Genomic DNA, 72,089 nt, shown 5'->3' on the forward strand with positions numbered 1-72,089 from the left:
CGGCCTTCTCTAGCGTGCCGGAGGAGAGGGTCATGGCTTTGGCAGCGCTGCGCTGTTTACGCTCCTTTTCCGCGTCTCGAATACTTGGCGGCGGTTCACTGAAAGCGTGCCGCGTGGTGATCGCGGTTATCGCCGGTTCTCGTTCTCAGCGAAGATACGATAGCAGTAGCACGCAGGCCAAGCCAAAGAGCTCATTAGGTTATTTTGTTTTGTTTATTTTTTACTTATAATAAGCACAAGGCACAGATGTAGGCTACTGAGGGGAGGAATAGATACAGGGTATATATAAAGACAAGAGGTTAACATGATAAACGTACACATCTGAAAAACAGGCAGAACACGTTCGTTATAAACGTTAGCACATAAAAAGAACAAATGCGTGTGTATTTTTGGAGATGGCATAGGTGTAAAACATCACCATATAAAAGCTATATTGAGCAACACAGTATACAATGAAGATGAACAAAAACCCAGACAAGAACTTTGCAAAAACGAATGTTTGAAAAGCGGATTTACAGTTTTCTTCTTGATGCAGACAGTTTGTACCATTCTTTACAGGTTCGGGTTAGAAACGAGTTAGAATAGGCAGTTTGGTTTGAGGTTTCAGTACGTCGTGTTTTTGTTGCATAAAGTGAAGTTTCACCTTGTCACTGCAAGTTAGTCGTCCTTCACTTCCCATTGTGTATGACCTACACATCACCGCCAAACGGACGAGCAACTCGCAAAAGTAAAAAGAAGATAAGAACTGGAAATCTGGAAAGAACCTGATTTTTACTCATACATTAGTCTGGAGCTAAACTTCGGTAATACCATGACAAACTTCGGAGGTTCGCATCATGTGAGGGGCCTTGAAGTAGAGTTTGACCGCGCATTTTGCTGCCAATTGTTCAACCCAATATTTATGAGTGCGCCGGGCCGAAGCTTGAAAATGGCCTGGATCAAACACGGAAGTCACTACACTTTTGTGCACAGTCAATAATGACCGGATGTTAAGTCTAGGGAATATTAGCTCTAAATAGTCTTGAGGGCATGTAAGCTAAATTTGAGCATCACTAGAGGGCCAGCGAAGTCGCCGAATTTGAATTCGGTTAGACGTGGATATTGGTTTAAGTCGGTCAAGGCGAAATTTAGGAATTGCGTGAGCCAAATTCGGTAGTGGCTTGGTTTAGTATTGGAGGCTAGCAGCGCCTTTGTAGCAGGAGATTTATTCCGCGACCACCTGACAATTGAAGAAGGATCGTCAAAAATGAAGTTCCGCCTCTTTGGTGAGCTACATTGTTACGGAGTGGCAAGCCGGAGAACAGAGAGAAGGCCGGTGATAGATATATGATTTAACTGAACTGTTTGGGGCCTAGCGCATGAGTTAGTTACAGCGCCAATGATCACTTCTTCGTTGTTCGCAACATTACTCGAGACCACAGAGCAATCGTCCCGATCATGGACGATGAAGACTGTTGACGTCGATGAGATCCTTGGCTTGACAAGAGACGTGACTTGATTGCTGAAGTTAGAAGAGGAAGGTATGCTTACCCTGTCAGATGAACCCAGGATGAAGCCTGGCCTAGAAAACTTTCGGAAAAAGGTCCCTACGATGTGATGGCCGAGGTCCAGACACGCACCGCATGGCATGGGCAGGGGTGATGTCCTTACCTGTAACGCCGTCATAGTGCATTGGGGTGTTTTCTCGGCATCTATGGTCAGTGGGGTCATCTGGTCAGTCACGTCTTCCATAGACACGATGGACATGTGCGTGGCATATCGGGTCAGGTAGGTCATTTGGCTGGATCTCACCGTCGTGCATTGTGGTAAGTGAAAAGGATGTGTGGTTGAACAGCGAGGTCGCGTCACGTCCGGCAGTCTGGGGAAAAGCAGAACTATGCGTCTCATTTACCCGCTGCGGAAAGCAGAAGACGCGGTGCGCTGAAGCTCCAGGTCAGAGAGAGGAAGAATCAACCACCCCGCACCTCCACCAAGCTGTTACCGGGCGGAAGGCCGGAGAACATACAGATGACCTGTGACGGTGAGGTTATTTTAATGAATCGCAAGTACAAGCGCAAGCGCTCCTGAACGCACCGATGACTGATTCTTCTGCCTCGTCTGTAACAATATATGCTCAGTACGAAGTTTGCGTGATAATATTTCGACAGTACGTGACCTAGATTCCTTATATGTCTCGTACTGAAGAGCTGCGATATTTTTATTGAACAGGGTGACACCGTGAGTGGAGTCTTGATTGCCAGCATACGATGCGTAGCATGCGAGTTTGGCCTTTCGGCCGCACACCAGCAGAACATTACGCTTATTACGCTGGTACATATTAAGTTTGAAATGAAATGTAATGTAATAAAATTCCCAGTTTCAATGTTCATTTACTTGGTGAGAAAAAAAGATGACACTTGCATGATCACTTTCGCAGCTGCTGGCAAGTAAATATTATTCTTTGGTCGGCCAAAGCCAGGAGAATGCGTCTGCATCTATGTAAAATAAGAACTGACATAAAACGTGTGTATCGTCTGTGTGCAGTACGTGAGCAATATTCTTAGGACGACTGTGATAAAACAAACAGAAAGTATATACTTTCCACCAGGATTAAATTAGCAGGGTTGTACAAGAGTAAGCCAAGAGAGTTTATCACGCAAAAAGTATTATCCAAACGAATGGAAATACTTGCTGTGATCTGCTTTCTATTAAAATTAACTATCACGTCGCGAATTTCACCCCTTGTATAGAAAACGATGTATCTGTGATTTAGTACGCAGACACGGGAAAATATGGAAAATCTCCGATGTCGAATGCACAGGGTTAGAAATGGCACTACCTGCAAAGACTACGAATCTGCTCCTGGAAAGAATGCAATCACAGCCAGATTTCGATACAAGACTTCGGCGATGATGTCTGTTTCATACGGTCACGACTTCGGTCACACGTTCGTCAGCTATCCCCCATTTGCTGCGGTTGGTCAAGACAAGATCGGGTTTGTTTAGTTTATTGGCAGTAACGTCCGAAATTGGCTACGGTTCTCAGGGAAGCAGTAAACAGAACTTCGGAAATTTTGAGAGCTTCCGATTGTTTAACGTTATCCGATGTCATGCACATTTGCCTTGCGTTCAGGCCGGGGTTAATTCCCCATTCCACAGGCGCAGACCTGGAGCGCCAGCACCTCGTGGATCAGGCTATAGCACTCTTAAACAGTGAAGACATGGATCATCTAGCGAATCATCACAATTCTTTCTGTATATGCTAATAACTTTACATATTGCCTTAAACTAGTAGTTCACAATTTATCATAAACTATTTGTCTCCTATTCCGTTTTATGTATCGCACTGTCATTAAGGCTGGTCAGTCATTTTCCTTACGTTCTAAATTGCCGCATAACCATGAATTTTTCACAGCGCAGATTTTTAAGTAGCTACATACTGCTGCGAACCTTTGTATTCAACAGCCGATTACAGTCTGTTGTTGATTACAGGTTGTTTACAGAACAGTCACTATCCCTTTTGAACAACAATCCATTTAAAATTATTTAACTCATGTGCAAGACTGGTGAAATGTATGTTTAATGGCACTTAACACTAGTAAACGTAAATATATGTTGTTTCATCGTCGCCATTACACTCTTCTGCTCAGCTACAGCATATCTAATGTTCCTCTCGACCTTGTCTAATCATACAAATACCTTGGTGTTCATCTTTATCATGATCTTACGTGCAATACGCATATCTCAAACATCATATCATCCGCCAACAGAACACTAGGAATTTTAGAGCGTCACCTACGCTCTTCACCCCAGTATGTCAAACTCCTTGCATACAAATCACTCATTAAAATAAAATTAGAATATGTATCACACATCTGGTATCCGAAACAAGCATATCTCTGTCATTCAATTGAAGCAGTTCAAAACTAAGCAACTAGACTCACTCTTCATCGTATTATTTCGATATCAGCATATCAATAAATAAATCACAGGCTTACCTATCTACATTCGCTAATCGTTGCTACATTGCTAGTTTATGTTTGCTGCACAAGTTGTTTACTCCGAGTTACGACAGGAATCTTACAACTGCGCGCCCCCATCACATATCTCCCTCCGCAGCGGCCGTCAGCAGGCAGTGCCATGACCTCGCACTCGGACCACTACATTTTCTTCACCATTCTTCACCCGGACTGCCAACGACTGGAATGGCCTTCCCCGAGAACTTGCTGTTATCACATGCCCATATTTTGCTCATGAAAGAATCACGCTTGCACTTTCTTAGTGAAAATCTTATATTTGAATAACTTACTTAGACTTATCTGTTACCTATTCTGTTTTTCATTTCTGTGTGCCGCACCCCTTACGTAATACTTTCCAATGAGGGTCTATAAGGTATGAAAGTGAAGTGTAGTCGTCGCATGGGGTCTTTTCACAGTCACTGTACTGAACCGACCAACCCATGGCACTTTCTTAATGCTCGGTATTGACAAACGCGTCTTTATAGTGTCACGTAGTGGTGACAAGGTCGACGACACAAATGAAGGGTCGATGATTGCACTAAAGAAACCCTTTATTTGGGTTGACTTGCGCCTACAAAAGAACTAAGCAACTCGGCAGCGGCAATAGCAACAAACGTGCTCGTCGGTCGTCGGACAAAGAATGCTCGTCACACTCGGCAACGCTCAATTTAAAGGCTGCACAGAACAATGTAGATAACGTCGCAAACAGCTACCAGCACGGGCTGGAACATTGTGGAAAGACACCCAAGTGGCCGGAGCCTTCGAGACAGATCTCGGTGCATCTTGCGCTACGACAAAACTGATACAGGTGTGACTCGCGACATCGAGCATTAACAAACAAAGATTACGGAACTGATACGCGGTCCAGAATCAGAGTGATAAGCCTGTATGCCGGCGGCTGTTAAACAACAAATACTGTTTTGAAGGTTTCGCGGCATTACTCCCCCCTTAAAAAAACATCGCCTCGATGTTCCAGAACAAAGAAGCTTAGACATAAACACTGCAAAGTTTAAACACCACAGATTCTTTAACGCGCGTAATATGGCTTCAGCCGCACAACATGTAAAATTTCTGGGCGTGCGGGTCGCCGTTGTGATGCTGACGTTCCGTCGGGAATGACTTCATAGTCCAGTGGTCCGACGCGGCGTAGGATTTTGTACGGCCCAAAGTATCGACGCAACAACTTTTCACTTAATCCGCGACGGCGAATTGGTGTCCAAACCCACACTTGGTCTCCTGGATTGTACTCTGCGTGGCGTCGTCGTAAATTGTATCGTCTGCTGTCGGTGCGCTGTTGGTCCTTAATACGCAGCCGTGCGAGTCGTCGGGCTTCCTCTGCACGCTGCAGGTAGGCGGCGACGTCAAGGTTGTCTTCGCTGGTAACGTGCGGCAGCATTGCGTCGAGCGTCGTCGTGGGCTCCCTGCCGTACACAAGCTTAAACGGGATCGCTCTGGTCTTCTCATGGACTGCCGTGTTATACGCGAAGATCACGTACGGCAAGATGGCGTCCCAGGTCTTGTGTTCAGCGTCGACGTACATAGCGATCATGTCCGCGATCGTTTTGTTCAGGCGCTCCGTAAGGCCATTGGTCTGGGGATGGTACGCAGTTGTTCGTCAATGGCTTGTGTGACTGTATTCCAGGATGGCTTGCGTCAACTCTGCCGTAAACGCCGTTCCCCTGTCCGTGATGAGCACTTCTGGGGCGCCGTGTCGCAAGAGAATTTGTTCGACAAAAAATTTGGCGACTTCTGCCGCGGTACCATTTGGTAGTGCTGTTGCTTCGGCGTAACGGGTAAGGTAGTCAGTGGCCACGATGATCCACTTGTTACCCAGAGACGAAGATGGAAAGGGGCCGAGGAGATCCATCCCAATTTGTTGAAAGGGCAGGATTGGGGGCGGAATCGGGTTTAGTAGTCCTGCTGGTCTGATCGGCGGCGTCTTGCGTCGTTGGCACTCACGACACGTCTTAACGTAGCGGAAAACTTCGGCACGCAGTCGCGGCCAGTAATACTTCTCCTGGATTCGACGCAACTTACGCGCAAATCCGAGGTGGCCTGCTGTGGGCTCGTCGTGCCACGCCTGCAGAATTTCTTGCCGAAGGATTTTAGGCACTACTAGAAGCTGCGCGGTCTTGTTGGGTGCAAAGTTCTTCACGAGGAGGCCATTGCTTAACGTGAAGGATGATAAATGTCGCCTGAACACACCAGGAGGGGAAGCGGTCTTTCCTTCCAAGTAATCGGCTAGCGCTTTCAGCTCAGGGTCTGATCGCTGTTGTTTTGCGAAACTGCTGGCGCTTACCGGTCCCAAAAAGGCGTCTCGTCATCGTCCTTCCGCGGAGAATCGACGAGAGCGGGGGATAAGCAGTCTGCGTCGGAATGCTTCCGGCCCGACTTATAGACTACAGTCATGTCAAATTCTTGTAGTCGTAGGCTCCATCTGGCAAGGCGGCCGGAAGGATCTTTCAAATTAGCCAGCCAGCAGAGCGCGTGATGGTCGCTTACCACCTTGAATGGTCGGCCGTATAGGTATGGACGAAACTTAGAAGTAGCCCAGATGATCGCAAGGCACTCCTTCTCGGTCGTCGACTAATTTACTTCGGCTTTTGTGAGAGACCTGCTAGCGTAGGCGATTACTTTTTCCTGTCCGGCAGTCTTCTGGACGAGAATGGCTCCTAGGCCTACACTGCTCGCGCCGGTGTGAATTTCGGTCTTGGCGTTTTCATCAAAGTGGCCAAGCACAGGAGGGCATTGCAGGCGGCGCTTAAGTTCGTCGAAGGCTTTTCCTTGCGGCGCTTCCCATTTAAAAGGTACGTCAGCCTTTGTAAGCTGCGTCAATGGTTCGGCGATCCGCGAAAAGTTTCTGACAAATCGTCGATAATAAGCACATAGTCCAAGGAATCGGCGCACAGCTTTCTTGTCGGCAGGCGGTGGGAATTGTGCGATTGCAGCTGTTTTCTCCGGGTCTGGGCGAATACCGTCCTTGCTAACGATGTGACCTAGGAATCGGAGTTCTTCGTAGGCGAAATGACACTTCTCTGCTTTTAGCGTTAGCCTCGATGACTTGATGGCTTCCAGCACTGTCTGTAGTCCTTTTAGGTGGTCTTCAAAGTTTGACGAGAAGACAACAACGTCGTCCAAATATACCAAACAAATTTGCCACTTCAAGCATGCCAGGACTGTGTCCATTACTCGTTGAAATGTGGCTGGTGCGGAGCAGAGGCCAAATGGCACAACCTTAAATTCATAAAGGCCGTCCGGTGTGATGAATGCGGTCTTCTCGCGATCTCTTTCGTCGACCTCAATTTGCCAATATCCGCTCTTCAGGTCCATCGATGAGAAGTACCTTGCATTGCAGAGCCGGTCCAGAGTGTCGTCGATGCGGGGAAGCGGGTAGACATCCTTCTTCGTTATGCTATTCAAGCGGCGGTAATCAACGCAGAAGCGAAGTGTGCTGTCTTTCTTCTTGGCCAAAACGACTGGTGCCGCCCAGGGGCTGTTCGTTGGCTGGATTACGCCATCACGCAGCATTTCCTCAACTTGATCGCGAATGGCCTGGCGTTCTCGCGGCGATACACGATAAGGGCTTTGGCGCAGAGCTCGGGCGTGTTCGTCCGTTATTATGCGATGCTTGGCCAGTGGTGTTTGTCGTACCTTCGATGACGATGAGAAGCACTCCCCGTAGCTTCGAAGCAGACTGAGAATCTGGTCTTTCCTGTTGTGGGTCAATGCCGGTTTGATGTCAAATGTGGGCTGACGGAATAGGTCTGGTGCGTCTTCCAGCGTTTGGTCGTGGAGGGAGAATACATCTTTGAGGTCCGCTTATTCGTCGAGAAAAGCTATCGTCGTGCCCTTGTTGAGATGCCGGTATTCTTCGATAAAGTTTGTTACCAGAACCTGAGCTTGACCTCTCCGGAACTTCGTAATGCCTCTTGCGATGCCGACACCTCGTTCTAAGAGCAATCGGATATTTCCTTCCACGATGCATTCAGCGGTTTCGATGTTTGCGCTACCAACGCAGACTGCGATGCTTGATCGGGGCGGGACGGACAATTCTTCATCGAGGACGTTTAGAGCGATGGGTTGCGTCGACGTCGTCGTAGCAGGAATGGCTTTTTCTGCAGAGAGCTTGATGAGCTTGGATCGCAGGTCGATTATAGCCCTATGTTCATTTAGGAAGTCCATGCCTAAAATCACGTCGCGGGAGCATTGCTGCAAGACCACAAAGCTGGTGGGGTATGTACGCCCATTCACGGATATTCTTGCAGTGCATCGTCCCGATGGAGTAATCAGGTTGCCACCTGCTTTGCGCATCAGCGGGCCATCCCAAGCGATGGTAACTTTTCTTAGCTGAGAGGCTAACGGTCCACTAATGACTGAATAGTCAGCTCCGGTGTCTATTACGGCAGTGACTCTGCGACCGTCGACATCAACTTCAAGGTCAATTGTTCGCGTCCTCGCATTGCGCGTGGGCCTTAGTGTCCTATCTCGGCTCCGTCGTTTCTTCAGGTCATGGCCGGGGCATACCGTTGTTACTTGGTTGGTGGCGGTGTCTGCTTGCACTCTGGTCGTGTTGTCGTTGATGTCGTCGTGTGGAGCGGCGATGAAATGGTTGCGTCGTCGTTAGTGGTCGTCGGCGGCGGATGATCTTCGTCTTTTCGCCGTTGAGCAACCTCACCTCCAAAGATTGCTGCCTTTAGTTTCCCCTACGGGGGCTTGGGGACCTTCCGCGCACACTACCATCATAGTTACGTCCTGGCGACGCAAAGCGGGCCCTGTACGGCGATGGAGACCTGAATCGACGGCTTGGTGGCGCAATCTCACCGCTACGCAGATAGTTGTCGATTTCTTGCGGTCGTTCACCTGGGCGTGGTCGTGGAGCGTCGACTCCAAATCCGCGGAGACCGATTCGTCGGTACGGGCAGTGCCACAGAATGTGGCCGGCCTCACCGCAGTGGAAGCATAATGGCCGGTTGTTCGCTGTCCTCCATGCGTCGCACTTCCTGGGGCTTGTTGGTCGTTGGTAGGCTTGGCGGGCGGGAGCCAAGGGGCGGTTTTCAGGAACAGGCCGGTAGCGGCGAGGGCTCGGAAAGTCATCACGTCGGGGCGGAGGGCGACGTAATGCACCAGCGTAGTTCATCGCTGTTGCCTCTTGTGCTGGAACAGTCGCAGCCGTCGCTTCAGGAATGCCCAGCGCCTGCTGGACTTCTTCACGGACGACGTCCGCGAGCGTCGCCACCTGGCGTTGTTGCGATTATGGCTGCATTCGGCGGAGCTCCTCTCGCACGATCTCCCGGATGAGGTCACGAAGGTTCTCTCCACTTGCAGATGCGCTGGGGTAGTGGCTTGAGTAGTCTGGCTGAAGTGGCCGCTCGTAGTGGCGCATCCGGGTGTACAACGTCTTCTCGATGGCAGACGCTTCCGTTTCAAATTCCGCCATGGTTTTTGGCGGATTTCGGACAAGACTTGCAAAAAGCGATTCTTTAACGCCTCGCATTAAAAATTTAAGTCTCTCACTTTCGTTCATGTTCGGGTCGGCGCGACGAAAGAGGCGCTTCATCTCCTCAACGTACGCCAGGACAGGCTCGTCAAGAAGTTGCAGTCTTGACTGAAGGAGGGCCTGGGCTCTTTCCTTTCGGACGATGCTTGAAAAGGCAGTCAAAAACGCTTCCTTGAAAATCTCCCAATCCTTCATAGCTGCTTCATGATTTTCGAACCAAACGCGGGAATGTCCTTGAAGAACAAAGTAGACTTGCCTTAGTTTCGCGGCGTCGTTACAGCCATTGAATTCTGCAACACGGTCGAAAAGGTCCATCCAGTCTTCTGCATCTTCGTCCGGTCGTGCATGGAAGCAGGGGGGCTCACGGGGTTGAAGGAAAACAACCGGGGCTGTAGGCTGGGCCATTGTCCGCGTTGGTCTTCCGAAATTGAATGGGGTCAGGTAGCAGACCGTGCTCTGGCTGTAGGCCTTGAAGCTGGCTCGGTGACCTGTAGGCTGGTTTTCCAGGGTGACAGGAACACTGCTTCGGTCTTCGCTTGAAGGTTTAAAGGCAGCACCTCCACCAGATGTCACGTAGTGGTGACGAGGTCGACGACAAAAATGAAGGGTCGATGATTGCACTAAAGAAACCCTTTATTTGGGCTGACTTGCTCTCGCAAAAGAACTAAGCATTTCGGCGGCGGCGATAGCAACAAACGTGCTCGTCGGTCGTCGGACAAAGAACGCTGGTCACACTCGGCAACGCTCAATTTAAAGGCTGCACAGAACAATCTAGATAACGTCGCAAACAGCTACCAGCACGGGCTGGAACATTGTGGAAAGACACCCAAGTGGCCGGAACCTTCGAGACAGATCTCGGTGCATCTTGCGCTACAACAAAACTGATAGAAGTGTGACTCGCGACATCGAGCATTAACAAACAAAGAACGGAACTGATACGCGGTCCAGAATTAGAGTGATAAGCCTGTATGCCGGCGGCTGTTAAAAAACAACAAATACTGTTTTGAAGGTTTCGCGGCAATAGCTTTTTTACCAGCGCATAGTGCGCAGAGATTCTTCTTGAATGATCATAATCGAGTACACTGTTTCCGTATTATTCTGGTGTTTTCCAGCATCTCTCGGCTGGTTTACATAGACGTTTCTGTGCCTAGTTTGAATTCAGCGCTGCCGAGTGCAACCGCAATGATAATCTTGGTGACAGATGTGCACGATTGTTGCTGGATCTGCCACCGGATGGCTTGGTTGTTTTGTGGGCGCAAAACAAATCGAAATAAAAACAGTTTATTGCAGTTTTCTCCTCATTTGTGGCTATCGGACTTGTCACGACTACGTGACAACTGATCAAGGTGGTGACCTCTGTTTCCAGACGTCCCTTAAACGCCGAAAAAATTACGTTGGTTTGTCACCTAGGCGAAGAAGCTTACAGGTCACTTCAAAAATCGACAACACCGAGGCCTACCGCCTGCACGTGGATTACTGCGGAACCCAAGTTTATGGTAGCAATACACTCCGACGACCTAACCAAGGCAAAAACCAATTCTCAGAACTGAGCCTCTGAAGCGTTTATTTCCAGTAGCCCCGAGGGCAGTCTATTTTTAGTGGTGCTCGGCAAGAAGGTACGGTGAACTGCTGGATGCTATCAAGACGATGTGCTGAAAGGGTGATAATGAATGAATACCCTTACTCAACTAGCTCCGTGCTCCTGCAGCAATGCTCCCATTGCGTGATTCTGAGTATGTATTTCTCTAAGATCATGGAGCAATCATGAACCTTTTCCTAAAGCTCTTCAATCCTTCGACAGATTATGCCATACCTGCTGCGGCAAGTTCAGTGAAATTGGCTCTAAACTTTCTAGACGAAGAATCTGGCGTACCGTCCCTATCAAGCCTCGTATTTTCTGTGGGTTTTGGCGATACTGAAACCACCGAAGTCGTTGTCAACTGAAATAGCCACTTGCTACTTGATTGAGGACTGGGCATCGCAAGCGTTATCTCCCAGTTCCGAAATGAACAAGCTGAAATGCTGAAAACGAGCTCACTGGAGAACACCGTTACCGCAACAAAGGCACGACTATTGGATTGTCTTGACAAGTGACCAAATGTTCGATATGTTTTTCCACTGCCCGAAAAACTGTCAAGAGATTCGCCTGACCAATATGGTCAAAGTTTGACGTTACCCCAGCCCACCATGAAGCAGGCAAGAAGAGATAAGCAAGCGTCTTAAAATTCACAGCGAGTTCATTTCTCCAGAATCCAAGAAGCATAAACCTCGGTTGTCCAATCACGGCATAATCACGGACGAACATGCGCGACCTCTTCGTTAGAGGCGTTATTGTGTATCAACGCGGGAACATCAGGACATTGTCGACTATGTTTATTTAATGCTTTGTAATAATGTGACTAACTCATCGAAGAACATCTAGGCAGCAGAGGCGCCTTAGTGAGGAAGAAAGTTGATACATTTTGCTTCTGCGTAATGTACCTTCCCTGTGAACCAGGTCGCAAAGTATTTCTACCCCCGTATTCGCATCTACAAGACTAGTCTTTGCAACGCTAAATATGTTTTGTCCATAGGCTTAAAGAACAGGTTCTGACATACTCTGGCCGACAAAAAAGGCCGAGAGTAGACGTCGTTAATCACACCAGATGGCCTCTTCGAGCTCAAGCTAACGCCATTCGGCTCTGTTCCGCACCAGTTACATTCCAGCGAGTAATGGGTTCTGTGCTGCTAGCATAAAGTGGCAGATTTGTCTGACATACATAACTAACTCATTGCCTTCTCTTCGAACTTTGTGAGACCACCAGAAAAGGATTCGGAGATTGCTTGAAGCAATCAAGTCGTCACGACTAACACTGATAGCACAGAAGTGTGCTTTCATATAATAGTCAGCTGTTGTTTCTGGGTCATTACGTAAACAAGGACAGATTTGAGGCTGACACAAAGAAAACAGCTATAATGGCGCAGGTTCCACAAACTTGGGCGCCTGTGCGTGTGTTGCCGACAGTTTGTCAAGAACGTTTAGTGCACCGCGAACCTTTGACGTAGCTACAAAAACAGCAGTATTAGAAAGGAAAGCACCACAAGTGGGAGCCGTCGGGGACTTAAGCGACATATACAATCTCTCCCTGCTTTTCGTCACTTTGAAGTAAACGCCCAGACTAATATATGATGATGGAGTCTGCGTGGGCGAAGACGCCGTCCTTGTTCAGATGAGTGACTGATGAAAAAATATTTTCTATGCTCTCAGGTCCCTTTCAAAACCCGAAGTCAATTACTCGACAACCGGGAAGGAGTGCCTAGTGATCAACTGTGCCACGTCGAATTCTCTGTAAATTTAAAAAGGACAATTCAAGGTAGCAAGCTATCACCAAGCGCTAGCTCTGCTAGATTGACAATTTTAAACACCGCTCCTGGCACCATGCTCAATCGAACTTACCTCTTCAAGAAATCTACATCAGATTTGTAAAAGTCTGGATGCAAGTACTCCGACACAGGCTGCTTGCAACGAGCCCGGTTGACTTGCCGCCTAAAAGACAACGAATCTGAATTCTTGTTACCGGTAGGCGCCAGAAGTTCCGCACAGCAGCACTCCGAGCCTGAGTTATAAGGTCTAGACGAGTACCTGGAGTACAAGACCGCTTCTACTTCCACTGTTTTCAAGCGCAATTGCCGTTGTTCGCCATGAGCATTGATGTCATCGTTAAATCTTCGCGCATAGAAGTACCGTGTAAATGAAAGAGGAAAAAATCCGTGGGCGTTGCACGATGAGCTGACAGCAAGGCATCTTAAGCACGTGCGTTAGTTGCATTGAATCCAGGAGTAATTTATTAGCCACTATTACCTGTTGATGTCGATAATTGTGTGAAAATGTGCCACGACCCTTACGAGACCTGTTGGGCTACTGGGCCCGATGTCACTCCCGAGTAAGCCCTTTCTGCAAGTAGCGATGGACCTCCTCGACGCGATCTGAATTTCGTCAATGAACAAGTGGATCATTGTGACAATCATGACATGCTGCGTGGAAGTGAACGTGTTGGGTAACAATCTGTAGTGCACAATTCGCTAAGATTTTGACTGAAATAATTATCGCGTGTTATGGTGTTTCTTGGGTGTTCATAATGGACCGAGGACCAACATTTATGGCTGAGCTCGCTCAAGCTATTCTAAACTACAGATGAACGCCTATCGGAGAATAACTGCCTATTATCCGTAGGCGGATGGACTTACGAATGGCATAACAAGCCTTTCAGTAGATCACGGCCATGCACGTCGATACTGAACAAAAGAAATGTGCATAAAACTGCCCTACGTTATCTTTTCCTGCAACAACGGCTTCCAGGAGACCACTAGATCGACCCCATTTCTACTTGCATATGGCAGGCAGCTCACACCAAAACTCGACGCAATACTTCAGTATGTTACAGACGAGAAAAACATCAACATCGCCGCCCACCTGCAGCTCGCAACGGACGCCCGACGTTCCGCCCGGCTGCTCACTAAACACCAGCATCGCAGCGCATTCGACGCTTCAACCTATGATAACGCGGTGCAGATAGGAGACTACGTGTGGGCGTGGATGCTGATTCGCCATTTCGAAATAGCTGAAACGTTGGTATATCTAAGTTTACGCCACACGGCATTATTCACCTTGCCTGACATCTGAACTATGAAGTTAATAGTGACGGAGCGACTGCATGCAAACAGCAACGCATGGCCAGAAATCATGTTTGTTCTCGTGTTACACCGTATCACTCGTGTTAAAGGTCCGTGATGTGTACACTTTTTGCTGTATATGTTTACGTTTCTCTGTTTATTTTGAAACATCGTGGGATGGGGGTTTCTTGAAGGGAGAAGTAATGCCGCCATTATGTTTCCTCATTACTGATTGTAGGCAATTGTCCGATCTTGTGTTCTTTATTGTTTTACGCTCGAAGTCGATAAATGCGCCTTTAGCACGTTTTATGTGGCGCGGGTTGCACTGAGATTAGCCTGAAATGACCACAGGCGATTACACTTTTCGCAGTACTGTTAGGGACTTTTCCAGTATTTCTTGGAGGGTTTATCTGTATGTGTCGGTGCCTACTTTAAAATTTGCAGTAAGGAATACAACGGGCGTTTTTATTTCGACGAGCGGTGAGCATGATTGGTGTTATCATTGCAACCAGATTGCTTAGTTATTTTTCGGGCGCAAGTCAGTCCTGTAAAAAGGTCATTTCAGTTCGAAACCAGTCTCTTCGTTTATGGTTTGGTTTGGCTTGGTTTGGTGGGGTTCAACGTCCCAAAGCAACTCAGGCTATGAGAAACGCTGCAGGGGAGGACTCCTGAAATTTAGGACACCCGGGTTCTTTAACGTACACCGACATTGCACAGCACACGGGCGGTTACCAGGCTTGTCAGCATGGCGTGAAAATATTGCTATGGTTTTGGTTGGTCTTTGCTCATATAGCGCTTTCCTTTATTCAACATCACGCATGCGCAGCAGTCAAAGTGACACTTATGAGGTGTATAGTTCATTTTCGTAAGCTGTGTAATACTACGTGCGTGATACGAGGAGGGTAGGAGAGCCTAGATTTCCATTGTGACGTTAAACATAGGAGCGAGGGGGTAATATACGAGATATGTTAGAAGAGGTTGCAGAACTAAGACGGCGTTGTCCTCCCAGCAACGCGAAAAAGCACCACTTTGACGGATGACGGCCCCTGTGTATAGGAATTATTCTCTTGAAAGAAATAGAAGCGCATTTTACTCCAGGAAGTAGCCACACCACCAACGCTAACTAAAAAATTAATGCCAGGAAGGACATTTCAGAAGCACTTATGTTTAATAGAAAAATACACTGGCGCTTCGGATGATCTAGTGAACACCAAACAAAGCGAATCTGAGGTATTTTGCTGGTAGTATGGAAGACAATATTTCAATATCTTGGCTATGATAGGCAAGCCCGTATAGTGTTTTAATTCGCTATATTCACTTTGTGCTGTATCTTCTAGGACAGAATGAATGGAGGAGGATAATTATATTTCTTTTTTTGCAAATGAAGTCAACTGAAGCTTTAAATCTTGTAAGGTTCTGTTCCGGTTTATTAGTAGCAGGTTATATACGTGCTCGTAGTCACGCACTTTCCGCCAACACACGTTCCGTTCTTGTATAAATGCCCTGGTGCCTGGGTGGTCAGTGATGCCATGTCTCCTTGTAAGGGCAAGCCCTGAAAAGAGAGCAAATGTTAGGATGCCTTAGTAATAGACGCGACAGTGCCTGTTAATAACGCCTTTCAAATTTTAACTTTTCTTTTTCTGAAAACACTATAAAATTATTTTAGCAAATCAAATTATTATTTAATAATTTCGTATTCACCAAACACAAGTTGTTAATTGATACGCACCGCAACAGATTCATTGGGTGCCCATATAGAATCCGCGTGCCAACAATTCTTTTTGACCTATGCCTTTTATGCCAAAACAGATTTTATATATTTATTCATGCCTAGTGAAAAACCACTATGAGTCACAATAACCTCATACAGAAACCTCATACAGATTTCTCATACTAAACTCATACTAAAGCGGTAGAATTCTCATATAATCTCATACAAATATCAATCAACGTGTGAAAATTATTAGATGGTCTGACATTTGTGTGCTAGCACAGAGCCAACAATCTGTATGACGTTATTGTGAATTGTGAATCATAGGTATTTTTTTGTTCAGTTGGGATACCTAAATTTCCCCGCTGGGGTGGTGCAAGGGTTACGGTGCTCGACTACTGTTCCCAAGGAAGCGGGATTGAATCCCGGCCTCGGCGGCCGCTCCAGGTGGTCTCCATTTGCGGAGTCCTCCACTACGGCGTCTCTCATAGCCTGAGTCGCTTTGAGGCTTTAAATCCCACAAAACAAACCAAATCAAACTTAAAATTACCTCATCAGAGGATTCTCCTTGTCAATCTTGGCTTCATTTGACGCTATTCCAAATACAACTTGCTTGAATCTATGTGTTCCTGCTGGAGTTTATGTGGTTGCGATGTGTTGACCCTGCAGGCCAATCATTTTTTTGACAGCTGTCATGTTAGCAGCGACAGCCGTTTGATAGCGCAAGCTCCACGTGCTATCAAGTAGCATGCAAGCAACGTCCTGTCTTTAAATGATACCCATCAATTCGCCATGTTTTGTAACTTATTCCGAAAATATCTGTGCGATGTTTATTATTCAGGCGCTAATAAATGTTGTCCAACTTAGGCTCGTATTGTCTAACGTAGTTCAGAAACTCTTCCTGTTTGGCTCTTTATTATATTTACATAAAAATGGTAGCTAAAGAAGAAATAATAGTAGGTATAAAACCAAGTAGGGAGATTGAATGTTTTATTTGTTGCGCAGTTTTTTTTTTGCTTCTCAAGAGCAAATATAGTTATTGTGCTAAATTTGCATTTCTATTTTTTTTTTGTGAGTGTTACTAAGTTCAATATTCATTTCACTTGACACGATGTAGTGGACGAAAACCATACTCCTAATGTACGAGAACACTTTTTTTGTGAAAGACCCTAATTTCAGTATCTTTTTCGCACCATAGAGAAACCTAGACATTGATGATTTCGTCGTCTTTGTTTTGTGGTTTTCTGGCACACTAATGTCTGCCATGCTGAAGATTGCAGACCGTAGCTCGAAACAAGAGAAAATCGCCATCATTAGCGGGATTATAATCACCACTGTAGAGCAAAGGCCTCTTCCATATTCCGAGATTCAAGCCATGTGGTAGTGGAATTCGCTTGATACTTGCAAAATTTTTAACCCTATCAGCCCACCTAATATTTTGCCGTGCCCTACCGCACTTACCTTCAGTTGCAATGCAAGTTGTTACCCATAGCAACCTTCGGCTATCCTCTCTTCGCCATAAATACCTTCCCATTTACATTTCAAATTCATTTTCGCTAAAAAGTCATTAACTTGAGGTATTTCCGAGATCAACTCTGCACGCTTCTTAGCTCTTAACGTTAGATCTACCATTTTTCGCTCTGTAACATTCTGCGTTGTCCTTAGCTAAAGCAGAAAGATTTTCGGTTTACTCCCAGTTTGAGCCTCGTAGGTTAGTTTCACTAAACTTCGACTGTTATATACTTCCTCTTTAGTGATAGGTTAGTGTTATATACTCCTCTTTAGTAAGCAACTGTTCATAATATGCGAGTATTTGCAAAATACTCTCCATACCAATGGTATTCTCGTAGTTAATTCTCCGTCATACTCCGGATAGCGTTTATTACTTGTTGAAAAGGCAAATATTCCCAACCACTACCAGTGCTTCGCTCCTGTTGTTTCCAGAGGCTGCTGAAAATTACCTGTCTACTGCGTATTAAGTTTCAGGTTTACCCTTCTCCTTGGTCAGTGGTACTAACCTAGTTAGTAACTTAGGTACTAACGCGTTTTCAACATAACAGTTATCCAAGTCTATGCACCGACCACTACTGCTGAAGAAGCTGACGTTGAGAGATTTTATGCGGACCTACAATGACTTTTAGAACGCACCCCATCATCAGACGTCGTTTTTCTCATAGGAGACTGGAATGCTAAGGTCGGGAGTGAAGAAATATCCGGAATTATATGAAAGTTCGGTCTTGGCGAGCCAAATGAAGCTGGGCAGAGGCTAGTAGAGTTTTGTCAAGAAAACAACCTGACCATATCGAATACTCATTTTCAACAGCACAAGAGGCGCCTGTACACATGAACTTAACCGGACGGTCTGTACAGGAATCAGATCGATTATATTCGTTGCCGGCAGAGATGGAGAAGCGCTATACAAGGAGTAAAAACAAGGCCTGAACCGATTGTGGCACCGATAATCAGCTTCTTGTTGCCAAGATTAAGCTTCGATTGAGGAAAACGCAGAAAACTAGAAGGCCTTTCAGGTATAATCTGGATCAGGTTCTATTAGAATATGCTGTGGAAGTGAGGAATCGATTTCAAGAATTAGATCTAGAAGACAAAGAGCCCGAAGAGATGTGGACTGATGTTCGTGATATAATACAAGAAGTTGCTACTAAGGTAGTTCCAAAGCAAAAGAAATGCAAGAAAGCAAACTGGTTATCTGAAGAGGCTTTGCAAATAGTTGAGGAAAGGAGGATGGCAAAAGGTATGGGGGAAAGAGAAACATACAAGGTTCTCAATGAGGATTTTCAGAAAATAGCAAGGAGAGATAAGAATGCCTTCCTGAACATACAGCGCCAAGCAGTTGAGGACAACAGCCAATTGAGGAACACAAGAGCTCTGTATAAGACGATCAAAGATATCTAAGGAAGCTTCTGTGCTAAGCTGGGCGTGATAATGGACAAACGAGGCAGAGGCCTGACTGAAGCCTCAGATATAAAGAAGAGGTGGCAGGAATACACAGAACAACTGTACAAGAAGGACCCAGATGTGCAAACACAACATAAGACGGCTGGGATTAATAATCTCGGGCCGGGCATCCTGAAGAGTGAAGTTGAATGGGCCTTAGCCAGCCTTCCTAAGAACAAAGCTAGCGGAATTGATAGCAGTCCAGCTGAGTTGCTTCAAAACCTCAACCATGATGACGCTGTTAACATTCTGTATACATTATGTCAGCACATTTGGACAACCCTGCAGTGGCCACAGGATTGGAGAAGGTCAGTTTACATCCCCATTCCAAAGAAATTCAGTGCCAAAGATTGTGCCAACTACCGCCGTTCGTGCTTATTTCGCAGCATGCTAGCAAGGTGATGTTGAAAATCCTCCAAGGTAGGCTGCAGCAGTATGTGGATCGGGAGCTTCCGGACGTGCAAGCTGAGTTTCGCAAGGGCAGAGGAACTAGAGACCAAATTGCCAACCTCCGCTGAATCATGGAAAAAGCAAGAGAGTTCCAGAAACTCATTTACTTCTGCTTTATTGATTATGCGAAAGCGTTTGATTGCGTAGATCACAGCAGATTGTGGCAAGCTCTCCAAGAGATGGGAGTTCCAATTCACCTCATCTGTCTCCTCAGGAAACTGTATGAAGGACAAGAGGCCACAGTCAGAACTGGGCATAATCTTACCGATTGGTTTCCGATTGAGAAAGGAGTGAGGCAAGGCTGCATACTGTCGCCCTGCCTATTTAACCTATATGCAGAGTGCATCATGAGGAAGGCCGGTCTGGACGAGTCTTCATATGGAGTGAAGATTGCTGGAAAACGTATCAACAACCTTAGATATGCGGATGATACCACTTTAATGGCAGAAAGTGAAGTGGAACTCAAGAGACTTCTGATGCGCGTACAAGAAGAGAGTGAGAAGTTTGGGCTTAAACTGAACATCAAAAAGACAAAGATCATGGCGTCTTGCCCTATCAAGTCCTGGAGCATCAATGGACAAGAAGTGGAAGCTGTGACAGACTTTCTCTTCTTGGGCTCCAAGATTACCTCGGAAGGAGACTGCAGCCATGAAATTAGGAGACGCCTGCTTCTGGGAAAGAGAGCAACGGTTAGCCTTGACCGCCTAGTAAAGAGCAGAGACATTAGTCTGCCAACCAAGATCCGTATAACTCGTGCTATGGTCTTTCCAGTTGTGATGTATGGATGTGAGAGTTGGACTGTGAAAAAGGCTGACCGCCGAAGAATTGACGCGTTTGAATTGTGGTGCTGGCGAAGACTCTTGAGAGTTCCTTGGACTGCCAGAAGATCAAATCAGTCGATATTGTCGACCATAAACCCTGACTGCTCATTGGAGGGTCAAATTCTAAAGTTAAAACTCAGCTACTTTGGTCATCTGATGAGAAGAGAGGAGCCGCTGGAGAAAGATTTGATGTTGGGAAAGGTTGAGGGTCGCCGGAGAAGGGGTAGGCAGCGAACGCGATGGTTAGATGGCATCCTCGAGGCACTGCAGATGAAGTTATGTGATGTTAGGAAGAAGGTGAGAGACAGGAAAGCGTGGCGTGACATGGTCCATAGGGCCACGAAGAGTCGGACACGTCTGAACGACTGAACTGACTAACCTAGGCAGGTTGAATTCTATTATAAATTCTAAAATCAACCCTTCAGTTTCTCATATAGACCAAGCAGTGAGTACCCCATTGTTCAAGTCATCCTTTACGCTAATACAAAAATAGATTGAGTGGAAGGATCACATACCAAGCTTATAATAGTTCCGGCTAAATTATGATATTTTAGAGACCCCTAACGACCCGCTACTGGCGTCGTTGTTTGTTTTGAAGAGGGTTGTAAAAATTGGAAATTCGAAGTCTTTATATATTTTTCATAGCCGTTTATGATCAGAAAATATTGAATAATAGCGACCTGCTTGAGGTCTTCCTTCCGCAATGTGAGGTTATTGATAGGCCGAATTTTTTATTTTAAATATATTGCTCGCGTAGCCATTCTTACGATATTCTTTCATAGCGCTTAGAATGAGAGCCTTCTTCCCTGTGTTTACTGTGGTCGTTGTCATAGTTGTTGTCATAGTTGTTGTCACACCATACGCCCTTCTTGCAGTCATAGGGCGAAGGAGAAATATAATTTAAAAGTGGAGACGAATGGTGAACAGTCTGTGGAGAAGCTGAAGGCGACAAAAATAGAGATCATGAAATTATACGTCGGGACAGCAGTTGTGGGTACTCATAAACATGCTTTCGAGAGGTGGTTGTCGCTCACTACCTCGGCCTTATTGTATAGTCTTCGAAAGTATCGCGTGGTTACGCTGCAACTCCTGACAGAGATTGCCACTTAGGGCAGGAAATTGTAAACTGTAAAACAGAGTCCGCACGCTTTTGATGCATTTCATCATTTCCGCTCCCGTTCATGCGCGCGCAGGGCTATCGTGGTGCATCTGTGGCACGTCGCAGGGTACCGTGTGCGGCGCGCTTTAGAAAGACCTACTTGCATGGGTTTATTTTCCGCAAAGTAAACTTAAATGAAGTTACAATAGCTCGTTGAGGACGTGTATTCTCTGAAGCAGATTTTAACAACGGCGATAGACGAATAGACACGAACTGGACTTCGGAAGTAAGCGATCACATCGGATGCTCGGCGCCCTTCATTTTGGTCGTTTTGTTGTATGCTCGAAATATTGCACGTATTATAAGCACAGTAAACGAACAACTAGATGGCGCGCTCTATTTTCAGCGCTGTGGAATGCGAGAGACACGCTTCATATCTTTTGATATGGTATCCTTGTAGATGAAATGTTGTTCTCGTAGGGGCACAAATCAATAGCGTGGGAAAGTGATTTTTGTATACGAGTGGTAGACGCTGCGCAAAAAAAGCCTTGAAATGTGATGAACGTACTTATCTATCATTTCAAGCATCCCCAACTGAATTTTTCGCACAGCAGCAGAACTCTTAAGCTCATAACATAGGCTAAGTTAGAAGCTAGGCTCAAAACCTCGGCTCATATTTCTGTTTTCATGCCTCGATTGGACATTAGTTTTGTGAGACGATTATCAGTTTTATAGACCCACCAATGGGTGTGCAAATGCCGTATTCAGTGCCAGTGTTGCCTCAACAGTGCCATCGAATTAAACGTGACCCAAACACGCGCGACACAATATTAAAAAACTTTCAAACAATATCTAGACTTTTGTGGTCATTTTATATTCACTCTTAGATTATTGGGCAGAAATTTCTCGACATTTTATCATGAATGAATAACTAATTGATTTGAAAAGCTGAACAACATGAGGCATGCGGTGATCTTGATCTCGCATTGCACATCACTTTTTATTCACTCTTATTCCACTTGTTGCTTCACGTTTTATGTGCACTTTGTGTCATGATTGAAATTTTGTGCCAAATAATGCGCCTTGTGTACCGTGAGAGCGCTATGGCGCTAGTATATCGGAAAAAAATTTGAGCAAAAGCGCAACCGGACACATTCCTCAAAGCAATGCTCGCGATACGTACATTTTTTTCCGGCAGTAGACATACAGTTTTCTCCCCCCCCCCCCCCCCCCCTGCCTCATAGCTGAGAATACTTTTCATTGCTAAGGCTATGTTGCGAGGAAGTTTCCGCTTAGCGCTTCGCGCATTATAGACGTCTTTACTTGCCGTTATTATGCTTGCAGCTCACCGCATCTCGGTTTACTGCTTACGATCATCTGGAGATCCTCATGCGTAACTGCAGAGGGCAAATTTCTATTTTACGGGAAGCAATTTGCAGAAGCAAATCTGAAGCATTTCTCACTATGCGAATGCGTATAGGTAAACGACTCTAGACCAGCTCCCGTCCCTTCAATACATCAGCGAGAAAAATGATAGACCCACTATATAGAACCAAGAAACTACTGTTTTCGACTGAAATATTTATTTTTTTTTCCCGTCAGAAGCCGTCTAGGAGCGGTGGTCTGCTCAGCGAAATGCGTAGTGGAATATTGCGTCATGCTTATAATGTGAAGCGCAGATCCTGCTGACTGAACGTCTTAGCATGAACCATATGCATAGGACGGTTAAAATGCAAAAACGTAGCATTGACGTTGTCGCTTACAATGGCAGTGACACTGCAGTATTTGGTACATGACAACTGTAATATGAAAGTATATTTTTGCTTCATTCCGCAGCCGTGAAGTTGAGGGTGAAGCAATACAACAACATCGATCAAAGACAACAAAAAGGCAACTGCGAAAGCTTCCCATGAATGTCTTCTAGTCTGCTCTAAAATCAAGCCCTATGTTTAGAACACTGATTGCTACTTCCGACCGGAAACGCAGCTGTATGTTATCCGTTTCCCTGGTGGAAGCAAAATATACCTAACATCTGTTCGCTTTTGATAAACGGTTATTTGGTCAAGGCCGAAAACTCTAGCAAAAATACTTCAACGAACGAGATGCATCGATAAATGGCTTGGTCTACAAATGAAGGATGCGCTTAGGCTAGCCTGTTACCACCCCAAACATTATTTTTGCTATTTATAGGTTCTCTTCCTTATTCTTGTTCCAGGAATTTACAGCGTTTCACATTCTTTTCCCTTCTTTTCTCCCCTAGATGATGTTTAAGGCGTCCCCTTTTCCCACCAAAAAGCTGTTCCCCGGTTCTTACTTTTACTCTCTACGCTTGCTTATTGTTCCTAGAAACGCTTTCAGTCCTGCTACGCATATATAGTTTAACCATTTAAAACAAATCATGAAAGATACGCCCGCAGTGCCCATAAAAGAAAGTTGAATTTTGCAGTCTCCTCCTTCTCTTTTTGGATGGCGGAAAGCCCATATCACTCTGCTACCCTTCCCGTTGGGTGGTAGAAATCGTAAATCACTGCTCTATAAATGTTCAAGAAAAACATAGCTTTAGCTACCGCATTTCCGTTCCGATCGTCTGTGGTGAATATAATTTTCGCCGTTAATGCATTGGAATTCTGTACGTTAAACGGTTTTATGCCAAGGTCAATTAAAATACCTGGAGTTTCGAGTTCAGCCTGGTCCCAAACCGTGTTTAAATGCCATAAAACACCTCTCGCCCTCTTCAAAAATCACCATTGTTAGGGAAATACAGCCTTGCGTTTTACAACCATACGAAGCAGCAGCATGGTTTAATCACCTGAGCTTCTTCCACACCGCTATTCAATTTGGAATAAATGCAGAGGCCTCTGGTCTATCATCTTTTCCCAGCTCCTATGGTGAGCGACAGAAACGCAGCATCTGTTTTTCTATCAGCCACTGATACCCAGCATAACAGCAAAAAAATATATCGCGACCCCTTATGTGCTGCATTTGCTCTCTGCACAAGGATATGGCTTTCGCTCAAGAATAAAAAGTAGGCGAATACAAGTTCAGGCGCATATTTCCCCAGCAACAAATTCCTGTCCAAGCCAAGTACCAAATATACTGATTTGTCGTATGAAGATTCCCGGTAAATATACCAAAAACAACTAATTAGCAGGTACGAATCACTGCACGGTTTGAATCATAGCAATATGTTGAAATCAATTTCATGACTTCAATGTCAACATATTCATCGTGCCTGGCAGCCTAATTGTCTGCTATAATGCTGGCTTCCAAAATACAGTTTAAAGTCTACTAGTTTACAAATATCTGACCTGCTTAGCCCTGTTATTTATAACCGCTGTATTATATATATACTGAGGCGCTACTTCGTCGAATGAATTTTCTATTAGGTGTATGTTGTTTCGGGTGCGTATGCAGATACGTTGAAGATAGCGTTCAATTAAAAGGAACCATAATGATACATTCTATATGATAGGCCTCCTGATTCATGAGGGTTAGAAGACACAATACGGAATATAGAGGGTGCATATGAACTATATAGACTACACATACGGAAATACAAACTTCGTACGTAGGATAAAGAACACACTATGGATGCTAAAGCACGTAGTCTATATGTTTTTGGATGTTAGATTTTATAGAACCGAATAAATTCGCAGCATCACCTACCAGAGTGGTTCAGTATCATTGAAATCAGTGAGTCTAAATGAGTTATTTAAATAAGCAGGCATAAAACGGAAGAAAACTGCTTCATACTTACCACACAAAGTGTTCCATTTGGCACATTACAGGATTGGTTGAAGCAGCTGTAGGTGCATTCTGGCACGTGCTACGAACAAATACATGCATAAGCTGAAAACGTCTTATAAGAAAGCACGGAAATATCAACAAGGTTTTTATAACAGACAAACAGAATATATTCCGGCCGACAGACTGTGAATCACATCTGTCAGCATATAGCATTTTCGTTCCCCATGAAACCTTGATCACTTCTGACTCGTTCAGCATTGCATTGTGGCGTTGCGCCTCATAAGGCCAATAACAGACCTAATATGCCGCAGAAAATCCACAGCAAGTATCTGCAGCACGAATGCTTCCGCAGCACAAGGCATCTAACAATAAAGGTGGTTTCGCGAATTTTCCCGCGGTCCTTGCACGGTTCATTATGAGTGGCAACGTGTCCACGAGCGGTGCAAATTAGTGGGCCGGACCATGAAGCCGTAACCTTTCGTTGCCAGTTTTTGCTCAAAATGCAGAAGTCTGCCCCAGTGTCCAACAATGCACGTAACCTCTGCCCATCCAAAAATACAGGCACTCCAAAGTACAGGCGGTTATTCCGAGGTGACCGTGGGTTTTGTAGGGCCCTTTGCAGTGCTAGTCTCCGTCACTGGGGGGACTTCATCACGATGAATTCCAACGACAGGTCGCCATCTCCAGTTTCCAGCCGGGGGCTGAGGGATTGTCCAGTTGCCCCACGTGAGAAAGTCTATACACATTCGGGTAGGCGATGAGAACCAGATCGTGATAGCCACCGCTGAGAAGGCGTAAGCTGTTCAGTGACACATTATTCGAAATCTCTTGATCGTTGTCCACAGGGTGGTCGTCGTGCGTTGGGGCATAGCCGTACAGGCCTAGTTCAAGGTAGGGCCATTGTCGAACTAGATGGACGAGCTCGTCACAGTAAAAACGGAGGAGGGTGCTTCGATCAAGAGCATGACAGATGTCTGTTCTGCACCGAGGCCGTCGTTGACTCAGAGTGTATTGGGCAGGCTGCATGAGACAAATGAACAATTGGGGCCAGAGGTGGTGCAGTCGCAAAAGTGATGTTGGAGCTTGCATTACAGGCAGAATTTGCGCTGATGGTGGGGTGGAACGTTCCCAATCACCGCGTTTTTACGGAAGCCCTGCACTCTGCTGGGTAAGACTCAAGGTCATCACCCAGTGACTGCGGCATGATGGCTTGACGTACCTCGTCGCGAATGGTATCGGCAATAGTGGCTTCCTGCTGTTGAGGCACACTCAGGTTTTTGCAGCTCCTCCCGCACTACAGAGCGAGTCAGTTCGCGGAATAATTCACTGTTTTCTCCACAAGACGGAATCGACTTCTTAAGGGATGCAGCGAAATAAGGTCTATTATACACGTTGCCCGCTTCCAAAGAACCTTCTCTATTGTCGATGCTCTGAGCAGAAAGTCTACCACTGTAGCCGGCAGACTGCGCACAAAGCCAGCAAACAGCTGTTCTTTTGCGCGGCGCGTTAAGTGCCGCAGTTTTTTGTCCTCCTACAAGGCTGGATCAGCAGACATTGACTATTCAGGCCCATTCACCACCGTGGTGATGCAGTGATTAGAATGCTCCACGGGTGTTCTTATAGAGGCGGGATCAAATCCCGGCCTAGAGGGCCGCTTCATTTGTGGGTCAAAACATGGCGCCCGAGTGCGTTGCGATGTCAGGGCGCGTTAAAGAACCCCAGGTTGTCGAAATTTTCTGAAGCCTCAACTGCGGTGTCTCTCTTAGCCTGAAAGTTTAACACCACAAAATGGAACCAAACCAGACTACCAGGCACATTATTGTGCTTTCTTAAAAAACAGGTTGACAGATTGTGTCCTTGTGTTTTGTCCAGACGGCATTTCGTGTACTTTTTTTAACGTATGCTTAGATCTGACGGCAGACAGTAATGCAACCTGTACTTAAAACGACAAGTTATAAATTATTGTAATAAATTCTTTCTAATTTGGAATGGTCGACTGGGTTTAGCAACCCAAAGCTGCCCGGAATATAACAGACGCAATAAATGCCTTCTGTACACGAGAAGCACAATTTACAACACTTGAAAATATGATGTTGGTAAATACAGTAGAGTGTTCAGCAGGCCCACCGCAAACAAAATTGCCTCACACGGAAAAGACAACACTAAAAACTGCTAAGAAAATCATTTTGGTGAAGTATTATAGTATGAATGTTTAAGAAACTAACATCTGATTAAATACCACGCCAATATTGGTGTTGCAAATGTAGCGCTATTTCTTCCAAATTCTCACGCTTCGGATGTTAGGGCGATACTTACCAATTTGTGATCGGAGCAATTAAGAACAGAAACTGGGCAGGCGCAGTCCACACCACCTGAAAACAAGAACAGCAAGGTTAAATTTAGATTAATTCAGACGATACTTAACGAACAGTAAAGAATAGGAGCATCTGAATATTCAACGACTCTATACCCCTATAAAAAATGTTGTCTGAACAACCAATACATTGTACCTTGCACATGTTTCTTTGCTTTGGTGGCACTAGTATCATTGGTCAAGGAAAAGAAAGGGACCAAATACACACCATAGAGGCACACTATATTCTTGGAGCAGATATTTGTATGCGCTATTAGCGACCCTTTTGTTTTTCTATAAACAACTCAGTATACCCCTAATAAGTAGTTATCAGAGGAGTAGTGACTTGTGCAACCATGCGATAAAATCTGGATACACCATCTCAAAAAAGGTATAAAACCCAATTAGGTCGTCTCTAAGAGTAATGCTTAGCTCCTAGCATGTACTTGAGGTCTTTTTTTTCAATTGCACTAGTGCTGTTCACTGTAATCTGCTGTATTCTTCGCATCGATTTTCCGATGCCTTAGTTTTGACAAGCCATCTGTTGTTTTGTGAAATACCCCTCTGTACTTCAAGATGGTACATGTAATGAACCAAACGCCAAGTATCAGGATTGTTCAATGGCGCAACGATCATTCCATACTAGTGAGTACTTTATTGAGGCGAGAAATAGCACCTACTACTGAGAAATACCCAGGGAACCGTAAATATATCATGACAAAATGCTGCTGAACAGATGGGGATACAAAGAGGGTAACTACCCACACAGCGACAAGGATAGTGCTGCACTGACAACTAATGATTTACACCCGAACTATTTCTTTCTCCACTTCTTTTATTTACAACCAACTACTTCATTCAGTGCCCTGCCAGTCAGCTAGGAATGCCACCTGCTTTTTCAGTAATAAAACGGAAGGCATACTAAACCATTGTTCACATTGTTCACCAGACACAGTGTTCTGGCAAAAAATCTCTCGTTTCCGATTTTCTACACTCTTCAGAGCTGCACTAGTAAATTGACGAGGTCTCAGCTCTCAGTTAAAGTTTGCTCAGTTAACATTAAAGCCAAGAATTGTGTTTTCCGTTAACATTTGCTCGACTAGGAATTGCGGATGGGATTGGTCATATCGTAAAAAAATGCGAGCGGATGTATTATGCAGATGATACCTTCAAAGCTACTATTTCAGGATAGCCTTCACAAATGGATGAATGTGAAATTCATACTACGTCACTCATAATTTGGTTGTAACTATGCTAAAACCAGTATTCTACTTACCAGTCGACCCAGGCAATTATCGTGACAATGAGACGTATATCGCGGGCAATATGCATGGAGTAAAACGTTCGGCAGCATTAAGGCAGTGCGCCCGCCTCGCACAGCATCAACATCATACAAAGTGACGGTAGTGGCTTTTACTTATTTCCAGTGCAGCTGGATGCTTTTTAGCGCATGCTGCCTGAATTGGATTTATCGACGCCGACAAAAGCTTCCCTATAAATGACCTAACAAAGCTAAAGTTATTGATACTAAGGCAACGATGTGCAAATCTTGCTTAATGTTTTCGAACTTTGAAAGTTTCGTAACGTAAAACCAGAAAAACGAACATCTTGAACTTGTTAAAATCTATTGCAGTTACTGAAATATTTGTGTCTATAATATTCAAATCTCTAGTCTTGATATATGAGTACTTGGAGTCTTTAACCGTATATGCTATACAAGTTCGGTCAGATATGTTCATTGCTATGGAAAACGCTCTAGAGCGGATATTTGCTATATACATGAGCACTTGCAAACGCAATAAATGTTTATTCAGCGTACTGGTTCCGTTTAATGCCTCAATACGTGTATCCAATATAATGTCGTTTTTCTGCTGGAGCAGCGACAATAGTTTTCTCCCGCGGAAATTCTATTTATTGCAAGAAATAAAAGCATCTCCGGACAGCCATCACAAGTACTGGTTAATATCCTGGAATCTGCTTTCCTTGATAGCGGTTTTGTACAGACACAGCTCGTCACAAGGCGTATTCTGGGACAGTGTAACGCCTCGAACATTTTCCACAGATGATCGTTTTGATTGCCGGTCACAATGCCTTCATCACTGAGAGATTAGGTGTCTCCACAAAATAACTTCTTGCACGATGTCCAAGAACAATAATTGTTCTGAAAGTTTTTGCCATGACCTTCCTAGCTGACAACGTTGTTCATAAAGGTAACTCATTACTGTTCTCATTGATAGATTTCTTTTTCATGTTGTCCTGGTGGGTAATGTTTCACATTTACCTGTGTTAAAACAAGGGCGTGGATGCGCTGATACGTGATTCCAATGGCTCTGTTAGTGACCATCCTGCCTTCTAACCACTTTAGAATCTTCACTAACAGCGGTAGTGGTTACCACAAATGCTGCCCCCTGTGATGGCATTAAGCCATTGATAACACATCGCAGCAATTGTTTTTGTAACGTAGCAGTGAAATAAATCTCAGATAAGCCCACTAAAACGCTTGTAAGTGCTAGACCTCATTTTAGAGGTTTGATCCCAGTAGTAATTTCTCCCTCCGCCCCCCTTCTTCTCACCCTCATGCAAATCGCTCGCGTCTAAAAGCCAATCCATCATCTCACCAGTGTTCAGGCAAATTGTATATTGCGCTAGAACAGATAAAAGTCATATCGGCAATGCTTGCGTGTAGGTGCCGGCCGTAATTGCGTCAGAGTGCCTTGTAAGCATCAAGAATGCCTTGCAGGCTGAATAGAAACGCGCTTACACATGATGGGTGGTGGATTACTGTCTTTACATGCAAAATGCAGGCGATGATGTCCTCAGTAAGGATATATGCTGAACATTTACACTGATACTAACGAAAGCATGTTCATCTGGTATTGTATACCACCCGTTCCACGGAACAAAGCATATCGTTGTTTTTCTCCCTCCTGGGATAGCTGTACATGAAATGTCCTCATTAAACTATCTCTTGTATTCGTCGATCAGCTCAAATAGGAAGAGTCTCGGTAATGACATAGGAATGTTGCGTTCTTAGCTGCAAACATTCCAAGATCTTTGCCTGCTCATCATTATCAAATGGCATATCAATGCTGCATTCTCAGCCGCAACCATTCCAAGGGCGTCGACTACTCCTCATTGTCAGAAGCATAGCTCTATGAAGTGCAGGGCTAAGGCCTCTCCCATATTCCTCTAGTCAACTCGGCACTGTGCTGGCTGCACTAACTTGACCCCTAAAAACTTCTTATCGTCATCAATCTACCTGACTTTCTGCCTGGACTTGTTGTTTTGTTCCACATCGATTACAAAATGGTACCCTAAGCGATCATCAAGTATCCTCTCTTTACAATGCATGCCCTGCACATGCCCGTTTTTTCGTGATTTATGTTAGAATGTCAATAACTGGAATTATTTCTATGACCAACTCTGCACGCTTCCTATACCTGAACGTTACACCTACCATTTTGCGTTCCCAAGCCATCTGCGTTGTCCTCAGGTTAACTAGAACCATTTTGGTAAGCCTCCACGTTTCATCCCCACAGGTGAGTACAGGTAATGTGCGACGATTGTGTTCTTTCCTGTTGGGTGTGGACTACAGATACCCTCTTACTAATTGCAATGAAACAAATCAGGTCTACGTCTCACAAAGTTTTGAGTTTCTTATATGATGTTTATGACGCGTACAAAATGCGTCTGCCGCGCCCCAAACGCAAAGAATTGTTATCCTGTAGGTAATTACTGTTTCGAATAAAGAACACGTGTGCTGTTTTATTTGCCCCATAATTGTCACAGGAAAACCATTTACCCTAGTTTATCCATAGATCGTTATAATGTGCAACAAGTTTAACTTGGTGCACTTGTTGCTTCATATTTCATGTAATTCTGAAGGAAATACTAATCTTTTCCAACTGTTCCAGAACACTCTGATTGCAATACACCATAAAATGCATGACACAGTGCACAGCCTTCATAGGAGAGCTGGCATGTTAAGAAAGTTAAACAAGTAAATTTAGCTATGATCAAATATGATGTCTATTTTTCCAACTCTTCTCCCTACAGAGATTCAAAACTATGGTACTCACTTGAAAAGCCTCCAAAAATACGACGGGGTAATGTCACGGACCTACACAACCGTATTATCGTTAAGGTCTTGGAAACACATGAGCACTTTATTGCATTTTAAATAAAATAACGAGGCTGATACGACAGGGGTTTTTAAGTGTTTGCCGTGTATCGTGTTTTTAGCTCAGGCATAATGCCACCTGTCCAAGGCATAGGAAGTCTTAGTTCCGAAGCTTAGACTGAATATAAAAAATTTGTCTAAAAATAATATTTTCTAACTTGCGATTCCTCCTTATACCTCATAATGTCAGCCATGGTAATTTTCCTCCTATGCACTTTCAGTTAGCACTGCCCTCATTTCATTGAAGTTCTGTATTATTGGCATAAATAAAAACAACTGTTTAAGCGATTTCGATAAGAAACACTTCATTGCTTTGAGTTGCCGACAAATAGAACAAGAAATAAGTGTTTACTTAAGACCCTTCGCCCTAATAAATGCCAAATGCACGCGGTTTTTAAAGACTCCACACTCCTCCGAGATTTGTACCCTTCATGGTCTGTTATCAAAGCAGTTGCTGATTTAGTCGCATTGAGCTAATTGGTAGAAGCCTTTATACCTCACCTTCCAATAAACTCGCCTAAGTTATCATTGCAGCAATAGAATGTCTCACATGAATGATATATCTGGACTTTACATATTCATTGTGTTGCAGCCATATTTACACGGGTCTCTTTTCGACGAGAAGTCTATGGTTCATGACTAGAGCCACGTAAGCATACGGCTCATAAATGTTGGACTTTGAATAAGTTATGTATTTTCCTTCTGAAATGGGAATCGGTAATATAAAAAATAAGCATGTAGACGTTTTATAATTTTTGATCATGTACATAAATTTTTTTATAGTCAACTACTGAATATAGCTGTAGCCCACTGAATGCTTCGAGCTAAAGTGTCTCCTAATGTAAACCCAGTCTCCTAATGTAAACTTCTAAAAGTGATTCAATTGATAAAGATCTTTTCATCCGTAATATTTCAGAGTATCGCCAGTAAGCACACTAATTAAAACGCTTCCAAAAGGCGGTAAAAGTACAACCACAGTAGACATAGTTATTCAAACATCATCTATGTTTTCTAGGTACGTTGCAATAGGGCAGTTTAAAAATATCCAGGTTATCTAAAATGAACTGCGCACTTACTGTAATCGTAATATTCAGTCGTGTTTCCCTCTGAAAATAAGATACAAAAGCAGTGTTGTCTTCAAGACCAGGTATGTGCGCAAGATTTGGTACAGCGAATGATTTCACTCAGAAATTGGAATATTTCAATCACTAATCAAAAAAAGTGCCGAAAAAATCGAAACTCAAACTCTACACCGAGGATGTAATGCCGAATGTTCCAAATTTGTAAGTTTAGAGGTAACACCTGTTAATGTTTCTGTATAGTAATTATTACTTCAAATAGTTAAGTTGATCATACCTATCTCATGGGGCATTGTTGTTAGAAGCGGTACTGTAGCCTATACTAGAGGGGTGTCACAAACCTGTCGACAATATGCTAACTTCAATGATAATTATTCACTCACGGCTCGTAGCTAATAAAACAGAACAGAGGTTTTGTCAGGTATTTCGGAGAGTCTCTCAAGTTGAAAGGTATTTGCAATACGCAGTAATTATTTATTAGCATTCACAAAAGACGTAGGCATATGGCTACAGAAGAAAACTATACGTATTCCACAGAAACATCGCACCTATAGAAAAAAATTGTCTTGTTCCTAGGATCAAACCCAGGACCACTTCCTTTCTGAGCAGCCGCTTTACCAATTGAACTAGTGAGCACTGCAACAGACCAGATGTTAGTGTAAGAGTAAATTGATCAATGAATTGAAGTGGGAGCGGTTCAATCACTAATTCCCATTTCTAGCTATCCCTTAATGCCACGTGTGTTTTCAATAACTACTAGCGGCCAGTAACTCTCTTTGCTTTCTCCTTGCCACTTTCCTGTGGTTTCTGTGGTTTTGTTAGTTACGATGTCCAGGCAACTGGCCTACAACCAATATGCATTTTTGATCTTCTGTCTTATTCTTTCATATTCTATTACACATTTTTCTGAACACACCACCTCAGGCTGGACGAATCTAAGACCTAATTGATCAGTAAATAAAAATGGGTGCGGAAAAAGGCTTTGTCCTAAGCGCGATTATTTGTACTGAGCCGGTGGTGAGGGCTCAAATACTTGCTCGACCGCGCTTGACAGGAGTGTTATAGTTGTGCATTACTTTATTTTCAAATCAAAGATACTGAAGTGGGCTACGACTGCACCCGTTCTGTTTCCATTATACTTTTGTTAATTTTTCAAGTAAAGTTGTACATTCGAGCTTTGTCCCCTTGCTTCTACACTATGGTGAAGTTTGACGTATTAGGGGTCTTAAATGTGATATGTTGCGCTAAAATATTCCGATCAGTTCCGTTTTCTTAAGTATGACCATACACATAACAGTGCGTGTGCTGTCAGTACTCACCAGTTGTTGTCCACTCTGTTGTTGAAAGTGAAAGCAATTGTAAAGAAAGCGTTAAGGTATTATAAGCATGGTCACTTTAGCAGAAGCATCCTGTTGAGAAAGGCTTTCCACTCTAACAATAAACTTTGGCAAATGCCCCCTTTATGCTTATCACGATCTTTAAATCCGGGCAGAGAGGATGGTCTTAGTCTGAGGTTGCCATTATGACAGTAGACGGAAGTTTGGGAAAAATACTTTTAACATTATGCCTGGAGTCTTCGAAAACAGCAAGACAAACATAACCTTATTAGGACATTTTTATCTAATAATTATTAGCTATTACGCACATTACATTTGTAACATGCACATATTAATAATCAAAATTTATATCCTTTGGAAATGATTATGTTGTTGCTTTTACTTGTGGCACTGCCTTCGAATTTTTTTCAAGCGGAGGATTTCAATACAGTGGGAGATAGGGTGAAATCTCAGCTTCTGTGGCAGCACTGCGGCAGCACTGCATATTTCGGATATTTCGCTGCTTCATATTTCTTAAATCGTTTTCACATCATTAAGGCGTTTTTTAATAATGTGCGGGGAACCCTTAGTACACTTCGGAAAATACAGGCGTGCCTATATATCCACGCCACGTTTTGTACAGAGTTCGCCACCCAAAATCAAGACATCAATGTTTTTTTTTTTTAAATCTTAAAAGCAATCTGAAACCTCGAATAAAGAGTTGATTCCAGAACTGTTTCGCGTGCCTGCTTGAATAATTCATGAAATTTGGATGCAGGTTTATCATCATTGACCATGAGCGCACAGGCGTTTCAACATCACAATAAACCACTATTCGTTGCTCAGATATCTTTTCTTTAACGGGATATACATTCTTCAGACAGGAAATATGGTGTGTTTTCGTTGCTTTGAGATTGAAAACTAAATATTAAGCTTTTTTTTATACCGAAATAACTTTTCTGGCAGAAATTAGTTATTTAGGTGGCAAGAGATACAAATACCTAGACGTATAAGCTTGACTAAATATCCGCCATAGCTATCCAGCGAACTATCTCGGCTGATGTACTGTGCCGCAGTTTAAATATCAAGCGATATGCCACATTGCCGTCGATGAGCTTAGCCACATACACACTCCGCTGCCGCTATAGAGAATCTTGATAGCGAGGCGGCTGGATAAATTTCTTTCCCAGAACATACGTAACGACTATGGACGGGCGGTAATAGGTTCGTCAAACGAATCTGCGTGCATGGGCTTGAGTAAAGTGAAGAGGGGGGCATATGTAAAGGTGGTAAGTGTAGGAGGGACTTGACTCAGGTCTTGGCTCTCAGCTTTATCTGTTTGCACATTACGCCCATGAGTAGCAGTGACGTAAGTTGGTTGGGTGCGCTGCTTTTGTAAAGATGTCGGTGGTGATGAATTTGGCGACCATCGTAGCACAGAGTTCTACACATGACCTCACCTGAACAGGTACTTGAAATTCTTGTCCGAAGAGTTCAGGATCGCGCGCTATGTTACGTACAGCTATTCTGAGGAGCTGATAACTACTGCTCGACAGTAAAACATGTAAATTAGAGTTAGAGTTGGACAACATACGATGAAGCAGCTTTCTTTTATCGCGACAACGGTCTAAATGAAGTGAAATATAGAAATGTTGGTGCAGCATAGTAGAAAGAGAGAAGCAGCGATTTTAGAATGTTGAAAATAATTAAATAACTGTTGCTTTGCTGCTATTTAGCGGCAATACGCCGAGCAGGTTATGTTTTCTTTACCATTGCGCAAATAGACAACACTTGCTCTATGTACTCACCAGTTGTAGTAGACACCGTTCTTGATGAAACTGCAGAAAAATGTTCGCAAAATGTATTGAAAATATATGTAAGGGTAGTTCATCACTGACCACTGTAGAGAAAAACAGTTCATAGAAAGCATTTCCACTATCGCAAAGCCAGGTGCTAAATGCCGCCTGTATGCTGGTTATGAAATTAAAACTACATGAAGAGATCCCCATTCAACTAAGGTGACCCTTTCTGGCATCGTAAATGGAAATAGGTAGAAAATGGGTTTTAATATAATGCTTGAATCTTCGAAAAATTCAAATAATCAGAACCCTTATTCGAAAAATGTAGTGCCGTTTATAGTTGTCAACAACGAGCAAGAATTGCATATTTATTATGGACATTTTTTTATATTCAGCACATAATTTCATTTGTCAGTGATTGGTTGTGCTCATACACGTGAAGTACTTGGTTGTAATAAAATCCACCTGGAGAATTGTGTTCAGCTGTGTAGAGATCGGAATCACTTCTCCTGCAGGTGAAGCACATATTTCCCAGATATATTTTTTCCACTAAGTTTACCTCTTAGCATCAATATTAAAAGAGTTATTAGTCCTGTGTGCCAAACCCTAAATGCCATATTTTGGAAAAGTTTGGCGCGTCAGCACGCCTCAGCTTTCTTTGTGCAGGCAAAGTTCGGACGCAGAAAACACGTCAATATTGTTTGGTTGTAATTCGAAGGGTTATGTGCATCTTCGAATATAAAAGTGTCCTATGAATATTCTAGTGCTTCCTAGATTACCAATGGGAGTTCAATATCCCCATTTTTATCAATACACAAGCGGCATACAGGTCTTTACATACCCGTATGAATATTCAAAACGTTGCAAAGATTTATTTTCAATAAAAGTATAAAAAGGCTTCACAGTGCAAATGCGCTATGTTTCAGTTTGCGTATGCTGGAAAATACAACACTAAGGTTTTTGGCGCATGAATGAACTATTCGCGTAGAAAGTAGTAATGATTTATTAGGCAAAATATGCTATTTTCTGGGAGAGAAAATTCCTATAAGTACTGGCTTGTGTAGAAATATGACCATAGCGAACCAGCAAACGGTCATGGATCAATAACTGTGCCGCAGTTTAAATGTCAGCCGATGCCATTATGCCTTCGGCGCGTGTTGCCTGTAATGGCTTCCGACAACCGCCCAAGCACAACACCTATACTGAAGTCAACTAAAAAGCCACTAGGAATACTATTTATTCTGGCGAGTTCACGTTAGCCCACTTTATTGTTGCACAGGAATTGTGCACATCTGATGTCGGCTTTATCACAGGTAATACTTGTCAGTTGGAGAAATACAGGAAAACCTAAACGAAACTGCTTTCTGTCGGCATTAGGACGGTCCTAATGGAGCGAGATTAAGCCATTTTTGTGCGACAGTGTAGAAAAGGGTAAGTAACAGTGTGTGTATGTAGAAGATAATGAACAACAATTCGATATAAAGTGTGATGCGCTTAGAGATCAAACCTGCCTGCAGTGCACTATTTTGGAATAGCGATGCTCTAGTGGGAAATAATTGAATGCATCAGAATACGAAAGAGGATTACTACATGCTCCATGCTACGGTAACATGCACATTAATAACCCTATTAAATTTCTTTGAAAAATTAGGTTAAACTTCGACGCCCCGAGAAGAGATATCGTTCTTATATGAAAATATTTGCCCTGCCGTGGCCTTATACAATGATCGTGTGGCTGTCTCAGTTGAAAGAATAAATATCTTTCGAAGTGCAGACTGCAGTTTAATTGGGTCAAGGGCATTCTCAATTTTCTACAGAAGCACTGTTACGAGCTTTCCGATTGCATACATTATGAGCGGAAGGTATATATAATTGGTTTGCACATAGCCGACTTCGTTTCCATTAAAATATGTATTTGAAAGCGGAGGGAAAGAAATAAAATATACGAAATTATGCACAGACAGTGAGATTTAAAGACATTCCGCTTGTGAACGGAAATAGTGTTAGTAAGCGGATGCTATATCTACTAAATATCACTACTCTCCTTCGACTTTGAGCTGAGACGTTTAAAGGGATTGCACAGAAAACAATACGGAACGAAGTCAAACTAGAAATACTAATACGGGATGAAACAGATAAGCTTAGCCCTCGCTGTTCTTTAATTTTACCGCAGTCACAAAATCATCATGGCCTAAAAAAAATTACAAAACCTCTTAGTACCATCGAAGGCTACCATGTAAAAAGGAATTGCAATTTGATGCGCGCTTGTACACTTGGTATAATGCATACCTAGCGGCATTACATTTTGTGAAAGCCAGTAAATTTAACTACCAAATATAGCTGAGCTGTACTAGATCTATCGACTGCAATCCAAGTATTGCTTGGCAACGCAAATTACAAAACTTATTAAAATCATACGCGGTACAATTCTAATATTTCTGTATGGACATCAACATTATTGATGCCATATATTACAATAAAGAGCAGAAAATAAATATAAAGGTTACCTAATTGGAATTTTCATTTTAAGGCTCAATATATTGTTGCGGACGAGAAAGAAGGGAGCAGTGGCGCAGAAGCGCTCGCGCTAGGCACGCTGGGATTCAATAAAACATCTCACAGTCATCAGACGTCATCTCTCTATTCTTACTTAATTGTGTTGATCCGTTTTGTGTCTGGTAATATTTTGCTGCAAGTGCTGGATGAGTGAACATCACTCGTCATCCTGGCCCGGAGCATTAGTGGTGTGTCTGCTTGTGCCTTCTGCAGAGGGTTGCATGGAGCGCATCGCGTGGATGTACCCCAGCCTGCCGAACTCGATGCGAACTTGTCGTTCATCCGCCAAGTCATTCGCCCCGACCACAAGAGAAGACGAAGGAGAGACCGAATGATCCCATCAACTCTAGACGCCACTCACAAGACTACAGGCCAATGCGAGGTCCGACTGACTAACTGCCCAACTGCTCACACTTTGATCAGAAGACGTCATCGACCCCAAGACGACACTACATATGTGTGCATCCCCCCGCCCATGCCATGTGGGGCACGCCTTGTCGCCGGCCAGTGGGTTTGGGCAAACTGTGGCCCAAAAGCGTAATGAGTCAGGCTTCATCCGAAAATCATCATGGTAGCAAACTGTTGTCATCTTCCTTCATCCTCTTCTTCTCCACTCATCAAGTCAAGCCCGTCAACATGACCTGGTTATCTTCGACAAACGTTCTCGTCCACAATTTGTGAATTTCGCTGGATGCCCACGACAAATGTTAAGGACGAGGAAGAAGAGGGCAGGGGCGCCGGAGCACCCGCCTAAGCCCGTTGGGATTAACTAAATTAGCTCAACGTTTATCGGACGTCATCTGACTGTTCTCTGCTGTATGTCAATTGACTTGTTGCTCCGGAATAATATCATTTAGTCAATGAATGACTACAACGTGTTTTTTGAAAATTGAATCTGCTCTGCGGTTAAACTACTAGAAGTTTTTATAGGCAATTGCTAGTATATGGTGGCCAGGCGCACGCCAAATCTTCCTACGCAGAAGACACTTCCTCAGACATCCCATAAACAAAGTCTTTGTAAAAATATATATTGTCACGAAGACAGGGGTTTATGGGTATCGGCAACAGGGGCAGATACACACAGTCAATACAGAGGTTCCCGGGAAACGGTAACACGAAGACACAAGCTCAAGAGTTCACAGTCCTAGCTAGCCGAAGCGCGCGAGAGTCTCCAACTTCTTCGTCGTTCAAGCGCTACCTCGAACCGTCAGGTGGCATTATTCCCCCCTCGAAAAAAAAAAAACACAAGCTCGCAGAAACAAAAACTGATCCGGATGGCAAATACGGCTTTCAGCGGGTAAAATACGGCTTCATGCGAAGCACATGCACCAGGTCAGACGAGCACGGACGACTAGAACTCGGTACAGTTCCGTCTGGAATAACCTCGTACGTAACTTCTGAGAGGCGACGCAACACTCTGTAGGGTCCGAAGTAACGATTGAGAAGTTTTTCTGACAGGCCTGGGCGCCGGACAGGTGTCCACACCCAGACTTTGTCACCAGGCTGGAACACGACATAGCGATCGCGGTCGTTATATCGGCGTGCATCTGTTGCTTGCTGTTTTTTAATGTGATTACGGGCGAGTTGACGAGCTTCCTCAGCGTAGTTGGTGAATTCTTCTGCGTCAGCGGTAAGCAGCTGGTCGTCAGCCGCACATGGAAGCATAGCGTCGAGCATTGTCTGTACATCGCGTCCGTATACTAGGCGAAACGGAGTGAATCGAGTTGTTTCTTGGACGGCCGTGTTATATGCAAATGTGACATAAGGCAATATCTCGTCCCATGTTTTATGCCGGACATCGACATACATGGCGAGCATGTCCGCTATTGTTTTGTTTAGTCGCTCAGTAAGGCCATTACACTGGGGATGGTAAGCAGTAGTCTTTCGGTGATGTGTCTGGCTTAGTTGGAAAACTTCTTCAAGAAGACGCGCTGTAAATGCCTTGCCACGATCAGTGATGACGTATGAAGGGGCGCCATGGCGAAGGACAATCTGCGTCATGAAAAATTGTGCCACTTCGGAGGATGTTGCACGTGGCACCGCCATAGTTTCCGCGTAACGTGTCAGATAATCTGTAGCCACGATAATCCACTTATTGCCAGCTGACGATAGAGGAAAAGGGCCAAGAAAGTCCATACCAATTTGGTCGAATGGTACTAGCGGTGGGGGAATAGGCTGCAGGAAACCCGCTGGCTTCAATGGCGGTGTCTTGCGTCGCTGGCACTCGCGGCAACCTCTAACGTATCGATGAACGCTGGCGGCAAGTTTGGGCCAGTAGTAGGCCTGGCGCACTCTGGTAAGAGTGCGTGCAAAGCCCAAGTGTCCAGCGGTGGGTTCATCATGGCAAGCATGAAGGATTTCATCGCGGAGATCTGCAGGGATGACTAGAAGATAGGCTCGGTCACTGTTGCCGGCGCTTTTCTTGTAGAGGATTCCGTCGCGCGTACAGAAGGATGACAAGTTCTTAGAAAACAGTCGAGATACTGTAGAATCGAAACCCTCCAGATGATCGATCACAGTTTTGAGGTCTGGATCAGCCCGTTGCCTGGCCTTTAAATCAGAGGAACTGATAATGCCAAGAAAATGGGCGTCTTCATCCGTACTGTCATGGGCCAACTCCACGGGTGATCGAGACAGTGTGTCAGCATCTTCGTGTTTACGTCCGGATTTATAAACGATAGAATAATCAAACTCCTGCATACGAAGGCTCCACCGTGCAAGACGTCCCGATGGATCTCGAAGACTAGCTAGCCAACACAAAGCATGATGGTCCGTCACAACTTTAAATTTACGGCCGTAGAGGTAAGGTCGGAATTTCATTGTGGCCCAAACGACGGCGAGACACTCCTTTTCAGAAGTTGAATAGTTTGATTCTGCCCGAGAAAGGGTGCGGCTGGCATAAGCGATCACTTTTTCCTCGCCTTGCTGGAGCTGGATCAGAACAGCACCCAGACCGACATTGCTGGCGTCGGTGTGAATTTCGGTCGCAGCGCCCTCATCGAAGTGTGCAAGAACGGGAGGGTTGTGCAGCCGTTGGCGCAGCTCGGTGAATGCCTCCTGCTGCTCGGAAGACCAGACATACGGGACGTCATCACGTGTCAGGCGCGTCAAAGGTTCTGCAATCTTGGCAAAATCGGCAATGAAACGGCGATAGTACGCGCACAGGCCCAAGAAACGTCGGACTGCTTTCTTCGTGGTAGGGATGGGAAAATTGGCTACAGCGGCTGTTTTATCAGGATCAGGCCGGACACCGTCAGCGCTAACCACATGACCGAGAAATTTTAGCTGCTGATATCCAAAGTGACATTTTTCCGGTTTGAGTGTCAAATCGGCCGAGCGAAGAGCGTCCAATACCGTTCGCAGCCGCTGAAGATGTTGGTCAAACGTTTCTGAAAACACGATGACGTCGTCCAAATAAACCAAACAGGTTTGCCATTTAAGACCAGCAAGTACGGTGTCCATCATTCTCTGGAACGTCGCTGGCGCTGAACACAGACCGAAAGGCAATACTTTAAATTCATATAAGCCATCGGGTGTCACAAAGGCAGTCTTTTCCCGATCGCGCTCATCCACTTCTATCTGCCAATAACCACTTTTTAAATCAATGGAGGAAAAGAACTTGGCATTGCGAAGTCGATCGAGTGAATCGTCGATACGGGGCAACGGATATATATCTTTTTTTGTGATGTCATTCAGTTTCCTGTAATCAACGCAAAAGCGCAGCGTGCCATCCTTTTTCTTAACCAACACGACTGGCGACGACCACGGACTTTTAGACGGCTGAATAACATCATCATTAAGCATTTCCTGGACTTGTATCCGAATAGCCTCATGTTCTTTGGCCGAAATACGGTACGGCTGCTGTCGAATAGGTCGGGCATCGTCAGACGTTAAGATGCGATGCTTGGTGTTAGAAGTTTGCCGGACTTTCGATGATGAGGCAAAGCACGGGGCGTACTCCAGCAGTAAGGCACGTAGGGCGCGTTGTTGACAGAAAGAAAGGTCACTGCTAACATCGATGTTGTCTAGAACACTGGTAGTATCAATAATGTCAGATGCAAAACATTCAGAAACTTCCTTTAACAGTTCGCCGAAAGCGATGGCAGTAGAGCGATAGAGGTGGCGAGGTTCATTCGTGAAGTTCGTGACGAGAAGCTCAGAGTGACCATTGCTGAGAATAATTAAGCTTCGAGCTGGGCAGATGCCATGAGAAAATAAAAGCGAACGGTTGCCTTCAGCTATTATCGGCCCGTCACGAAGCCCGTCGCACACAACACTCACAAACACGCTGGAGCGGGGAGGCACTGAAACACACTCGGCTGAAACCCGAAGGGCGCACGTACGTTGGCCATCGGTGGGGCTGGCAGCCGCTTTCTCCGTTGAGAACGAGACCATTCGCTGTCGGAGATCGATGATGGCGCCATATTCCCGCAGGAAATCCACACCGAGAATCAAATCACGAGAACATTCCCGGAGAACGACGCAGCTGACAACAAACGTTGACGTACGAATCTGGATTCTAGCCGTGCACTGTCCAATAGGAGTAATTACATGCCCCCCAGCCGTGCATATTTGCGTGCTACACCATGGTGTCATAACCTTCCTAAGGCTCGCTGCCAGTTTCCCACTCAAAATCGAAAAGTCTGCTCCGGTATCCACTAAAGCGCTGACATTATGACCATCGATGCACACAGGGATGTCCAGCGATAGCCGGTCTCGTGAACCAAACGCTGTCGTTTCTGCTCCAAAATCCATAGCTGTTCTCATTGGGGGGACTTCTTTGTGCTGACATTTAGCGGCCCCGCCCCCTGAGGTCGCTCTACTCAGTTTTCCCGGTGGGGGCTTAACGAGCGACCAGGCGGTGCTCGCGGGAAGTCACCAGTTGCTGAAGGGGTTTGCCGACGTGGGGATGGAGACCTGGATTGTCGGCGCGCCATCCGGAGGCTCTCTTGTGTGAGGTTGTCTCCAATGTCACGAGGTAGTTGTCCGAACGTGCGTCTAGGTGCGTTAGTGTAAAAACCTTCCGGTCCGAGTTCCCGATAAGGGCACCACCGGAAAATGTGACCAGGTTCCCCACAGTGGTAGCAAAGGCGGCGGCTCCGAGGGGCCCGCCAGACGTCCGTTCGTTGAATGTTTGACCGCGGTGGCCGCACGTACCGCGTTGGCTGCTGTACAGGAATGTATTGCATTGGCTGCTGGACGGGCATGCACTGGGTTGGTGGTAACGTAGACAACGGAGCTTGGACGGGAACTGGGCGTCGGAGAATGTCAGCGTAAGTCGGACGAGAATAATCAGGCACAGGGGTACTTTGAGCTTCAGCAACATGCAGAGATGGCTGCGTGACTTGCTGAATCTCTTCGCGGATCATATGTGCGAGAGAATCACCCCTGGGTTGGAACGTGCCACAAACCTTCTGCAGTTCCTCGCGTACAATTGCACGAATAAGATGGCGGAGGTGTTCAGTATTGCTTACAGCAGCTGTAATAGGCTCGGCAGCAGTCGTAGCGAGGATTGGGCTGTCGTAGACCACCGAGCGGCGCTGGTGTAGGATCTTTTCCATGGTGACAGCCTCTGTTAAAAATGAGGTAACTGTAGTTGGTGGGCTACGTACAAGACCAGCAAAAAGCTGTTCTTTAACCCCATGCATCAGGTGGCGCAGCTTTCTCTCTTCAGACATGTTGGGATCCGCACGTCGAAATAGTTTCGTCATGTCCTCAACATACATCATGACAGACTCGTTTGGCATCTGTTTCCGAGATTGTAGAGCACGTTCTGCTCGTTCGCGCCTATCCAGGCTGACATACGCCTCTACAATAAGACGGCGGAACTGAGGCCATGATGTTATTGTGCCTTCTCGGTTCTCATACCATGTCAAGGCATGGTCTTCCAGGCAGAAAATGGCATTCCGTAGCTTTAAGTTGTCGTCCCACTGATTAAAGGATGCGACTCGTTCGAACTGAGTTAGCCAATCCTCAACGTCTTCATGCGCAGTGCCATGGAACGATTTCGGCATCCGGGGGTTTTGAAGGTAAACAGGAGTACCTTGCATGACCGACGTAGTGCTTTGCGTGGCTGGCCGGAGGTTCGTTGTTGAAGTGGACTCCAAGGGCCCGTGTTCGGGAGGAAGTCCCAGGTTCCTCCGGCTGACGCGATGAACTGGCGTGTCCACAGGCAAAAGCTCGGTGTCGTTGGTTCGCGGAGGAGTGTGAGACATTGAGAGGACAATTACCCAGCACCTCCACCAAAACTGTCACGAAGACAGGGATTTATGGGTATCGGCAACAGGGGCAGATACACACAGTCAATACAGAGGTTCCCGGGAAACGGTAACACGAAGACACAAGCTCAAGAGTTCACAGTCCTAGCTAGCCGAAGCGCGCGAGAGTCTCCAACTTCGTCGTTCAAGCGCTACCTCGAACCGTCAGGTGGCAATATAAAGAAAACAATACGCATTGGAATATCAGAGGACTTCCAACAAACCTTTTTTCTAAAGATGTAACAACTGCTTTTGTTTTAAGATGCCTTGTTTTTATTCCTTTTTCTTCAAACTTATATTCTCCAAATTAGACTCCCCTGCTAACCACATATCATGTAGGCACTTCCCCATCACAATAACGCCGTCTTACTAAGCGTAGTGTAGAGAACTGGGTTAAGCTCAAAATATTGAAAGACTCATCGTTTTTATAATATCTTTGATTTCGTCATTTACACTATAGAATTACTGGTTGTACAACGAAATAACTAAAGTACAATGCGCCCCTGCAATACATTCGTTTTGCCATTATGATTTTACCAAGCAATCTTGAGGTTTACCGTATCATTCTACCATTTCAGCCTGGGTGCTGGAAATTAAAGACAAAGTATATTCTTTATAGTCACCAGTCTTATGTAATAAGTTATGAGGAACAAAAACTCTGGCCCTCTGTTCGAGACGATTTAGACAATGCAGAAATTGTAGAAAGGCTCCATTGTTCCTTTCTGCTATCTTCTGAAGCCACAGCACGATTTTGTTACGACTAAAAAAGTGGGATCTTATCTATTATTCTCCTAATATGTGGAAACAATGGAATATTTCGCGTTTTCTTTATTTCCCTCTGCTACGAAATCGGCTGTCCGAATGTGACCATACTGTAAAGCGGGTTAATTACTTCAATTCTGTACACTGAACCACACGATCAAATTTGAAAAAAAAAATGTATTACAGAATGATACCCGAACTCACCCAGTGTTGCTACTGCTGCTACGAACGCAGACAGAAAAACGTATACTATTGATGACTGCATCCCCTTCGCTCTCAAATTCTGTGTGCTCTCAGATGTGTGTTTTAGAGCTCGCTGGAGTTTATACAAAAATATTGGCAGCGACCATCAAGGAAAAAAATAAAGTTCCAGTAGTGCAAATACTCTTGCAGTTGTTTGCATATTTATATTCAGAAATGTGAACTGAAATGTGATTCTGACCATCTATTTGATAGCTTTCGTCACACTTCTAAATCCACCAAAGGTTCACGGCTTTCACCTGTTAAGTTAATTTACTTGACTTGGTATGCAGGGCAATCAAAATATAAAACCGAATGTCTTTGACGTCGGCTCCAAAGGCGCTGCCTTCATTCCAGTGTGCGTCTATGTATTTATAAAACGACTACCATGAAGGTTCAGGCATGCCTCAACGTCATTAAATAAAACGTACTGTGAAATGTCAACTGATACGTCATGCATAGTTTTCGCCAAAAACAGCGAAAATATTCGGCATTTAATTTATACCCTATCTATAGTACTCGAAACGCATACATCAGGAAATCAAAAAGGTGAATATCCAGGGATGTAGAAATACGTATTGAGGTAATACAGGAGTGAAAGATCAATGGCTGAAAACGTTTGGCGTGCAATAGTTGTCATTTGTCATCATTTGGTTGTAAAAGCGCAAAAGCGATCAAATAATAGTGTTAAAAGCATGAAAATATTTCTCCAGTAAATGACCACTTATTCAGAGGCCTGAAGTGCAAAACTGATGAATGGCTTCAGGAAGCATCTATTCGTCTTTTCACATATTATACAAGATTTATCTGCATTTCAGGAACAGCTACATAATTTAACTGACTCTTTTGACGATGCCATCTTAACTGCTACCATTGATTAAAGCCAGTATTTAAGATGTGTATTTCCAGCGCGGAATATCCTGAAAAGTCAGGGTACAAAAGTTATAAAAACTATGCACGTTAATCAAATTACTTTGCTAAACTATGCCTTAGCTTTGGTCAAAGTTCGGTAATAACTACGATAAAGTCTCGTGGTCGGCATCATTTGGGGAGCACTGAAGTATGTGTCGAGCGTAAACTTTGCTGTGAGTTGGTCACCCCGTTTTCAGAGGTGGTGCAAGTCCAAAGTTTAGAAATACCCCGCCGGGGTGGCGCAGTGGTTACGGCGCTCGACTACTGTTCCCAAAGTCGCGGGATCGAATCCCGGCCTCGGCGGCAGCTTTTCGATGGAGTCGAAAGGCAAGGCGCCCGTGCGCTGTGCGACGTCAGTGCACGTTAAAGAACCCCAGGTGGTCGAAATTACCGGGGTCCTCCACTACGGCGTCTCTCATAGCCTGAGTTGCTTTGGGACGTTAAACCCCAGAAACCAACCAACCAAAGTTTAGAAATGGCCTCAATCAAACGCGGAGGTCAGTGTAATGTTGGACGCGGTCACATTATGAGTGGACGTTAGTGTTAGCGAAATTTGGCATTATTATAGTAGGCGGGTGAGCCAAAAGGGTCACCCTCGAGCCGCTGTCGTTTCATCTGGGTAGACACCGATTTTGGCTCAAGTCGGCCAAAGAGAAATGTAGGGAGCCAAAATCGGCGGTGCTAAGCCGAATTCAATGATGGTTACGGGCAAATTTAGAGGTTACCGCTGCCTTCACTGTTAGAGATTAGGATGGGATGCAGATTATGGTTTAAATCGGCCTACGTCATTCTTAGCTATACTGAGGTGAGTTTGAATTACCAGCGAGATGCACCGCGATTGAGTCCTCCCATAATAACCCAACCAGTCTCTGCAGTGGCGCGACAAGTGTTTGTACGACAGTGTAGAAAAGGGTAAGTAACAGTGTGTGCATGAAGAAGATAATTAACAACGATTCGATATAAAGCCTGATACGCTTAGAGATCAAATCTGCCTGCAGTGCACTATTTTGGAATGGCATTGCCCTAGTGGGAAATAATTGAATGCATCGGAATAAGAAAGAGGATTACTGCATGCTCCATGCTACGGAAACATCCACGTTAATAAGCCTATCTAATATCTCTCAAATATTAAGGTAAATTTTTACGCCCCGAGAAGAGATATCGTTCTCATATGAAAATATTTGTCCTGCCGTGGCCTTGTACAAGGATCGTGTGGCTGTCTCAATTGGAAGAATAAATATCCTTCCAATTGCAGACTGCAGTTTAATTGTGTCAAGAACCTTCTCAATTTTCCAAAGAAGCATTGTTACAAGCTTGCCCATTGCATACTTTACAAACTGAAGGTATATATAATTGGTTTGCAAATAGCCGACTTCTTTTCCATTAATATATGTATTTGAAAGCGGAGGGAAAGAAATAAAATATACGCAATTATGCACAGAGAGCGAGCTTTAAAGACATTCCCTTTGTGAACGGAAATAGTGTTAGTAAGCGGATGCTATATCTACTAAATATTACTACTCTGCTTCGATGTTGAGCTGAGACGTTTAGAGGGATTGCACAGAACACAATACGGAACGAAGTCAAACTAGAAGTAATAATAGGGAATGAAGCAGATAACCTTAGCCCTCGCTGTTTTTTACCGAAGTCGCAAAATCATTATGGCCTACAAAATGATAAATCCTCTTAGTACCATCGAAGGCTACCATGTATAAAGGAATAGCAATATGATGCGGTCGTACACTTGCTATAATGCATACCTAGCGGCATTAATTTTTGCCAAAGCCACTAATTTTAAGTACCAAATATAGCTGAGCTGTACTAGATCTATCGACTGCAATCCAAGTTTTGCTTTTCAAAGCAAATTGCAAAACTTATTAAAAACATAAACGGTACAATTCTAATATTTCTCTATGGACATCGACATTATTGATAATATATATTACAATAAATAGCAGAAAATAAATATTAAGGTTACAGAATTGAAATATTCATTTTAAGGCTCAGTATATTGTTGCGGATGAGAAAGAATTGAGCAGTGGCGCAGAAGCGCTCGCGCTGGGCACGCTGGGATTCAATAAAACATCTCGCAGTCGTCAGACGTCATCTCTCTATAATCTGTTCATTGTGTTGATCCGTTTTGCGTCTCGTCATATTTTTCTGGAAGTGCTGGGTAAGTCATCATCAATCGTCATCCTGGCCCGGAGCGTTAGCGCGGTGTCTGCTTGTGCCTTCTGCAGAGGGTTGCATGGAGCGCATCGCCTGGCATGCGAACTTGTCGTTCATCCGCCAAGTCCTTCGGCCCGACCACAAGAGAAGACAAAGGAGAGACCGAATGATCCCATCAAGCCTAGACGCCACTCACAAGACTACAGGACAATGCGAGGTCCGACTGACCAAATGCCCATCTGCTCACGCTTTGATCAGAAGACGTCAACGCCCCCAAGAGGACATTAGATATGTGTACATCCCCCGCCCATGCCATGTGGGACGTGCCTAGTGGTCGGCCAGTGGGTCTGGCAAACTGTGGCCCAAAAGCGTATTGGGTCAAGCTTCATCCGAGAATCATCATGGTAGCAAACTGTTGTCTGCTTCCTTCATCCTCTCCTTCTTAGCTCATAAAGACAAGCCCGTCAACATGACATGGATATCTTGACAAACGTTCTCGTCCACGATTTGTGAAAATCGCTGGGTGCCCACGCCAAATGTTTCGGACGAGGAAGAAGCGAGCAGGGGTGCCGGAGCGCCCGCCTAAGCTTGCTGCGATTCAATAAATTAGCTCGACGTTTATCGAATGTCATCTGACTGTTCTCTGCTGTGCGGTAATTGGGTTGTTGCTCCGTAATAATATCATTTAGTTAATGAATGACTACATCGTCTTTTTTGCAAATCTGAATCTACTCTGTGGTTAAACTACTAGAAGTCTTCATAGGTAATTGGTAGTATATGGTGGCCAGGCACGCACCAAATCTTCCTACGCAGACGACACTTCCTCAGACATCCATAAGCAAAGTCTTTGAAAAATATATATAAAGATAACAATACGCATTGGAATTTAAGAGGACTTCCAACGAAGCTTTCTTCCAATGATATAAGAACTGCTTTTGTTTAAAGATGCCTTGTTTTTAATCCTTTCTCTTCGAACTTACAGTTAGGCGCCCCTGCTGATCGCACATCATAGAGGCACTCCCCGTCACAATAACGCCGTCGTAATAAGCGCAGAGTAGACAACTGTGATAAGCTCAAAATATTGAAAGACTCAACGTTTTTCTAATATTTTTGATTTCGTCATGTACAGTATAGAATTATCGATTGTAACACGAAATAACTAAATTACAACGCACCCCTGCAATACAATTGTTCTGCCATTGTGATTTTCCCAACCAATCGAGAGATTTACAGTATCATGCTGCCATTTGAGCCTGGGTCCTCGAAATTAAAGACTAAGTAGATTCTGTATAGTCATCATTCTAATGTAATAAATTATAAGAATCAAAAACTTTGGCCCTCTGCTCGAAACGATTTAGACAATGCATAAATTGTAGAAAGGGTCCGTCATTCCTTTCTGCTATTTTCTGAAGCCACCGCCCGATTTTGTTACGACTAAAAAAGTGGGATCTTGTCTATTGCTCTCCTAATATGTAGAAACAATAGAATATTACGGGTTTTCTTTATTCCCTCTGCTACGAAATGGGCTGTCTGTATATGGCCATATTGTAAAGAGGGTCAATTGCTTCAATACTGTGTACTAAGCCACACAATCAAATTTGAAAAAAAAACATTGTATTATAGAATGATACCCAAACCCACACAGTATTGCTACTGCTGCTACGAACGCAGACAGAAAAACGTAGACTATTCATGACTGCATCGTCTTCGCTCTCAAATTCTGTGTGCTCTCAGATGTACGTGTGTTTTAACTTCCACAAGTTACAGCTCGCTGGATTTTATACAAACATATTGGCAGCGATCATCAAGAAAAAAAAAATAAATTTCCGGTAGTATCAATATACGTGTAGTTGTGTGAATATTTATATTCAGAAATGTGAATTGAAATATGATTCTGAGCATCCATTTGATAGCTGTCGTCACACTTATAAATCCACCAAACATTCAGGGCTTTCATCTGTTAAGTTTTTTGCTTGACTTGATATACAAGGCACTCAAAATATAAAACCGAATGTCTCTGACGTCGGATCCAAAGACGGTGCCTTCATTCCAGTGTGCGTCTGTGCATTTAGTAACAGATACCTTGAGGGTTGAGGCATGCCTCGAATTCATTAAACAAAACTTGCTGTGAAATGTCAACTGATACGTCACGCATTGCTTTCGCCTTAAACACCCAAATGTTCTGCACTGAACTTATATCCTATCTATTGTACTCGAAACGCATACATTAGCAAAACAAAAAGGCAGCTGTCCAGGGATGTAGAAATACATATTGAGATAACGCAGGAGTGAAAGAGCTGTGGTTGAAAAAGTTGGGCGTGCAAGAGCTGTAAAAGTGCGAAAGAGATCAAATATTAGTGTTAAATGCATGAAAATATTCCTCCAGTACATGACCACTTATTCAGAGGCCAAAAGCGCAAAACTGATGCATGGCTTCAAGAAGCATCTATTCGTCTTTTCACGTATTATACAAGATTTATCGGCATTTCTGGAACAGCTACATAATTTAATTGACTGTTTTGACGATGCCATCTTAACTGCTGCCATTGATTAAAGCCAGTATTTAAGATGTGTATTTTCCAGCGCGAATATTCTCAAACGCAGGGTACTAAAGTTAGAAAAACTATGCACGTTAATGAAATTACAGTGCTAAACTATGCCTTATCTTTGGACCAAATTTCGGTAATAACCGCGATAATGTCTGGTGGTCGGCATCATGTGGGGATCCCTAATGTATATGTGGCGCGTAAACTTTGCTCTTACTTGGTCACCCCGTTTACAGAGGTGGCGCAAGTCCAAAGATTAAAAATGGCCTCAATCAAACGCGGAGGTCAGTGTATTGTCGGACACTGTCGATTCTGACTGGACGTTAGTATTGGTGAAATTCGGCATTATTATTGTGGGCGGATGAGCCAAAATTGAGGGTCACCGTCGAGCAGCCGTCGTTACATCTGGGTAGACATCGAGTTTGGCATAAGTCGTCCAAAGAGAAATGTTGGGAGCCAAAATCGGCGGTGCTAAGCCGAATTCAATGATGGGTACGGTAAAATTTGGAGGTTACCATCGCCTTCACTGTTAGAGATTAGGATGGGATGCAGATTATGGTTTAAATCGGCCTACGTCATTCTTAGCTATACTGAGGTGAGTTTGAATTACCAGCGAGAGGCACCGCGATTGAGTTCTCCCATAATAACCCAACCAGAATCTGCAGTGGCGCGAAAAGCGTTTTTGCGACAGAGTAGAAAAGGGTAAGTAACAGTGTGTGCATGTAGAAGATAATGAAAAACGATTGAGATATAAAGTCTGATACGCTTAGAGGTCAAATCTGCCTGCAGTGCACTATTTTCGAATGGCATTGCTCTAGTGGGAAATAATTGAATGCATCGGAATTGGAAAGAGGATTACTGCATTCTCCATGCTACGGAAACATGCACGTTATTAAGCCTATCTAATATCTCTCAAATATTAAGGTAAACTTTAGCGCCCCGAGAAGAGATATCGTTCTTATATGAAAATATTTGTCCTGCCGTGGCATTGTACAATGATCGTGTGGCTGTCTCAATTGGGAAAATAAATATCCTTCCTATTGCAGATTGCAGTTTAATTGTGTCAAGGACCTTCTCAATTTTCCAGAGAAGCATTGTTACAAGCTTGCCCAGTGCATACATTACAAACTGAAGGTATATATAATTGGTTTGCACATAGCCGAGTTCTTTTTCATTATTATATGTATTTGAAAGCGGATGGAAAGAACTAAAATATACGCAATTATGCACAGAGAGTGAGCTTTAAAGACATTCCCTTTGTGAACGGAAATAGTTTTAGTAAGCGGATGCTATATCTACTAAATATTACTACTCTGCTTCGACGTTGAGCTGAGACGTTTAGAGGAATTGCACAGAAAACAATACGCAACAAAGTTAAACTGGAAGTAATAATACGGAATGAAACAGATAAGCTTAGTCCTCGCTGTTCTTTTTTTTTACCACAGTCACAAAATCATCATTGCCTAAAAAAATTATAAATCCTCTCAGTACCATCGAAGGCTACCATGTTTAAAGGAATTGCAATTTGATACGGTTGTACACTTGCTATAATGCATACCTAGCGGCATTACTTTTTGTCAAAGCCACTGATTTTAACTGCCAAATATAGCTGCTCTGTACTAGATATATCGACTGCAATCCAAGTTTTGCTTGGCAACGCAAATTGCAAAACGTATTAAAAACATAAGCGGTACAATTCCAATATTTCTCTATGGACATCGACATTATTAATAACATATATTACAATAGATATCAGAAAATAAATATAAAGGTTACCGAATATAAATTTTCATTTTAAGGCTCAATATATTGTTACGGACGAGGAAGAAGGGAGCAGTGGCGCAGAAGCGCTCGCGCTGGGTACGCTGGGATTCAATAAAACATCTCGCAGTCATCAGACGTCATCTCTCTATTTTTCTGTTCATTGTGTTGATCCGTTTTGCGTCTCGTAATATTTTGCTGGAAGTGCTGGGTAAGTCATTATCACTCGTCATCCTGGCCCGGAGCATTAGCGCTGTGTCTGCTTGTGCCTTCTGCAGGCGGTTGCATGGAGCGCTTCGCCTGGCTGTTTCCCAGCCTGCCGGACTGGATGCGAACTTGCCGTTCATCCGCCAGGTCCTCCACCCCGACCACAAGACATGACAAAGGAGAGATGGAATGATCCCATCAACCCTAGACGCTACTCACAAGACTACAGGAGAATGCGAGGTCCGACTGACTAAATGCCCAACTGCTCACACTTTGATCAGAACACCTCAACGACCCCTAGAAGACACTACATATGTGTACATCCCCCCGCCCATGCCACGTGGGGCATGTCTGGTCGTCGGCCAGTGGGTCTGAGCAAACTGTGGCCCGAAAGCGTAATAGGTCAGGCTTCATCCGAGAATCATCATGGTAGCAAACTGTTGTCTTCTACCTTCATCCTCTCCTTCTTCACTCATAAAATCAAGCCCGTAAACATGACATGGATATCTTGACAAACGTTATAGTCCACGTTTGTGAAAATCGCTGGGTGCCCCTACAAACGTTACGGACGAGGAAGAAGCGGGCAGGGGCGCCGGAGCGCCCGTTTAAGCCCGCTGCGATTCACAAAATTAGCTCAACGTTTATCGGACGTCATCTGACTGTTTCGCTGCTGTGCGTTAATTGACTCATTTCTCCGTAATAATATCATTTATTTAATGAATGACTACAACGTGTTTTTTGCAAATCTGAATCTGCTCTGGGGTTAAACTACTGGAAGTCTTTATAGGTAATTGGCAGTATATGGCGGCCAGGCACCCACCAAATCTTCCTACGCAGAAGACACTTTCTCAGACATCCCATAAACAAAGTCTTTGAAAATATTGTACTGTGATAGTCATCGCCATCGACATGCACCTGTGCGTTGTGCGACGAAGACAAAGAAGAAGTACGCTGGGCTCGCCGTTGCAAGGTCCTGTCCTCACAGCTCTCCATCTGAGCGTCAATAAACGCCCTATTACAATATATATAAAGATAACAATACGCATTGGAACATCAGAGGACTTCCAACGAAGCTTTCTTCCAATGATATAAGAATTGCTTTTGTTTTAAGATGCCTTGTTTTTAATCCTTTCTCTTCGAACTTACATTCTCCAAATTAGGCTCGCCTGCTGATCACATATCATGTAGGCACTCCCCATCACAATAACTCCGTCTTACTACGCGCAGTGTAGACAACTGTGATAAGCTCAAAATATTGAGACTCAACCTTTTTCTAATATTTTTTATTTCGCCATGTACAGTATAGAATTACCGGTTGTAACACGAAATAACTAAATTACAACGCGCCCCTGCAATATATTCGTTCTGCCCTTATGATATTACCAAGCAACCTTGAGGTTTACAGTTTCATGCTACCATTTGAGTCTGGGTCCTCGAAATTAAAGACAAAGTAGATTCTGTATGGTCACCAGTCTAATGTAATAAATTATGAGGAACAAAAACTCTGGCCCTCTGTTCGAAACGATTTAGACAATGCATAAATTGTGGAAAGAGTCCATCGTTCCTCTCTGCCATTTTCTAAAGCCACAGCACGATTTTGTTACGAATAAAGAAGTGGGATCTTTTCTATTGTTCTCCTAATATGTGGAAACAATAGAATATTTCGGGTTTTCTTTAATTCCCTGTACTACGAAATGGGCTGCCTGGATATGGCCATATAGTAAAGAGGGTTAATTACTTCAATGCTGTATACTAAGCCACACGATCAAATTTGAAAAAAAAAAAAATTGTATTATAGAATGATACCCGAACTCACCCAGTATTGCTATTGTTGCTACGAACGCAGACAGAAAAACGTAGACTATTGATGACTGCTGCCTCTTTGCTCTCACATTCTGTGTGCTCTCAGATGTTCGTGTGTTTTAACTTGCACAAGTTAGAACTCGCTGGATGTTATACAAAAATATTGGCAGCGTTCATCAAGAAAAAAAAAAAATAAATTTCAGGTGGTGTCAATATTCTTGCAGTTGTTTGTATATTTATATTCAGAAATGTGAACTGAAATGTGATTCTGACCATCTATTTGATAGCTTTCGTCACACTTCTAAATCCACCAAAAGTTCACGGCTTTCATCTGTTAAGTTTATTTACTTGACTTGGTATACAGGGCACTCAAATTATAAAACCGAATGTCTTTGACGTCGGCTCCAAAGACGGTGGCTTCATTCCAGTGTGCGTCTATGTATTTAGTAAGGATACCCTGAAGGTTGAGGCATGCCTCAAAGTCATTAAATAAAACGTGCTGTGAAATCTCAGCTAATTATGTCATACATTGTTTTCGCCTAAAGCACCCAAATATTCTGCACTGAACTTATATCCTATCTATTGTACTCTAAACGCACACATCAGCAAAACAAAAAAGGTAGCTGTCCTGGGATGTAGAAATACATATTGAGATAACGCAGGAGTGAAAGAGCTGTGGCTGAAAAAGTTGGGCGTGCAATAGTTTTAAAAGTGCAAAAGAGATCAAATAATAGTGTTAAAGGCATGGAGATATTCCTCCAGTACATAAACACTTACTCAGAGGCCTAAAGCGCAAAGCTGATGCATGGCTTTAAGAAGCGTCTTTTCGTCTTTTCACATATTATACAAGATTTATCTGCATTTCAAGAACAGCTACATACTTTAACTGACTGTTTTGACGATGCCATCTTAACTGCTGCCATTGATTAAAGCCAATATTTAAGATGTGTATTTTCCAGCGCCCAATACCCTCAAAAGTCAGGGTACTAAAGCTAGAAAAACTATGCTGCCGAAAGAAGAGGCGCCTCTGGATAATACTGTCATTTGAAAGGTCCCTGCAGTTTATGGTGAGATTAATGAGTCAGGATTAACATCAGGGACCTTTGAAATGACATCACAATTTTAATAAATGAGTGTAAGATGATGCCTCTGTTTGAGCCAATGGTGATTTTTTACGATGAATGGTGGTAAGAAAAAAATTATCGGAGGACGGTTGTTGTCCGCACAGGTGCCAACCGCGGGCAGAAATGGTGACTTCCAGTGTACTTACAGCTCCAAAGCCTACTAAACGGGCTGTGCGGGAAAATACGGATTGAGAGGAAATATACGGAATAAATTTCTCACAGCCTCAGGCTATAAGGTAGAAAAATAAAAAAAACGCCTTTTTCAGGAATCCAGCAAGGGGCTGCGGAGATGTGGGAGAAATTTGCGTTCACATTAGAAATGCATTCTCCGTACGATAAAATACGAAGTGAGCCTAATACACTTAAAATGCCAAACTGGTTGTCTAGAGCCGTCTCCGGAAAACCCATATTGCAGACGCGAGAGCGCATATTATGCTCGATAAAGGCCCCAAGCAAGAATTCTTAGAATCGGTCATGTTGCTGTGGAAATACAGGCTTTCATATTGTGCGACAGATGTATCGTATCAACGGGAGGAAGCGAAAGTACAAATAAAATTTAGACAACTGAGGAGACTTTGGAATTGCGCTGTTGAGCAAACCCTTGCCTTTAGTCAAAATGGAGAAAATGCATTTATATTTCACCACTAGGAGCACATAGGAAGCGAATGCGTCAAAATGCAGTGCCGTGAAGGCATGCGTCGAAAGGACGTAACGTGTAAGACATGTAGGTAGTTTTTCAGGTAACAGATTGATCAGACATGAACACATCCCATGGGGACCCCAAGCGGCAAGCCTACGGTCGGCCCCCGCTCGGCCTTTGCCAATATGGCCGAATAAACCCCATCGGGCCGACCTAGGCCACCCACCTCTGCCCGAGGTCGAGAATTTATAATTGCCTCTGAGCGGCCGATCATCAGCAATCGACCTCGGGCAGACGAGTATGGCCGACTGGACCAGCCTACTGCCGCCCTAGGGTCGTGCATGGTACATAGATTACCCACACAGTGCAAGCCACTTCGGAGGTTCTCGTACATGGCTAGTGGTTTACCCAATAAAACGTCTGTAGTTCGGTTGTGCATTGAAATTAGCGCTGGTGCAGTATTTTTAGTTACGCGTCTTCTCCTCCAAGTGGGCTCTAACTTTGTGGCATCAGCAATGGTGTTCTCCGGGCGGGGGAAATGCACCCCATACGTATGTAGCTTTAAAAAGCTTGCACAACGAAAAATGTGAGCTTCAACGGCACTTTTTTTGCTTTTTCCTAAATAATCGGAACAGGCTCTAAGCCCTCCTAATAAAAAGTGGCACATGCAGCTTACTAAGTTTGTGAGGCTTAACAGCAATTTCCTCCAGGCTTTCAGCTTCTAGGCTGAGTTGAAGATGTCACGTTTCCCTGCTCTTTGTGCCCGCCGTCCCATTACTTCATTGTTACGAGCCATCGCTTCTTTGCTGCCGCGGCCTTCCTGGAGAGGACGTTACTCAGGCATCCTAGAAAATATACGAAAACAATATCAGCCTTCATTTATATTAATACGAATAATTTTCTAGCCTGTTGAAGTGATAAAAGGCTGCCATCAAGCAATTAAAAGGACCTTCAGTTAATTCAGTGGTGAGTTTCGGTGATCGGATGATCATCATCATCAGCCTGATTATACCCACTGCAGGGCGAAGGCCTCTCCCATATCTCTCCACTTAACCCGGTTCTGTGCTAGCTGCATCCACTTGACCCCTGCGAACTTCTTAATCTCATCCGCCCACCTAACTTTCTGCCGCCCCCTGCTACGCTTTCCTTCCCTTGGAATCCAGTTTGTTACCCTCAGCGACCATCGGTTATCCTCTCTTCGCACTACATGTCCTGCCCATGTCCATTTCTTCTTCTTAATTTCCACTAGAATGTCGTTAACTTGAGTTATTTCTCTGACCCACTCTGCACGCTTTCTATCTCTTAATGTTACCCCTACCATTTTTCGTTCCATAGCCCTCTGGGTTGTCCTCAACTTAAGTAGAACTCTCTTGGTTAGCCTCCACGTTTCAGCCCCATAGGTGAGTACAGGCAAGATGCAACTGTTGTATACTTTCCTCTTGAGCGATACCGGTAAGCTGCTAGTCAGAATCTGCGAGTGCTTGCCAAATGCGCTCCATCCCAATCTTATTCTTCTTGTTATTTCTTTTTCATGGTCCGGATATGCGGTTACTACCTGTCCTAAGTAGATATATTCGCCTACTACTTCCAGTATTTCGCTACCTAATGTAAACTCCTGTTCCTTACCGAGGCTGTTGAACATTACCTTAGTCTTCTCCATATTGATTTTCAAGCCTACCTTTCTACTTTTCCTGTCTAGGTCATTAATCATTATTTGCAGTTCATCTCCCGAGTTGCTTAGCAAGGCAATGTCATCAGCAAATCGCAGATTACTGAGGTATTCTCCATCTACCCTTATCCCTAAATGCTCCCATTCCAAGTCTCTGAATACTTCCTCTAAACAAGCTGTGAATAGTACTGGGGAGATTGTGTCTCCTTGCCTAACACCTTTCTTTATGGGAATTTTGTTGCTTTCTTTATGTAGAACTATGGTTGCTGTGCAGCCACTATATTGTCACGCTAATGACGACGATGAGGGATGGTGATGGGGAGACAGAAGAAGAAGACGAAGCGTTGGTGCCTGGGGCTAGTAGGCTTCACCTTATCCCACTGCCATATCACTGTAAATAAACACCCCTTTGCTATTTCATCGTAACAACTTGGTGGAAGGTGCTCCGTTCGATCCCCAAGTACGGCGCAGCAAGAACCACTGGAGTTTCGACGTAGTCGCCGCCTTGCTGGACTGCCACCGCTTCCAAACATCATGGACCACAGCGATTCTAACCGCGCCGGCCGCGACGCTGCAAGCCAGGCTGGTGACAGGCCTGCCACCTCCAGCTCTATTCCCTGCCAGCCTTACCGGGAACCACGACCGTTTGCAGGAGAGGAAGGTGAGGACGTTGAGAAGTGGCTGCTTCATTATGAACGAGTTAGTCGGTACAACCGGTGGGACCTTATCACCATGCTCACAAATGTCGTCTTCTTTCTAACTCACACGGCGATGACATGGTTCGAGAATAACGAGGACAATTTGACAACTTGGGAACGGTTTGCCACCGAGATCAAACAGCGTTTTGGTGACTCTGTACCGAGCAAAAAACGGGCTGAGCAGACCCTTGCCCAAAGAGCTCAGTTGCCGGATGAAACTTGTACCACTTATACAGAAGAGATCCTCCGATTGTGCAGATGTGTCAATTCCAACATGCCCGAAGAAGACAGAGTCGGCCACATTTTGAAGGGTATCGCGGCTGACGTGTACAACTTTTTAATCGCCAAAGACAGCCTTGAAACCGTCTCCGATGTCATTAAACACATCCGCGCTTTTCAAGCTCTGAAAACGCGTCGTATTGTGCCAAAATTTGGGCGGCTGGCCAACGTGCCTACCGTGGCCAGCCTTGATGACCACGCCCAACTAGATCTTCCGTCGACGATCCGGCAAATCGTGCGGGAAGAACTCCTGCGGCTCAACCCACTTCCCCTGCACGAATCTGCTGAGGTCTCTGTCCAGAGGGTATCTAGACGGCCGGCTTCACCACCACAAGCGATTACCGTTCAGCCTTTCCCACAAGCTCCTGAAGTTGCAGCTTCCATTGACTATCCTCCTATGCATTTCGCCAACCGGAATGCGTCGGTGCCTGACGCCCCAAGGGTATGACGTCGCCTCAAGTGCCCATAGATCTTCCATTCGATCTACCAGGATTCCTGAGCAGTATGACCATTCAGACAGAACTACGACGCACCCAGCTGTTCCCTGCTCTTATTCGCAACAGCATTTTCTACCTTCTCCGCCGATATGCTACCGCTGCGGCATCGAAGGTCACATCGCCAGATACTGCCGCAGTAGGTTCCCACCTCGCTATAACCGTCCGGCGCTTCCAACAGTACCCAACAATCGGCAATACAATCCCGTTTTTCAACAATCAAATACTGAGCGTGGGTATTACCGCAACATCCATAACCAGAATATCCGCGACCACTCCCCTGCATCTGATAGAAGTGTTACTCCACCACCCGCCTTCCGTGCGCGTCGTTCTCCATCACCACGACGGCGCCCCATGTCGCCTCAGCATCCTCAGCAGGAAAACTAACCAGCGCGACCAATGGGGGTGAGGCCGCTGGAAATGTGCTGTGTGCCAACATCCCTCCAACTATAATGCTCAAAAACAAAATTCGTGTGTTTATTGATGGTGTGTATACATTAGCTTTGGTGGATACGGGTGCGACTGTGTCTGTGATGAGTAATCAGTTTAGGCGCTTGTTGGGACGCAAAGTGATGTTTGAATATGACCGTGCTTCAACGTTTTGTGGTGTGAGTGGAGAGGCGTTGCGGCCACTGGGTGTGTGTAGTGCGCAAGTGTCTGTGGGTGGTGCAATTTTTCAAGCCGAATTCGTAGTCTTACCCCACTCTACGCATGACATCATTTTAGGAATGGACTTCTTGAAGTTTTGTGGCGCTACCGTGGACTGCCGAAGTCAAGAGGTTCATTTTGATGGCTCGCATCTGCCGACACTTTTTGAAAGTGGCCGTGATGAAGAAACAGTTTTTAGTATTACCGAAGACACAGTAGTTCCACCCTTGTCTGCCATGTTCGTCCCCGTGTCCGTTCCACTTCTTGAGAAGGTTTCATTCCAGGCCATGGTGCACCCAGTTCACTCAGCATGCCTGAAGAAAAATGTAATTATCCCTCACTGTATGATATCCGTGCATCATGGTAGTGTCTCGTTATGGACCATCAACCCATCGTCCGAGCCCGCAGTTTTACCAACGGGATTGAAGCTTGCCTCCTGTGGACCCGATGCGCCCCACGTCGTTGCTTTGGTCACAGATGCTACGAGTGTCACTGCACCTTTGCCTGCTGATGAAACTTCAATCTCCCGCATGATCAGCGCCGATCTCAGCTCACCTCAACGCCGTACTCTTGTGGATATTCTTCTACCTTTTTCGCCTAGGTTTGACTTTTCTGAAACAGATGGACCAACCTCTCGCCCTGCACATCGGACCCATCATAGCATCGACACTGGTTCGGCTCGTCCCATTCGTCAAAAGCCATATCGCGTGTCCCCATCTGAGCGCAAAGTCATTCATGAGCAAGTGGAGGACATGCTACAGAAAAAGGTGATACAGGAGTCATCTAGCCCCTGGGCTGCCCCTGTTATTCTTGTACGCAAGAAAGACGGTTCGTGGCGATTCTGCGTCGATTATCGGCGTTTAAATTCTGTTACGAAAAAGGACGTCTATCCTCTTCCTCGCATAGACGATGCCCTCGACTGCCTCTCTGGTGCGTCCTATTTTTCTTGTCTTGATCTCAGATCTGGCTACTGGCAAATTCCAATGGACCCTGCGGATAAGAAAAAAACAGCCTTCGTAACGCCAGATGGCCTTTATGAGTTTAATGTTATGCCATTCGGGCTTTGTAATGCGCCAGCTACATTCGAACGCTTTATGGACACAGTTTTGCGCGGCTTAAAATGGGACATTTGTCTTTGCTATCTGGACGATGTCGTGATATTTGGGAAATCCTTCCAAGAACACAATGACCGTCTAGTACGTGTCTTGAATTGCCTGCACAACGCCGCCCTAATTCTGAACTCCAAAAAGTGCCGCTTTGGAGAGCGCCAAGCGCTGGTGCTAGGACACCTTGTCAATGGTGATGGTGTAATGCCGGATCCCCAGAAAACTGCCGCTGTTGAGTCTTTTAAACCCCCGCAGACAGTGAAGGAGTTGCGCAGTTTTCTAGGGTTGTGCTCGTATTTTAGACGCTTTATACATCGCTTTGCTGACGTTGCTTACCCATTGACGTGCCTTCTCCACAAAAACTCTACTTTTAACTGGACACCAGACTGCGACGCGTCATTCCGTCAACTGAAGTTTCTTTTAATATCGAAACCCATCTTACGTCACTTCGATCCTACTGCAATGACAGAAGTACACACGGACGCTAGTGGAATCGGTCTTGGTGCAGTCCTTGTCCAACGGCACAATGAACGAGAGCATGTTATCGCGTACGCAAGTCGTACCCTGAGCAAGCCGGAGCGAAACTACACAGTCACCGAACAGGAATGCCTAGCTGTAGTTTTCGCTGTGCAGCGTTTCCGTTCATATTTGTACGGACGTTCATTTACTATCGTAACTGACCATCATTCACTCTGTTGGTTGCGGAACCTTCGAGACCCATGTGGTCGCCTCGCACGCTGGGCCCTCCGGTTACAGGAATATGACTTTGCCGTGGTTTACAAAAGCGGGAGGCGTCATGCAGACGCAGATTGTCTTTCTAGGATGCCAATGGCCACGACTGGACCTGAAAGCGACGATTTCGACAATTATATATCGACCCTCGAGCCAGCGTTCCCCGACACGAATGTTTTCAAAACGGAACAGCAAAATGATACCAGTCTGCAGCCTCTCTTTGCCCAAGCCAACGTACCTACAAGCCGTTTTTGTGTGCATGATGGCCTCCTATGGAAAAAGAGTTATTCGCCTGTCGGCCAGCGATACCTACTCGTAGTTCCCAAGACGTTGTACACGGACGTATTGCGTGTTATGCATGATAATCCAACTTCTGGGCATTTGGGATCGGTTAGAACACTCCACCGTGCTCAAGAAAGATTTTACTGGCCCAGAATGCGCTCGACGGTTGAACAATACGTTGCCAGTTGCAAGCAATGTCAACGCCACAAACGTCCAACTGCAACTCCGTCTGGCTTGCTGCACCCTGTGAAGACCCCGACAGCACCGTTTGATCAAGTAGGCATTGACCTCGTAGGTCCGTTTCCGAAGTCCGTGGATGGAAATCGCTGGATTGTAATCTGCGTGGACTATCTCACACGTTACTGTGAAACCTCCGCTCTTCCATCTGCTACGGCGCATCAGGTGTCGCTTTTCTTGCTGCACTCAGTCATCTTACGACACGGGCCGCCACGAATTGTCATCACTGACCGGGGCCGACAATTCACTGCTGATGTTGTTGAAGAGCTCATGCGTTTATGCGCCGTAACTTTCCGACACTCGACGCCATACCATCCCCAGACAAATGGCTTGACTGAGCGCGTCAACAGAACGCTTATCAACATGCTAGCCATGTATGTGGACGCAGGGCATAAGAACTGGGACACCATACTGCCCTTCATCACGTACGCGTTTAATACCGCCACGCATGAGACGACAGTCCATTTTTTCTGCTTTATGCCAGACCGCCACGCTACTCTCTGGATACTGTCCTGCCCTTCACAAGCCGTGAAGACCCCTGCCTGGCTGAGACCCTCTGTCTCGCCGAAGAAGCTCGGAGAATCGCCCGATTACGGTCTGATGCTTCACAAGAACGTTCCAAAGTGCGATACGATGCCAGTCACCGGCAGGTCACGTACTCTGTAGGTGATTTAGTCTGGCTATGGCGTCCAATTCGGCGCCGTGGTCTACATCAAAAACTCTTGGCCCATTATGACGGCCCATATGTGGTTATCAAACGCCTTAGTGATTTAACTTATGGAATAGCCCGCCTGACAGCATCGGGTCGCCGGTCTGCCAAAACCGAACTATGTCATGTTGCCCGCTTGAAGCCGTGTCAGCCTCGCACGACTCACGAACACGCCCAGAGGGCTTCGTCTGAGTAGGGGGGAAATGTCACGCTAATGACGACGATGAGGGATGGTGATGGGGAGACAGAAGAAGAAGACGAAGCGTTGGTGCCTGGGGCTAGTAGGCTTCACCTTATCCCACTGCCATATCACTGTAAATAAACACCCCTTTGCTATTTCATCGTAACAATATATATCTTCCAGCACTTTCACGTACGGCTCGTCTACCCCCTGATTTCGCAATGCCTGCATCCCCGCCGAGGCTTCAACTGAGTCAAATGCTTTTTCGTAATCAATGAATGCTATGTATAAGGGCTGGTTATATTCCGAGCATTTTTCTATCACCTGATTGATGGTATGGATATGATCGATAGTAGAGTACCGTTTCCGAAACCCTGCTTGATCCTTTGCTTGATTGCAGTCTAAGGTTGTCCTGATTCTATTAGCGATTACCTTAGTAAATACCTTATACGTAACAGACAGTAAGCTGTTTGGTCTGTAATTTTTAAGGTCCTTAGAGTCCCCCTTCTTGTGAATGAGGATAATGTTTGCATTCTTCCATGCTTCCGGTACCGTCGATGACACCAGGCACTGCGTATACAGGGTGGCCAGTTTTTCTAGCACGATATCCCCCCCGTCCTTCAGCAAATCTGTAGTTATCTGATCCTCTCCAGCTGATTTCCCCCTTTTCATAGTTTCTAGTGCTTTCTTGACCTCGTCCTTCGTCACTGGTGGAACGTCTGACTGTTTTTCCCTACCGCCCATCTCATTACGGTCCTGACTACTTTGGCTACTGTAGAGATCTGTATAGAACTCCTCGGCTACTTTGACTATCTTGTCCATATTAGTGATGACGTTGCCCGCCTTGTCCCTTATCGCATACATCTAGTTTTTGCCTATGCCCAATTTCTTCTTTACCGCTTTAAGGCTTCCCCCGTTCTTTACAGCATGCTCAATTTTCTCCATGTTATACTTCCTTTTATCGGTCACCTTGCGCTTATTGATTAGCTTTGATATCTCGGCCAATTCGATCTGGTCTGTTTGATTGGAAGCTTTCATACTCTGCCGTTTCTTAATCAAATCTTTCGTCTCCTTAGCCAGCTTACCGGTATCCTCTCTAACTATCCTACCGCCTACTTCTACCGCGCACTCAGTAATGATATCTCTGAAATTATTGTTCCTTGCCTCTAGGGTAATGTCGCCATCCTCAGTTAGAGCTGAATACCTATTCTGTAGCGAGATCCTGAACTCTTCTGCCCTCCCCCTCACCGCTAATTCGTTGATGGGTTTCTTTCTTACTAATCTATTGCGTTCCTTCTTCAGATTTAGGTTAATTCGGGACCTCACCATCTTGTGGTCACTACATCGAACTTTCCCGATTACCTCTACATCCTGCACAATGGCGGGGGTTGAACACATTATGAAGTCGATTTCATTTTTAGTCTCTCCGTTAGGACTTTTCCATGTCCATTTTCGGTTCTTCCGTTTGCTGAAGAAGGTATTCATGATTCGTAAGTTATTGCGCTCTGCAAACTCAACTAGTAACTCCCCTCTGCTATTCCTAGAACTAATGCCATAGTCACCTACTGACTTGTCTCCTGCCTGTTTTTTCCCTACCTTGGCATTGAAGTCGCCCATTAGTACAGTATACTGCGTCTTTACTTTTCGCATTGCCGATTCTACATCTTCATAGAAGCTTTCAACTGACTGGTCATCATAACTACATGTAGGTGCATAGGCCTGTACAACCTTCAGTTTATACCGCTTATTAAGCCTAATTACGATGCCTGCAACCCTCTCATTAATACTATAGAATTCATCTATATTACCCGCTATATACTTATTGACAAGGAAACCTACTCCTAGTTGTCGCCTTTCTGGTAAACCTCGATAACACAGTACATGCCCATCCTTCAGTACAGTATATGCCTCATCGGATCGGATGATATCTGAAGGCAATTGAAATATGAGGTGCACCATTTTTACACATACACTGCTTGTCCAAGCAAATTTGATCCAAGGGCTAAAAAAGACATTTTAGGGGCAGGCGAAGGGAGCCAGATACATATTGCTGGAAGCTTCATTGAGCGCCACAAAAACGTTTTTGTTTGCAATCCTTAATTGACATTACTTACCTAAATTACTTATTAATGACTTACACAATAAAAGGTGTTTGCTACTTTGAAAAGTACCGGCACAAACCACGTTTTATTATTTGCTATAAAGAAGGCTCACGTCTACATGTTTTCCCCAGATACAGTAGGAAACCCAGAAAATACAAAAATACCCATGCGTTCCCTATGGTTTCTTTGTCCGCGCCAGCGAAACCGTTCAATAAGACTTTATTTGTTTTTTACAGCTGAAAAATAATGTGCCTTTCATTCACATCCTTTCCATTTTGTAGTCATTATCCACATTGCAAAGTGCGGCGCGCTCACTGTAACCGCGCATTGATGTGCGCCAAAGGGCCGACGCGAAGCAACCATCGCCAGCATATCAACCTTACTCATGAGTGCGGCCACCCGTCACAGCGGCAGGTTGATTCGTCCACTCCAAATCATGTTGAGTGCAGCCCAATGGAGGTGCGCGAATGGGCCGGTAACGGTTTCGGTATCTACAAAAACCATAATTTCTCTGCAGATGAAAAAAAAAAAAAGGTGCGCACAAGGTTTCTAACCGGAAATATTGAAACAGGGTTTTCTGAAAGTGCTCACCGACTCTGTAAGTCCTATTTATTGTCTAAAGTGAATATTTAGTACTTGAAGCGAATAAGCTCAATTGCCTACTTAAAAATTAAACATTTACAGCATGTACTCAGTGGCTGCCTGCAATGCGCTACCGGTTTCCATCGCCAGATTTTAATGGTATATTTCTAACCCTTGGTTCAGGCCATCGGGTACAGCAGGTGTAATATAGCTAGAATAAAGCCTGCAGGAGATCATATATATATTGTTACGATGAAATAGCAAAGGGGTGTTTATTTACAGTGATATGGCAGTGGGATAAGGTGAAGCCTACTAGCCCCAGGCACCAACGCTTCGTCTTCTTCTTCTGCCTCACCATCACCATCCCTCATCGTCGTCATTAGCGTGACATTTCCCCCCTACTCAGACAAAGCCCTCTGGGCGTGTTCGTGAGTCGTGCGAGGCTGACACGGCTTCAAGCGGGCAACATGACACAGTTCGGTTTTGGCAGACCGGCGACCCGATGCTGTCAGGCGGGCTATCCCATAAGTTAAATCACTAAGGCGTTTGATAACCACATATGGGCCGTCATAATGGGCCAAGAGTTTTTGATGTAGGCCACGGCGCCGAATTGGACGCCATAGCCAGACTAAATCACCTACAGAGTACGTGACCCGCCGGTGACTGGAATCGTATCGCACTTTGGAACGTTCTTGTGAAGCACCAGACCGTAATCGGGCGATTCTCCGAGCTTCTTCGGCGAGACAGAGGGTCTCAGCCAGGCAGGGGTCTTCACAGCTTGTGAAGGGCAGGATAGTATCCAGAGAGTAGCGTGGCGGTCTGGCGTAAAGCAGAAAAAATGGACTGTATCCAGTCGTCTCATGCGTGGCGGTATTAAACGCATACGTGATGAAGGGCAGTATGGTGTCCCAGTTCTTATGCCCTGCGTCCACATACATGGCTAGCATGTTGATAAGCGTTCTGTTGACGCGCTCAGTCAAGCCATTTGTCTGGGGATGGTATGGCGTCGAGTGTCGGAAAGTTACGGCGGATAAACGCATGAGCTCTTCAACAACATCAGCAGTGAATTGTCGGCCCCGATCAGTGATGACAATTCGTGGCGGCCCGTGTCGTAAGATGACTGAGTGCAGCAAGAAAAGCGACACCTGATGCGCCGTAGCAGATGGAAGAGCGGCGGTTTCACAGTAACGTGTGAGATAGTCCACGCAGATTACAATCCAGCGATTTCCATCCACGGACTTCGGAAACGGACCTACGAGGTCAATGCCTACTTGATCAAATGGTGCTGTCGGGGTCTTCACAGGGTGCAGCAAGCCAGACGGAGTTGCAGTTGGACGTTTGTGGCGTTCACATTGCTTGCAACTGGCAACGTATTGTTCAACCGTCGAGCGCATTCTGGGCCAGTAAAATCTTTCTTGAGCACGGTGGAGTGTTCTAACCGATCCCAAATGCCCAGAAGTTGGATTATCATGCATAACACGCAATACGTCCGTGCACAACGTCTTGGGAACTACGAGTAGGTATCGCTGGCCGACAGGCGAATAACTCTTTTTCCATAGGAGGCCATCATGCACACAAAAACGGCTTGTAGGTACGTTGGCTTGGGCAAAGAGAGGCTGCAGACTGGTATCATTTTGCTGTTCCGTTTTGAAAACATTCGTGTCGGGGAACGCTGGCTCGAGGGTCGATATATAATTGTCGAAATCGTCGCTTTCAGGTCCAGTCGTGGCCATTGGCATCCTAGAAAGACAATCTGCGTCTGCATGACGCCTCCCGCTTTTGTAAACCACGGCAAAGTCATATTCCTGTAACCGGAGGGCCCAGCGTGCGAGGCGACCACACGGGTCTCGAAGGTTCCGCAACCAACAGAGTGAATGATGGTCAGTTACGATAGTAAACGAACGTCCGTACAAATATGAACGGAAACGCTGCACAGCGAAAACTACAGCTAGGCATTCCTGTTCGGTGACTGTGTAGTTTCGCTCCGGCTTGCTCAGCGTACGACTTGCGTACGCGATAACATGCTCTCGTTCATCGTGCCATTGGACAAGGACTGCACCAAGACCGATTCCACTAGCGTCCGTGTGTACTTCTGTCATTGCAGTAGGATCGAAGTGACGTAAGATGGGTTTCGATATTAAAAGAAACTTCAGTTGACGGAATGATGCATCGCAGTCTGGTGTCCAGTTAAAAGTAGAGTTTTTGTGGAGAAGGCACGTCAGTGGGTAAGCAACGTCAGCAAAGCGATGTATAAAGCGTCTAAAATACGAGCACAACCCTAGAAAACTGCGCAACTCCTTCACTGTCTGCGGGGGTTTAAAAGACTCAACAGCGGCAGTTTTCTGGGGATCCGGCATTACACCATCACCATTGACAAGGTGTCCTAGCACCAGCGCTTGGCGCTCTCCAAAGCGGCACTTTTTGGAGTTCAGAATTAGGGCGGCGTTGTGCAGGCAATTCAAGACACGTACTAGACGGTCATTGTGTTCTTGGAAGGATTTCCCAAATATCACGACATCGTCCAGATAGCAAAGACAAATGTCCCATTTTAAGCCGCGCAAAACTGTGTCCATAAAGCGTTCGAATGTAGCTGGCGCATTACACAGCCCGAATGGCATAACATTAAACTCATAAAGGCCATCTGGCGTTATGAAGGCTGTTTTTTTCTTATCTGCAGGGTCCATTGGAATTTGCCAGTAGCCAGATCTGAGATCAAGACAAGAAAAATAGGACGCACCAGAGAGGCAGTCGAGGGCATCGTCTATACGAGGAAGAGGATAGACGTCCTTTTTCGTAACAGAATTTAAACGCCGATAATCGACGCAGAATCGCCACGAACCGTCTTTCTTGCGTACAAGAATAACAGGGGCAGCCCAGGGGCTAGATGACTCCTGTATCACCTTTTTCTGTAGCATGTCCTCCACTTGCTCATGAATGACTTTGCGCTCAGATGGGGACACGCGATATGGCTTTTGACGAATGGGACGAGCCGAACCAGTGTCGATGCTATGATGGGTCCGATGTGCAGGGCGAGAGGTTGGTCCATCTGTTTCAGAAAAGTCAAACATAGGCGAAAAAGGTAGAAGAATATCCACAAGAGTACGGCGTTGAGGTGAGCTGAGATCGGCGCTGATCATGCGGGAGATTGAAGTTTCATCAGCAGGCAAAGGTACGGTGGCACTCGTAGCATCTGTGACCAAAGCAACGACGTGGGGCGCATCGGGTCCACAAGAGGCAAGCTTCAATCCCGTTGGTAAAACTGCGGGCTCGGACGATGGGTTGATGGTCCATAACGAGGCACTACCATGATGCACGGATATCATACAGTGAGGGATAATTACATTTTTCTTCAGGCATGCTGAGTGAACTGGGTGCACCATGGCCTGGAATGAAACCTTCTCAAGAAGTGGAACGGACACGGGGACGAACATGGCAGACAAGGGTGGAACTACTGTGTCTTCGGTAATACTAAAAACTGTTTCTTCATCACGGCCACTTTCAAAAAGTGTCGGCAGATGCGAGCCATCAAAATGAACCTCTTGACTTCGGCAGTCCACGGTAGCGCCACAAAACTTCAAGAAGTCCATTCCTAAAATGATGTCATGCGTAGAGTGGGGTAAGACTACGAATTCGGCTTGAAAAATTGCACCACCCATAGACACTTGCGCACTACACACACCCAGTGGCCGCAACGCCTCTCCACTCACACCACAAAACGTTGAAGCACGGTCATATTCAAACATCACTTTGCGTCCCAACAAGCGCCTAAACTGATTACTCATCACAGACACAGTCGCACCCGTATCCACCAAAGCTAATGTATACACACCATCAATAAACACACGAATTTTGTTTTTGAGCATTATAGTTGGAGGGATGTTGGCACACAGCACATTTCCAGCGGCCTCACCCCCATTGGTCGCGCTGGTTAGTTTTCCTGCTGATGATGCTGAGGCGACATGGGGCGCCGTCGTGGTGATGGAGAACGACGCGCACGGAAGGCGGGTGGTGGAGTAACACTTCTATCAGATGCAGGGGAGTGGTCGCGGATATTCTGGTTATGGATGTTGCGGTAATACCCACGCTGAGTATTTGATTGTTGAAAAACGGGATTGTATTGCCGATTGTTGGGTACTGTTGGAAGCGCCGGACGGTTATAGCGAGGTGGGAACCTACTGCGGCAGTATCTGGCGATGTGACCTTCGACGCCGCAGCGGTAGCATATCGGCGGAGAAGGTAGAAAATGCTGTTGCGAATAAGAGCAGGGAACAGCTGGGTGCGTCGTAGGTCTGTCTGAATGCTCATACTGCTCAGGAATCCTGGTAGATCGAATGGAAGATCTATGGGCACTTGAGGCGACGTCATACCTTGGGGCGTCAGGCACCGACGCATTCCGGTTGGCGAAATGCATAGGAGGATAGTCAATGGAAGCTGCAACTTCAGGAGCTTGTGGGAAAGGCTGAACGGTAATCGCTTGTGGTGGTGAAGCCGGCCGTCTAGATACCCTCTGGACAGAGACCTCAGCAGATTCGTGCAGGGGAAGTGGGTTGAGCCGCAGGAGTTCTTCCCGCACGATTTGCCGGATCGTCGACGGAAGATCTAGTTGGGCGTGGTCATCAAGGCTGGCCACGGTAGGCACGTTGGCCAGCCGCCCAAATTTTGGCACAATACGACGCGTTCTCAGAGCTTGAAAAGCGCGGATGTGTTTAATGACATCGGAGACGGTTTCAAGGCTGTCTTTGGCGATTAAAAAGTTGTATACGTCAGCCGCGATACCCTTCAAAATGTGGCCGACTCTATCTTCTTCGGGCATGTTGGAATTGACACATCTGCACAATCGGAGGATCTCTTCTGTATAAGTGGTACAAGTTTCATCCGGCAACTGAGCTCTTTGGGCAAGGGTCTGCTCAGCCCGTTTTTTGCTCGGTACAGAGTCACCAAAACGCTGTTTGATCTCGGTGGCAAACCGTTCCCAAGTTGTCAAATTGTCCTCGTTATTCTCGAACCATGTCATCGCCGTGTGAGTTAGAAAGAAGACGACATTTGTGAGCATGGTGATAGGGTCCCACCGGTTGTACCGACTAACTCGTTCATAATGAAGTAGCCACTTTTCAACGTCCTCACCTTCCTCTCCTGCAAACGGTCGTGGTTCCCGGTAAGGCTGGCAGGGAATAGAGCTGGAGGGGGCAGGCCTGTCACCAGCCTGGCTTGCAGCGTCGCGGCCGGCGCGGTTAGAATCGCTGTGGTCCATGATGTTTGGAAGCGGTGGCAGTCCAGCAAGGCGGCGACTACGTCGAAACTCCAGTGGTTCTTGCTGCGCCGTATTTGGGGATCGAACGGAGCACCTTCCACCAAGTTGTTACGATGAAATAGCAAAGGGGTGTTTATTTACAGTGATATGGCAGTGGGATAAGGTGAAGCCTACTAGCCCCAGGCACCAACGCTTCGTCTTCTTCTTCTGCCTCACCATCACCATCCCTCATCGTCGTCATTAGCGTGACAATATGTATGCTTGTAATCTTTACAGATTTCGCTTGCATATACTACGAGAATCGCATCACTGCGGCCTTTCTGGAAAATTGACATTGCGCACTAACAGCGCTATGTTTCGTGGCTAAAACAAAGCACTCAACTTATTAACTCAGCTCAGAAAGTGCAGCTATAAGAGAACGTGAAAGTTGGCGACACCGATGGCCTGCCTAGCTTTCAAACGTTCTTAGATATCACAACCGCTAG

At 45.1% G+C, this 72,089-nt stretch overlaps 1 protein-coding gene across 2 annotated transcripts; it reads right to left on the reverse strand.

Annotated features, from left to right (window-relative positions):
• Nucleotides 1–15,290: 15,290 nt before the first annotated feature.
• Nucleotides 15,291–45,527, reverse strand: LOC146195829 (uncharacterized). 2 transcript variants are annotated; one of them, XM_084596285.1, is made up of 7 exons: nucleotides 45,437–45,527; nucleotides 35,667–35,696; nucleotides 33,862–33,876; nucleotides 32,540–32,569; nucleotides 27,247–27,302; nucleotides 24,941–25,009; nucleotides 15,291–15,699 (listed from the first exon to the last, which is right to left on the reverse strand). In XM_084596285.1, exons 1-7 carry the CDS (start codon nucleotides 45,495–45,497, stop codon nucleotides 15,577–15,579), a joined length of 384 nt encoding a protein of 127 aa, XP_084452411.1. In that variant the 5' UTR covers nucleotides 45,498–45,527; the 3' UTR covers nucleotides 15,291–15,576. The 2 variants fall into 2 exon arrangements, 1 of the variants encoding a protein (XP_084452411.1); XR_014705601.1 differs by lacking the exon at nucleotides 15,291–15,699 and adding an exon at nucleotides 31,363–31,403 and having other exon boundaries at nucleotides 24,940–25,009; nucleotides 45,437–45,495.
• Between the last annotated feature and the right edge of the window lie 26,562 nt (nucleotides 45,528–72,089).

This window comes from Amblyomma maculatum, chromosome 3 (assembly GCF_055883805.1).
Source record: "Amblyomma maculatum isolate TAMU_Amacu chromosome 3, ASM5588380v1, whole genome shotgun sequence".
Taxonomy (NCBI): domain Eukaryota; kingdom Metazoa; phylum Arthropoda; class Arachnida; order Ixodida; family Ixodidae; genus Amblyomma; species Amblyomma maculatum.

What these genes read in the sequence shown, in the direction of transcription:
- LOC146195829 (XM_084596285.1), bottom strand. Translation starts at nt 45,497, where the DNA reads ATGCAGTCATCAATAGTATACGTTTTTCTGTCTGCGTTCGTAGCAGCA. An exon ending in AGCAGCAGTAGCAACACTGG is followed by an intron (nt 35,697 to 45,436) that starts GTGAGTTCGGGT and finishes ATTTTTCTGCAG; the next exon opens with TTTCATCAAGAACGGTGTCT. An exon ending in ATTGCTCCGATCACAAATTG is followed by an intron (nt 25,010 to 27,246) that starts GTAAGTATCGCC and finishes ATTTGTTCGTAG; the next exon opens with CACGTGCCAGAATGCACCTA.